The sequence below is a fragment of the Colletes gigas genome, unplaced genomic scaffold (genome assembly GCF_013123115.1).
Source record: "Colletes gigas isolate AHSC1104 unplaced genomic scaffold, ASM1312311v1 Colletes_gigas_Sc00012, whole genome shotgun sequence".
Lineage (NCBI taxonomy): Eukaryota > Metazoa > Arthropoda > Insecta > Hymenoptera > Colletidae > Colletes > Colletes gigas.
Genome location: NW_025106641.1, coordinates 1520010 through 1588261, shown reverse-complemented (window position 1 = coordinate 1588261; position 68252 = coordinate 1520010). Strand labels below are relative to the sequence as shown.

At 35.7% G+C, this 68252-nt stretch overlaps 11 protein-coding genes and 1 long non-coding RNA gene across 27 annotated transcripts in view; 5 read left to right on the top strand and 7 right to left on the bottom strand.

The window, feature by feature from the left end:
* LOC122399064 (feline leukemia virus subgroup C receptor-related protein 2-like) overlaps positions 1-6589 on the top strand; it is a 34520-nt gene extending 27931 nt beyond the window's left edge. For all 4 annotated transcript variants that reach the window (XM_043399433.1, XM_043399432.1, XM_043399431.1 and 1 more), the window contains 6 exons: positions 813-1037; positions 2167-2308; positions 2396-2601; positions 2716-2819; positions 2893-3000; positions 3117-6589. In XM_043399433.1, coding sequence (XP_043255368.1) covers positions 813-1037; positions 2167-2308; positions 2396-2601; positions 2716-2819; positions 2893-3000; positions 3117-3378 — 1047 coding nt within the window. In that variant the 3' untranslated portion in view covers positions 3379-6589. The remainder of the gene's footprint in view (positions 1-812; positions 1038-2166; positions 2309-2395; positions 2602-2715; positions 2820-2892; positions 3001-3116) is intronic.
* Positions 6590-11652: 5063 nt separating this feature from the next.
* Positions 11653-19681, bottom strand: LOC122398654 (protein mahjong). The gene is made up of 19 exons (XM_043398728.1): positions 19532-19681; positions 18440-18716; positions 18094-18352; positions 17805-17983; positions 17257-17708; positions 16665-17136; positions 16248-16493; positions 15761-16132; positions 15551-15673; positions 15169-15468; positions 14885-15082; positions 14551-14801; positions 14207-14452; positions 13933-14119; positions 13544-13837; positions 13271-13472; positions 12975-13181; positions 12645-12884; positions 11653-12509 (listed from the first exon to the last, which is right to left on the bottom strand). Exons 2-19 carry the CDS (start codon positions 18698-18700, stop codon positions 12298-12300), a joined length of 4701 nt encoding a protein of 1566 aa, XP_043254663.1. The 5' UTR covers positions 18701-18716; positions 19532-19681; the 3' UTR covers positions 11653-12297.
* Positions 19682-20068: 387 nt separating this feature from the next.
* On the top strand, positions 20069-21449 carry LOC122398684 (V-type proton ATPase subunit E). Its single transcript, XM_043398782.1, has 5 exons — positions 20069-20241; positions 20502-20677; positions 20757-20925; positions 21000-21183; positions 21313-21449. The coding sequence occupies exons 1-5, from the start codon at positions 20209-20211 to the stop codon at positions 21429-21431; spliced, it is 681 nt and encodes a 226-aa protein (XP_043254717.1). The 5' UTR covers positions 20069-20208; the 3' UTR covers positions 21432-21449.
* Positions 21450-21966: 517 nt separating this feature from the next.
* On the bottom strand, positions 21967-28136 carry LOC122399241 (peroxisomal membrane protein PEX13). 3 transcript variants are annotated; one of them, XM_043399777.1, is made up of 6 exons: positions 28037-28136; positions 24182-24474; positions 23622-23891; positions 23245-23492; positions 22909-23088; positions 21967-22815 (listed from the first exon to the last, which is right to left on the bottom strand). In XM_043399777.1, exons 2-6 carry the CDS (start codon positions 24247-24249, stop codon positions 22451-22453), a joined length of 1131 nt encoding a protein of 376 aa, XP_043255712.1. In that variant the 5' UTR covers positions 24250-24474; positions 28037-28136; the 3' UTR covers positions 21967-22450. The 3 variants fall into 3 exon arrangements, with proteins under 3 accessions (XP_043255712.1, XP_043255711.1, XP_043255710.1); XM_043399776.1 differs by lacking the exon at positions 28037-28136 and adding an exon at positions 25166-25477; XM_043399775.1 differs by lacking the exon at positions 28037-28136 and adding an exon at positions 24749-25091.
* LOC122399240 (sorting nexin-29) lies at positions 25581-30238 on the top strand. The gene is made up of 12 exons (XM_043399774.1): positions 25581-26062; positions 26641-26903; positions 27119-27417; positions 27492-27617; positions 27708-27960; positions 28512-28641; positions 28714-28955; positions 29045-29260; positions 29357-29513; positions 29592-29732; positions 29812-29951; positions 30073-30238. Exons 1-12 carry the CDS (start codon positions 26060-26062, stop codon positions 30155-30157), a joined length of 2055 nt encoding a protein of 684 aa, XP_043255709.1. The 5' UTR covers positions 25581-26059; the 3' UTR covers positions 30158-30238.
* A 5129-nt stretch (positions 30239-35367) lies between these two features.
* Positions 35368-41705, bottom strand: LOC122398785 (protein FAM117B-like). 2 transcript variants are annotated; one of them, XM_043398971.1, is made up of 9 exons: positions 40553-41705; positions 38978-39135; positions 38788-38885; positions 38505-38647; positions 38233-38399; positions 37986-38115; positions 37411-37491; positions 36562-36697; positions 35368-36188 (listed from the first exon to the last, which is right to left on the bottom strand). In XM_043398971.1, exons 1-9 carry the CDS (start codon positions 40791-40793, stop codon positions 36008-36010), a joined length of 1335 nt encoding a protein of 444 aa, XP_043254906.1. In that variant the 5' UTR covers positions 40794-41705; the 3' UTR covers positions 35368-36007. The 2 variants fall into 2 exon arrangements, with proteins under 2 accessions (XP_043254906.1, XP_043254908.1); XM_043398973.1 differs by lacking the exon at positions 37411-37491.
* Positions 41706-43862: 2157 nt separating this feature from the next.
* LOC122398713 (tripartite motif-containing protein 2-like) lies at positions 43863-50978 on the bottom strand. Of its 2 annotated transcripts, none has more exons than XM_043398829.1 (11): positions 50123-50978; positions 46729-46891; positions 46485-46658; positions 46200-46403; positions 45878-46126; positions 45613-45799; positions 44996-45432; positions 44629-44811; positions 44436-44543; positions 44221-44359; positions 43863-44151 (listed from the first exon to the last, which is right to left on the bottom strand). In XM_043398829.1, the coding sequence occupies exons 1-11, from the start codon at positions 50140-50142 to the stop codon at positions 43913-43915; spliced, it is 2103 nt and encodes a 700-aa protein (XP_043254764.1). In that variant the 5' UTR covers positions 50143-50978; the 3' UTR covers positions 43863-43912. The 2 variants fall into 2 exon arrangements, with proteins under 2 accessions (XP_043254764.1, XP_043254763.1); XM_043398828.1 differs by lacking the exon at positions 50123-50978 and adding an exon at positions 47548-48513.
* On the top strand, positions 50511-52547 carry LOC122398715. Its single transcript, XR_006259218.1, has 4 exons — positions 50511-50622; positions 51643-51786; positions 52238-52363; positions 52424-52547. It is a non-coding gene; the product is annotated as an uncharacterized LOC122398715 (long non-coding RNA).
* Positions 52013-53734, bottom strand: LOC122398714 (chymotrypsin-2-like). The gene is made up of 5 exons (XM_043398831.1): positions 53497-53734; positions 53239-53398; positions 52873-53122; positions 52601-52738; positions 52013-52338 (listed from the first exon to the last, which is right to left on the bottom strand). The coding sequence occupies exons 1-5, from the start codon at positions 53546-53548 to the stop codon at positions 52186-52188; spliced, it is 753 nt and encodes a 250-aa protein (XP_043254766.1). The 5' UTR covers positions 53549-53734; the 3' UTR covers positions 52013-52185.
* Positions 53735-54471: 737 nt separating this feature from the next.
* LOC122398987 (DNA polymerase iota) lies at positions 54472-58841 on the bottom strand. 2 transcript variants are annotated; one of them, XM_043399263.1, is made up of 2 exons: positions 58536-58841; positions 54472-58063 (listed from the first exon to the last, which is right to left on the bottom strand). In XM_043399263.1, the coding sequence occupies exon 2, from the start codon at positions 57969-57971 to the stop codon at positions 56274-56276; it is 1698 nt and encodes a 565-aa protein (XP_043255198.1). In that variant the 5' UTR covers positions 57972-58063; positions 58536-58841; the 3' UTR covers positions 54472-56273. The 2 variants fall into 2 exon arrangements, with proteins under 2 accessions (XP_043255198.1, XP_043255199.1); XM_043399264.1 differs by lacking the exon at positions 58536-58841 and adding an exon at positions 58173-58296.
* A 600-nt stretch (positions 58842-59441) lies between these two features.
* LOC122398988 (E3 SUMO-protein ligase PIAS3) lies at positions 59442-63705 on the top strand. Of its 5 annotated transcripts, XM_043399266.1 has the most exons (10): positions 59442-59562; positions 59635-60045; positions 60864-61030; positions 61225-61323; positions 61409-61553; positions 61640-61930; positions 62082-62183; positions 62275-62515; positions 62591-63007; positions 63095-63701. In XM_043399266.1, the coding sequence occupies exons 2-10, from the start codon at positions 60022-60024 to the stop codon at positions 63301-63303; spliced, it is 1695 nt and encodes a 564-aa protein (XP_043255201.1). In that variant the 5' UTR covers positions 59442-59562; positions 59635-60021; the 3' UTR covers positions 63304-63701. The 5 variants fall into 5 exon arrangements, with proteins under 5 accessions (XP_043255201.1, XP_043255200.1, XP_043255204.1 ...); XM_043399265.1 differs by having other exon boundaries at positions 59449-60045; XM_043399267.1 differs by lacking the exons at positions 59442-59562; positions 59635-60045 and adding an exon at positions 60264-60375.
* Positions 63706-63707: 2 nt separating this feature from the next.
* Positions 63708-67060, bottom strand: LOC122398989 (acetylcholine receptor subunit beta-like 2). Of its 4 annotated transcripts, none has more exons than XM_043399273.1 (12): positions 66860-67060; positions 66520-66677; positions 66383-66427; positions 66203-66312; positions 65937-66117; positions 65540-65696; positions 65337-65464; positions 65097-65272; positions 64854-65006; positions 64675-64799; positions 64278-64390; positions 63708-64177 (listed from the first exon to the last, which is right to left on the bottom strand). In XM_043399273.1, exons 1-12 carry the CDS (start codon positions 66909-66911, stop codon positions 63968-63970), a joined length of 1608 nt encoding a protein of 535 aa, XP_043255208.1. In that variant the 5' UTR covers positions 66912-67060; the 3' UTR covers positions 63708-63967. The 4 variants fall into 4 exon arrangements, with proteins under 4 accessions (XP_043255208.1, XP_043255209.1, XP_043255205.1 ...); XM_043399274.1 differs by having other exon boundaries at positions 64675-64787; XM_043399270.1 differs by having other exon boundaries at positions 63708-64390.
* Positions 67061-68252: the final 1192 nt, after the last annotated feature.

The window sequence follows — 68252 nt, the reverse complement described above, 5'->3', positions numbered from 1 at the left end:
ACAATTAAATATTCTCCGTTAATTAATTGCACGACACCCTATTAACGTTTATATATTTAAAAAACTACGGAATACTTAAAAACCCTCTACGAAGCTCCCATTTCATTAATGATATTCAAAAGATTTAATTGCTTAAAATCACAGACGTGGGGGATTTATTTCACGACGCGTCAGAATTGTTATTAATGCATCGTAAATCGAGTCTTTGTGCGTAAACACCGCGACTCAATTATTATAACTCGATCGTGGGCCTAATCTAATCAGATTACTCATCGAGACGACTCATATCTCCGCGAAACCATACATGCGTACATGTTCCGTTGCGTTAGAAGGCTTATCGATAAGAGAAATCGAGGAATGTGGCAATAAAACATATCGAGAGGTAAACAAACTGCACATTCGACGTTTTTGATCTCCCTCTTACGCGACTCTCGAACGAAGCACTCGAGAGCCATAAACTTCGATTTCAAAGATATTTCTTGGACTTTATTCGAGCCGTTCTTCCCTTCACGTAATTGACGAGTTTAATCGTTCGATAATTCGATGTACTCGCTCGACGAGCACGGACGAAACTTTCGTCGTTTCTCGAAACGTTAATGTCAACCCTTGGGATTCTAAGACGTTAATTGAAAAGCACACGATCTATATCGAGCCTTCTCCCGCGAGACTAAACCCAGAACTAACAATATCGAAACCTAGCACGGAACGACCAAAGGATCGAGGGGATGGAAAACTAGAAACTGTTCGCAATAATAGTTTCTCTGGATTTTCTTTTTTCAGAAGTTGCATTTAAGAAGTGATTTAACTTTCAGGGCCTAAGGTATACTGCTCTGGCAGGAACGATCGGGACCACGTTAGGATCATGGGTGAAAGCTTTCAGCGCGAGTCCCAATCTATTCTGGCTCACTTTTATCGGTCAGACGATAGTTGCTGTGAGCCAGACCTTCATACTGTCGGTTCCAGCGCGTTTGGCGGCTGTCTGGTTCGGTCCAGATCAGGTCAGCAGCGCCTGCAGCATCGGCGTTTTCGGAAATCAGGTCAGTGATCTCCTACAAAGCTTTTCAAAGAGTCTACTCCTTGCAGAGGGCCTCCTACGTGTCATTTTTATTTACCCTTTCTGTCCGTGATCGATCACCTTAACGAAACTGTCCTCTCTCACATATTTTACTTGTTTAAACACGATACCAATAAATTTCTATGTGATCGAACAAATGAATTTAGCAATTTTAAACCCCTATTGAGATTTGAGATTTATCCCCCCGACTCTATCAAGATCCCATCGAGAGTCGAAGATATAGTTCGTGACTGATATAGTTCGATTAACGTTGTCTATATTTGCGAAGACAGTCCCAGTGCACGATTGCCGACAACGGGACCGAGTAAATGGATCTCCCGACGTACATCCCCGTCGATCATGTTTAACGGGCAACGGTTATACATAAGTGGAACTCGAGTGGATACTACCTGCTGGGTAAAATTCTAATTCGATGGAGACAGGGTCGTACGCGAGTTAAACCGTTACGTGATTAGGTGGGAAACCGAGTGGAACCGCTCACCCACGTTTAATTTCGCGGCGGGGATAAAGGGGGGGGATCTAGCAGACCCCATCCAACGAATTAAACGGCCATATTTCACGGTACGCCCCATTAAACTGCACCCCGTCGACCCCCCGTGATCCAGACGAGGTGCTAGCAACGTTTCATGCCCTCCTTTCTTTTCAAAAACAGCCTGTACACTGTTATTATACAGATTACAATTACGATTTACCATTCTGTCGCTCGGCTAGTTAATTTAAATATTCATTTCGAATTGATATTCACCTTTTAAATCACTTCGAGCGGTAATAATCGCGCCCGCGAGCGTGCAACAGATTGTTGACCTTCTTGACCACGCAGTGTCATGGAACTCTCGAGAGCGGAACTCTCTATGAAATCGTTCGTGATGGGCTGAAAAGAATAATGATCTCTTCCTCGAAATAACAATAGTGATCGCTGAGCATCTCTCTCTCTCTCTATCTGGTCAACGATTTCGTTCGTATTCGTATTGTTCGGGTGAAATGTGTGAATGAGAATCCTATCGATCTCTTGTTTATCAAAATTGTAAAGAATACCATACTACTATCTAATTCAGAGCGCACTTTAAATACGAAACCATAATTGTTCGCAGTTGGGCATAGCCATAGGTTTCCTTTTTCCACCAATGTTGGTACAAAGCAGCGAGGATCCTAGCGTCGTTGGAAGAGGCTTGCAAATCATGTTCTACATCGTGGCGGCTTTTTCCACCATCATTCTGTGCCTCATCATTTTCTGTACGTGCATTTAAACGCAACGATCCACGCTCTACTTGTTACAACAATCTTATAATAGTTAACCGTGCATTGTTCGTTCCCTTATAGTTTTCAAAGCAGAACCACCGTTGCCACCGAGTCCAGCCCAAGCTGTGCAAAGGGAAACGGAATCGTCCGAGAATTTCCTCCAGTCCGTGAAGAAACTAGTCACTAACCTTGGCTACTTGTTGCTCTTGCTGAGTTATGGGATCAATGTCGGTATTTTCTACGCCATCAGTACTCTTCTAAACACCATCGTTCTTCAGCATTTCCCAGTAAGTGCGAATTACAGCAATACCCGGATAACTGAACGGAATTCATCCCCCGTCGCTGATTCCGCGTATCCGTGTACAAATCATCGTTAATTTTGCACTTTTCGTGCTTTCCAGCACCACGAGAAAGACGCTGGAAGAATAGGCTTGACCATCATTTGCGCTGGGATGTTGGGTTCCGTGGTGTGTGGTATCGTGCTGGACAAAACGCACAAATTCAAGTAAGTAATCACAGAAATCCAACACGACGGATATATTCGATATATTTACGTATTTTTTTTAAATACTTTGCAGAGAGACCACTCTGGGGGTGTACCTCTTCTCGTTCCTCGGCATGATCATCTTCACGTTCACCCTGGAGAAGCAAATATACATTCTTTACATAACAGCTGGTATATTGGGGTAAGTACGAAACATTAAATTATTAAAAGAGATACATACTCAAAGTCTCGCTAACAGATTTCCCCTGTAAACGATGCTTCGAATAAAATTATTAAAATCACGCGATTTTTTAATAGATTCTTCATGACTGGCTACTTGCCAGTCGGTTTCGAGTTCGCCGCCGAGCTGACGTACCCGGAACCGGAAGGAACGTCCGCTGGTCTGCTGAACGCCGTCTGCCAAGTGTTTGGAATCACCTTCACGATCATCTACGGTCACTTGTTGAACCTGTGGGGCGATTTCTGGGCGAACATCGTCCTCTGCGTCACCCTGGCCTTCGGTGCATTCCTCACCACCATCATTCCCAACGATCTTCGAAGACAGAACGCCAAATTTTAAACGGTCTTGCCCGTGGCTGAGGATCTACGAAACTGAAGAAGATGAACGTCCTCGAAACGAGCTTTCGGGAGTCGAAGGACTGATACATCAGGGATAAACGACGAATCGTTACGGTTCCAGGCTTCTGGCTGCGAAACGTTCGTCAGAAATGTTCTTTCTGCGCGTTGCAATATTTAGACGAATATAATCATCAGCAATTAATTTTACGAGAATCCGAAGCGACAGTGAACAGGGTGTAAAACGTATTTTCAGATCCTAATAGACTCCTTAATCCTGACAAGACAGCAGAAAGGATATCTTCGAGCGAACGGACGCACAGGAAGCCTGGAACAGTGATAACATTTTAGCAGAAATTTTAGGGAAAAGGTGAAAAGGTTATTTTCGTATGTTTCTAGATAAGAATCTTTACAGATCTATTTTGATTACCTAAACTTGTCGCCTCTGGATCTCAAACCGATGAAATTGATGAACCACGATTGGCCACTGAGCCGAAAGAGATCGACCAAATGTGATCTACGATAAATCTTCCGCCTTTCTAGCTAGTCTTTCTTAACGCGCGTAACTCGAGGAGCCTCTAATTGAACTAAAAAAAACTCTTGGTCGCAGTATTCGCGTAATCTGAGGATTTCGTGTAGAAACCACGCTCAGGATCTCTTATTTCACCGTTGGCATCATCAGTATTATCGTCTGCTCCGACTCTGATGAAGCTACTTGGCGAAATGTCAGCGCGGAGACACTTTTTCCCGATGCAATTCTTGCATCTCGATGCCTCGAGTCTGAATCATAGACGTTTTAATGAAAGCCAGTACACGAGAGAAGACTCAGAATGGACTTAGGGTAACAGAAAACGGTGATATCTATGATAATAAATATTTATAGATTTTTAAGGCGTTCCGAGCATCGACCTATACTTGCTACGATTACGTTTTTTAAGCGAACAACTAGATTATTTTGATGCTCGAAATTTAGAAAGCCTAGTTGCTAGAACGAGATCGTGCTTCCCCCAGTTTTAATTTACAAACGCGTTTATTGTTGGAAAGAGAATGTTTTCCACGACCAATAATTCTATAGATCTCTAGCTCGTTTCTTGTTACGGAGTTGCTACAGAGTTCGAAAAGATTCAAAGAGTAGAAAATTGGTTTTTTCGTGGCCAACTTTAGAATTAGAAATAACAGGACCATATTTCGGAAACGCCTAAACTATGCAAACACTTTGTTGGAGCAGGATTGTAATTATCGTGTCTCGAAAGCGCGATTATCGCGTTACGAGAAAAGATTGTTCGTCGAGATTCTGATAAACTTTGCTTTCAAATGATAAACAATATCATTCGACAAGCCCCAAATTTTATTTTAGATATATATTTTTTAGGAACGATCGTGGATAAGACGGACAATATTTGTATGTTTCGTATACGAGTGCCAGGAACGTGCACAAATGTACCACTCCGTGATTATTGTAAATTAAAATATTCCTATAGTTAGGGGCCATTCGCGAAATAATCGTAGACGTTTCAAAACCATCGAGAGAAATATTATAAATATATATAAATCTGTACGATGGAATTGAGAGCTCAAGTCTTGACGAGAGAAAGAGGTTTAAAAAATTTATTTAAAAAATACGAGATACGAGACTCCTCGTTATCGATAACTCTTTAAAAATGACTTTAAAAATGTTTTATTAATACTTTAAGAATCGCCTTCAACAGAATCACGAATTACAGTCGAGAGTATTGTTTTTCTCTGTCACCGAAGCATTTATTATTTTGTATTATTAATATTACATTTTTCTTTTTCTTTTCCAAGTATTACTTTACGTTATAAGTTTGTACGAGTATAAGCACGTTAGAGTGGACGAGATTATTTAGAAAATTCCATCATTCGATAGTGTTTTATTAAACGGAATTTTATTTCGAGAGAAATAATTATGGGACTTATTGGACTCGAGTTCTCACTTCCCGAACGCCAAAAAACAGACGTGATTTTCTATTATTCTAGTCTCTCGACGGTTGATCATCGCGAAAACATGATGAGAATGTTAGTCAATTAATTGTTACGAGACGAGACAAAGTTGATAAACGATTTAAATGTTTACGTATAGACACGTGCATGGATATGTGTATATATTTTCTGAGAATCGAACGATATATATATAAATAATATATTATATTTCCGTATACAACGTAAAAATGTATTATTCGCAAACGATAGTTGGACAATAGAAACAGAAGTACAATTCTACCAAGTTCAAATGTTACGAGAACTATAGTTACCATATTTTCATGTAACGTTGAAATGATATAGTGTTAATGCATTAATCCGAATTCAACTGTTGTATTGTAAAATAATCTGCGGGGAATGTTTCTTCTCGCCGGAGAAAATCAAAGAAAATATATGAAAAAAGTATTAACTCGTAGAAATAAAAATAATGGAAAATCGCAGATTAAGTTACGATCTCGTTTAACGAATTTTGCTGTATCAGCAATGTATTGTTCAAACATATCTGTGTTAGTTGATAGTATTTTGTTGAACAACGCATAATTGACAGCAGAGGAAAGTATAATTCGTGAACATTCGATCTACGCTTTGTCCTTTTCTCTTTCGAGCTGCGTTTTATTCATTTCGATAACTATCGAGACGTTCCTTCATTTTTTTTCAAATTATTCGTACGAAAAGGCAAAGGATAAAGCGAAAATTGCAATCGAACGGTTGTACCAACGAGTCCATTGGTCTTCCACTCGTTTTAATTGTACATTTTCGAACGATATTTTTGTCATACACGTTGCTCTTCGTTCTTTTGTAAATATATTGTCGAAACGCGATGTATACAGAACGTCCTGCGTAATAAGTTTCGAGATTTCTCGAGTATTCAAGCACGAAGAAACGTTTTCAAGGAAAGCTGATCTTTCTTTTAAAACATTTCTTTATCGTGTATGTAAAGAGTACTTGAAAAATCGTGAAAACTATTAGGCGGTATGCTCTGTGCATATTATATTTCGCTTCTCGTCTGATGTTAGAGAGCAGGCCTACTTTTAAAGCTGTTTCCCCGAGCCGGAAACGCGTGACAAACAGAGAACAAAAGTATCTGTGATTGTTGACAATATTCGCGATTCGACTGTCGTCCGAATGTGTAAAACGTTAAAAAAGCTTGAAGAATTTGACAATCTCGCGACTGTCTGTATAACGTTGTTTGCCTGTAGCCATGTTGGAAACGTATGGAGAAATAAATAAATTAATAAACATTTACCCACGCGTATTCTTTTAAACATCCACACGAAATGAAAATTAAATCTGTTGCATCAACTAGATCTGTCTCTTTCGTTTTGCTCGCTTGTACCAAATAAACTTGATAAGTTTGTTAAAATAGTTTACAAATGAAATAGGAAGAGACTATCGAAATGCTGATAGAATTGAATTTCAATAAGCTTTTAAAGATCCCTACGAAATGAAAATTAAATCTGTTGCATCAACTAGATCTGTCTCTTTCGTTTTGCTCGCTTGTACCAAACAAACTTGATAATTTTGTTAAAATAGTTTGCAAATTAAATGGGAAAAGACTATCAAAATACTGATAGATGTGAATTTCAATAAGCTTCTAAACATCCACACGAAATGAAAATTAAATCTGTTGTATTAACTAAATGATATGGCTCTTTCGTTTTGCTCGCTTGTACCAAATAAACCTTGATAATTTTGTTGAAATAGTTTGCAAATGAAATGGGGAAAAGACAATCGAAATGCTGATAGATTTCAATTTCAATAAGCTTTTAAAGATCCATACGAAATGAAAATTAAATCTGTTGCATCAAATAGATCTGTCTCTTTCGTTTTGCTCGCTTATACCAAATAAAACTTGATAATTTTGTTGAAATAGTTTGCAAATGAAATAGGAAAAGACTATCGATAGATTTGGATTTCAATAAGCTACATTGATGAGAAACTACGCGAAGCGAATCGCAGCCAATTTGCTAATACTATCTAGATTTTTAATTAATAATTGCATTACCCAGGTAAGAGCAATACGATTATTAATTAAACGTTAAATAATATTACCCAGGTCTCACCACGTGGAGGTTGCTGCGAGCGGAGACCCGAAGGGAGATAGATGGAATCAAAGTTCCATCGATCTCCCTTTTAGCTAAGCTTAGCTACCAAGTAATTATTTCGTTTAAAAAGGGGTGAAGCTAAATAATGGGATACGCGACGCGACGCGATGCTGAACCGTGCGGCAGATCTTCGGATCGAATCAACACTGCCCTTGGTAGATCGATTCCTATTTCTAGCAATCGATCTATCATTGGTAGGCGACTAGATCTTTCGGACAAACTGGACGGCCGATCACATGTTTCGATCGATGAAACAGCGGTGATCGAAGCTAGGAACCAGAGAACGAGTCGAGAGAAGCTACTTGTTAAATAATTACTTGGCAATATTGGGAGATGCATGCAACAGGGACTTAAAATTAACGTCGAAGCTCGAGTCTGGTCAAGTTGAAGCTAAAATTCGGACGATAGAAGGAAACGAGGTTCCTTGGATGTTCTGATTCAGTTGTACCAAGCAATTATTTGATTGAAAAGGGGGATGAAGTTAATTCGAGGGACGCGATGCGACGCGACGCGACTCTGAACCGTGCAGCGGATCCGAGGATCGAACCTACTGCCCTTGTTAACTAGATCTCTATGGGATAACGGACGGCTGCGACTCCGAATCTAAGGTCTCCATTGCTCCAACGCAACCCGCCGGGAGCCCGAAGGACCCGACTCAAGTTGTCTGACAAAGAGAGAGTACCTCTGTTTCAGTGTCGACTTCCGCTGGAAGGTATGCGATTCCGCAGGATACGGAATCTCCACACCTTCCAGCAGAGTACCATTTTCCCTGGATCTAGCACATGGGAAGGCGATTTGATCTATCGGACCAGCCACACTGCCGATCACACCATTCAATCGATGATGTGATCGAAGCTAGAACGAGGGAACGAGCGAAGGAGAAGCTACTTATTCAATAATTGCTTGGTAGAGCGCGGATACACGTATAATAAAGAAGGCTTCGACGTTAATTTTAATACTCGCGACGAAGCTTACTAATCCAACTTGGAATTAAAAGTCCCCCGACGATTGTGGCGTTCTCCCTCGATGTCCTTCCGATTAATCCAAATTTTGAACTGAAATCAAAACTAATACTTATATTAGTGAGATATGGTAGGAAATTTAATATACAATGATCTATCACCTAGCTAAAGGAAATTGAAGAAACTATATTAGCAACATGTTACAAGAATTTAAGCTGAAAGGTAAAACTAAGAATCTTGTATTCATCAGAGTCGTCGAAACGAATATGGATATGTACACCGACGCAATGTTGTAAATATCAAAACGAACATTCTTGTATTGATCAGAGCCATCGAAGCAAATATGGATATGTGAATCGACACAATGTTATACAGATCAAAACGACCATTCGTTGTAACGAAAGAAACTTGGATCGAGACACCAAATTGAATCAACACCAAACGATCAAACGAAACGAAAGAATCGAACAAAGTACCTCCGCAGAATATTACGAGAATTCGAGCATGAACGTAAAAATCGAAATCCATGAAATTGTATAGACACCAAATTGAATCAACACCAAACGATCAAACGAAACGAAAGAATCGAACAAAGTACCTCCGCAGAATATTACGAGAATTCGAGCAAGAACGTAAAAATCGAAATCCATGAAATTGTATAGAAACAAACATAGTATACGATGGAAAACAATATTACATTATTATATCCTGCAATATTATACATATCAAAGCAATAACATAAATTCGACAAACAATGTAGAAGTAGAAAGGACATTCATAATAACCAAATACAAATCAGATAGATAAATACAGTTGAATTCACATCGAACAAACAAATAAAAATAATAAAATACAAATGAGTGGAGTGGACTTACTACTTGTTGTCAGTACACAGGATAGTTACCACTGGGCCAGCTGTAAAGTAAGAAAATATTCATATTATAGCAACGTCGGTTAGGCAAGCAGGGCAAAATCAGTTCATTTAAGCGAAATTGGTATCAAACGATAGAATAGAAGAGGGGAGAGAAGTTTTGAACAGTTCTTACCGTTGGTCATCACCGTCCGGCACTGGTCAGTAGTGGTCAGCACTGGTCAGTAGTGGACAGTAGTGGCAGGAACGCTAGCCGCGACTGGTCAGTAGTGGGCAGTAGTGGTCAGTAGTGGTCAGCGCTGGCCAGTGGTGGTCAGCAGCGGCCATCAGATGTCAGCAGCGGTCCCCGGTTCGCTTTTGGCTATTTGCCCACTCCCGAATACGCGACGCGACTGAACAATTCTTCGCAGTAACCCTGCTTATATGTCCAAGGTGGTGAAAGGGTGGGGAGACCAGTCAGAGCCAATGCTGAAGTTACCACTTAAGACTATCTCGTGTACAAAGGAACTATTTCGATCGGTTTCACCTCTTGACCATTTCTGAATCTTCGCTGGACCGCTGACCTTGACGTCCACCTCACTGTTGACCACCAGTGACCATAAGCTGGTCATTGTTGATCATCGACCTATTAAAACCATTACGAAGATTAAAGCCTTGTTGCGAGGATCGCCTTACAATTTTATGCATGATCTTTTTAACATTCTGTTCCACTTTGGAAGAGTGTAATCTCATGTTACAAGACACTTATGGTACAGCGGTAGCGTTAGATAGAGATAGGTCTATTTTTTACCTCGTTTATGGGTAATAGGTATACATGGGTTGGAAAATAAAAATGCCTGGGCAGTTGAGACTCACGATCGTATGGAGGTTGACACAAATCGTTAGATAGAGATAGGTCTATTTTTTACCTCGTTTATGGGTAATAGGTATACATGGGTTGGAAAATAAAAGTGCCTGGGCAGTTGAGACTCACGATCGTATGCAGGTTGACACAAATCGGATTTCAGTTGTTTCGAAGGCAAGGAAAAAAGACTCACATTCGCCTTCTTTCTTGAATTCCCGAAGCTGTCCAAACCGCCAAAACTCACGTATGGCTGCGGATTGGTGCGCGTAAATGGAGGGATGAGTTTATGGGTAATAGGTATACATGGGTTGGAAAATAAAAATGCCTGGGCAGTTGAGACTCACGATCGTATGCAGGTTGACACAAATCGGACTTCAGTTGTTTCGAAAGCAAGGAAAAAAGACTCACATTCGCCTTCTTTCTTGAATTCCCGAAGCTGTCCAAACCGCCAAAACTCACGTATGCATGGCTGCGGATTGGTGCGCGTAAATGGAGGGATGAACTTACTCTGGACACTGGTCTGCCGTCCGATTACACTGTTATGAATCAATTTTTAGATTTATCAAGACACATATGTATAATCTCCGTATCTGTAGTATTACTCACTTTCTATTCGTTAATTTTTGTTAATACGCGGCCTTTTTGTACATCAGTTCGAACAATTGCTACACCGCTTGAAAATCCGGAGGTGATTTTAGCGCCCTCTTCTCATGGACGGCGGTCAGTTGAGAAACTATTCACTGAGTTAGTATTCGTGGGCAGTAGCTGTAGTGTGTACGTAAATACATGTGAGTTGACTATACGTAGAGCGCATTTAAAAAACGCAATTTTCAAACGACCATAACACCTACAATAGCGAATATATTTCAATAAAACTTTTCTCTGAAGTAGAGCTCATGAACGCCTACAAAAAAGTGTCAGACAACTTTTCTGTAGAGCGTCAAATAAAATTACTAAAAATCAAAAACAAATTTTTAAGGAAAATCGACAGGGGGTAGGTGCCTAAATTTTTCAAATCACTCTGGAAAAAATTATTATCGTTTGTGGGGGGTCGATTACAGTCATTTTTGACAAATACGAAATTGAAAAGTAAAACTATTTTAGTAATATTAAGAAACGAAAATATTGTTGATAGGCTCACGAAAATTCTTCATAAAGCGCGGTTCTATTTATTAGAGCACGTCTATACAAATTCACGAATCTTTAATGATAACAAATGACAGGATTAAATCAACTTTTTACAATCTCTCTCTTTCTCTCTCTCTGACACACACACACGACATACGTTTCTCTCTCTCTCTCACTCTCTCACTCGCATACTTTATTTTATATACTTAAGTATACCTTCAAAGAATTTTGAAAATTTACTGGTTTAATCAAGGTCTCAAAATAATTGAGATTTCGATTCCAGGGAGTTTTTTTAACATGATCTCTCAATTGATACAAATTTTTACGATTATCTCGAAGATGAAGAAAATCTCTTATAATTAACCAGTAGTAAATATGCGATACATACTCATTGAACAACAAATACCTTAAATAATAATATATACATGTAAATCAATCGACGAAACATTCGATCGATATTAAAAATTGCATCAGCGATAAATTGATTTTTGTATTATCCGGTATTTCAATGATTGCTGAGTAAATCGATTTCAATTATTTCATTGGCCAATCTAGACGAGACACTTTTGTCGATCGACTGAAGGTTTTAGAATATTGCAATATTGGTGAAACGAAATTTAAATTCCAGCCGCCAAATTTGCATTTATTAAATTATTTTGATTATAATTTTCCTAAAGCTTACAAATAAAAATCTACAAATTCATTCAAATAAATCTAACTACAATGAAAAGGTGTAATTAACCAATTGTTTAATTAATTTCATTGTTTTAATGTTAACAAACATATAAGCTAAAATAATGAGACTTGCTACTAGTTGGATGATCGTGTTACAATACTATCTCCAGAATTTTAAATGTAAATTTTCATTTCGCCAATTAGGAATGAATATATTACGATTGAACATCCTTCAGCCTCACGATTGGCCGAAAATGAAATGTATTTCTTTTTTAGAGTGCATTGGAACTGTTTGAAATAAAAATTCTTTGTTTGTTTCTTCCTATTTGAAGGACAGTTATGGAAAATAGATTTCGAGATCATCGACATCGGACAGAGAATAATCTGGAAATTCTGATGACCGACTATAATCGGTCATATCGTCTCCAGAATCGTCGCCGTCAAGCACATTTTCATCGTCGTCGTCGTCGTCGTCGTCATTATTTTCACGATCATTTCGGTCATTTTCATCGCCATTCTCTTCCGCCACTGCGTCCGCATTATCCGCATCTATTGACAAAACGAATTCTGTTTCAGTCTTAAAATGAATTTAAAAAAATATAAATTACAATTTAACGTTTAAAATAATTAAAGAAATCAATATAAAGGATTATTCGAACTGAATTGAAAGTATTAAATACATACCATCAGCATTATTATCATCAGAACCAGAATTCGAACCATCATCATCACTTGCATCAAGGTCTTCTTCATCATCGTCTTCGTCAGCTTCATCCTCATCGTCTCTTCTTCTACCAACATCGTACAGCCTGACACATGATTCTTGGATGCTATGAAATTCTCCCTGATTTTCGACAATTGCTATTTGCGTATCGAATTTATTACAAGCCAGCCCATAAATTCCTCTTTTGACATCACAAGTTGCTGCAATTAAAATTATGTTAAATATTATTATTACTTTTGTTATTGATTTTATTATTGTTTATTGAAATCCAAAAATTCAATTTTATTTACCAATATTACTATAATCCAAAGCATCTAATGTCTTAAATGATGTAACACAATGCGATTCGTTTCCGTTTTCTTGATCCAAAGACACAGCGTATATAATATTATTAATAGGAGAGAAAATGACTTCCATTTGATCGAGCGTTGGCACTGTCTTCAATAAATGGAAGGTTCTTAAATCCCAAACTTCTGTATTCGACACTACCTCTGTACCTGTTGCAAAATGATTTTATATTAAATGTATAAACAACCGAACTGCAGTGTTATTGTTAACAGAATAATGATATGATTTATATTAATACCATTCGGATGGAAAACTCCATTAAGGGTTTGATTTAATTTATCAAATTTGTGAATTTCTTTTCCTGAATTTACGTCCCAGAGAATTCCGTCGCTTAAAACCAATTCATCGTTCATACTGGAAGTAGCACGATTTTTCGTGTACTGGTTGGAGATTGATGGAGAAAATGTGGTTATTAATTTTCCTGTAGCTATATCATAAATCTGGAAATATGAATTATTTTAAATGTAAGCGTTCAGTTTACACAGACAGATTCGTAAGAAAAAATACATACTGTAGCACTTTCAGCCTGAGTTCCAATAATTCTATCTTGAAGCTTTCCAAATTCGACATAATCCTCGTTCTCTAAAGATAATTTCATATCGAAGAATATTCCTATACTCCAAAGTGCAGACATGGGGCTTCTCCATGGGGTGGAAGTTAACAATAAATTTCCACGTTGGTTAGATTCCATGTGATAAACGTAGGACTCGTGACATGGATATGTTGCTTCCTCCATTCCTGTGTGTGCATTGAACATTTTTACGTCGCCCGCGTAAGTACCCAGCATTAAATACTGCTGACAAGGCTGCAAAAATATTAAAATCAACATATTAGTAAAAATAACATATTCAAGCACTGAATTTATCTCTTCTAAATAATAATAGTGAAAATTAACGTTACCGAAAAAATACAACAGGTGAAGGTCCCAACGTCCGTAGGCCGGAAAGTTTTTACAGGACAAAATCGGCTATAAATGTGTCTTCTGTCCAATCTTCTACCATCCATTCCCAATTCTTTTCTGGACAGTCTTACTGTTACGTTTATCGGCGTTGAATTCTTTGTACAGGGATCTGGGCATTTGTGTGGCCTGCGAACGAAATATTTTGTAGCAATATAATAAATAAATATGAAATTTAATACGCAGATATACGTAATAAGCTTGTAGAATGCTTACTCGAAGAGATTAAATTGCGGACAAGTGACCATGGGATTTTTGCACAGTGCGTGTTGATTAGTTAAATATTCTGTAATAATAGAATCCAATGTTATGGTGGATGGGTTGGACGTAGCTACACCAGGTCCTCCGCCACCCCCAGGGTCTCTCGAAATTTGCTTCTGTAGCGATCTACATGAAGTCGGTTGCATAGTTGACAGACAGTTTATAGAATTGACTAGTAGCTGCTTATCCGCTTGACTTTTTCTGAAATTATTTCATCGTATTGTTTAAAAGCTACCTTTAACGATCGCATACTAAACGAGCAACTAATTAGAGAGAAGTCTAATAAAATTATAACTCACTTTTGGTTAATTTGTAGTTTAATCGGTTGATTTGTGCTATTCGAAATAACATTTTGATTAAGACAGTCAGAAAGTTTCAGGCGTATAGTATTCCCACAGGTTAGAGACGATGAACTTGAACCAGTAGTCGAATGAGATATATATCTAGACGATGAAGTAGGTGTAGTGTTGTTCCGAGAAGACACTTCTCTTTGGTTACATCTTGTGTTGTATAAATTAACTGGTGCTCCAGGAGAAAATCCGTTTCTTGTCTTGAAAGAAAAGTTTGTAACACGTATTCTTAATAAATTATCATTTTATTACTAACTGCATAAACTTTATTGATATAACTTACTCCAGTAGTTGCAGGGCTGCGATACGTAAACGGTTGATATGTACATACTGGTTTCATTATTGCAGAAGAATCTAGACTCCCTTCTCTATGAAGAGTTGCTGCTGTTTCGGTTAAGCCTTTTGCCATTAAATGTTGGTATATTAATTGATTTAACTGCTGTTCGTTGTATTGTATCCTTGTCTGTGCTACTACATTTGCCTATAAAAAGGGAAACATGGGATAACCAGAAAAAGAAACAAATGTACGAGACAGTAAATTAAATAATACTTTTAAAAATAACTTACCCTGTGCAGGCTAACCAAAGAGATTTCATATTCTGCTCCAGTAGGCTTTGCTTTGCCAGAAACTCTTTCCATTAACTCTAAAGCGTACTTCTGAAATGTGACATGCTCCTGTCTCTTTTCTTGGAGTATCGGATCTTTCATAAGAGCTTGAATTTGCCCGTCGGTAAACATTGGAAGTTTGCTAATTATTTGTCTGACTTTTTCACTGCGCGCCAAACCTGCCAATGCACGGCAGGCTAGTGCTCTTATGCTATCTGCATCTGTGATTGGAGTTTTAACCATCATTAATTGTAATAAAACCTGTAAAACAAAATAAACTGTTTACCGTTTCCTTGATAAAAATTTTGTTGTACATGGTCATTGATATAATCGTTGTACATACCATTATTCCGTTATTAGATCTTACGCTTTCCCAAATCTTTTGTATTAATTCTTCGCTATTATTAATATTAGCTTTTTTCTTGGCAGAGCCTGTTACCGAATATCTTGCTACGTTACCGCCGATCTGTAACGCGGAAAACGATACAAATAAAAAGTGACTGAATTTATATTCTATTATTCGAGCAACTATTTAATTTAAAAAATGGTTTACCCTATTTATCGGAGCGCAGACACAATTAATGACGGCCCTTAGCGCGGCTCTCTGTACGTCAGCATCGGCAATAATTTCACACTCTGCCGCGGCCAAAAGTAAATTAATTGCCATCGTCATTGACATATCCGGCATGTCGACTCTTTCGCAGAGTAAAAGCATCACTTTTGGCACAACAGAACAAATGGCTATTACATCGAGACACGAGCGGACTGTTTCCGCGCTGGAAGTTGTGTGAACACGACCGCTATAATTCCATTCTCTAGCGAAAGCTATAATCTGTAAAAGAAGCGTTATGCCTCCGAGACGATGTAACTCTTCTACCGGCGGCCATACTGCTCTTACAGACATTAATTTTTGAAGAATTTCCACCTTTGATGAAAAAATAATGTAATGAGCGGGAATAAAATTAACAGACTTACCCACATTGAAATATATTAATACGCAAGTATGTATTATAGTCGTAAAGAATAATTCTTGTTATTACCTTCGCTTGTACTTCCTCGCTGCTTAGTTTACAAGCTTTATAAGGCGGTAACGACGGCTGCAACGTATCGCGTTCTGCTCTAACATTTTCTGCTCTTTGTAATTGCTCTGCTTTCAAATGTAAATGAGCTTCCATGTATCGTTTCAAAGCTACTGCAACATGTCTAACTATTTGTCTAGAAGCACACTCTTCATCATCATTTAATGCTGGCTCTTCTTCTATGTTTAATATCGGTAATGTGGATATCTTAGAAACGATAAATTTGAAATTAAACAGTAACACAGAAACTTATCGAGGCTCGCAATAAAACGTTATACAAATAAACAAAACATTTCGAAGCATATTTTAAATTAGTTATCATACGTATGTATTAATAGAACAGACTACTGTAACGTTTAATATGAAAACAATATTTACCACATTGAAAAGTTTTCGCAATCCGTCCTGTGCATCAAATTCTTCTAGTATCACCTTGAATGGAAATGAAAATCCAAAGAACATCGTTGCGTGGCATCTTCCGGAATCATGACTCCGTTCCAAAAGCCACAGTGCGTAAGTAACAAGATCCGAAATAACATGCTTTGGTAGTAGACACACCCTTTCCATTGCATCCTCGCAGTATGCTAGGTAGTATAAACAAATAGAAACTCCCGTAGCCGCAACGCTGGGTCTCGGAACATCTAATAGTTTCTGTAAACCTCCAACATTGAGGAACTCAATGGAGAATTTCTTATGGCAGAGAAGAGAGGCTAAATATTTCAAAGCTTCGAAAGCTAGGCGACTGTCCTTGGTTTCTCTAACATTAATGTACTTGAGAATTAGTTCCAGAGCATTTTGTTCAAAAACATGACCTAAGAATTCTTGATATTCACCCATTGGTGTAAGATACCTGTGATACGACGAAAACAATTTTTTAAATTTCTTGTTAACGATTTCAAAATACTAACAATAGATCAAGATTACAATTAAATAAATATTATTTTCCAAGTATTGTTATTTTCGACATTACCTCAGTATCAGCATTTGTCTCGTGGCCAGTGTTGGAGGATGTATTTGCACATTTCCAATAACATACGATTCCATTTCTGCCCATGATGAGTTTGAATTTCCTTCTAATAATGGAGAGGGAGTACTTGAACTCTGCAACGAAGATGCAGAGTTTTTTTGCAGATTGCATCGTACAGAAGAAACATTACCAGGTCTGCCGTGAGTGTTTTGCGTCTTAGACGGTGTCACTTGATTGTTAGAATTAAAATTCTTTGGCACGGACAAAGGCGGCGACATTTCTGGATAAATGATATCATTCTTTACAGGAGTCTCGCATTCTGTATTGTTTTTCTTTTTCTTAGGTAACGGTGCAGAATCCTCGGAGGACTGAAGACAATCTTCTTCATCCTCGGAGAAATAATTACTGCGATTAGGGCTTTTAAGAACACCGTTCTCTTTTCGTTTTTCTCGCACCTTTAAGCAGAATTTTAATGATTACGCTTTATGACGTTTACTTACCAATACATCGGAATTAACTTAGAAAAAAATATTAAAGTACGTTACTCTTACTTTTCTTTTACCAGGAACACCTTTGTTTTCACCATCCCCTCCGCTATTTTTATCTTGGCCAAAATGTGCAAACGGTCTGTTATTAACTGCGAGTTGTCTATCCTCCTGTGCCTTCTCTTGTAAATTATGAAGCCTCTTTAACATCAGAGGAACCACTTTTCCGTTTTGTTCTCTAAATCCTGCCGTACAATTATCAGATAATTAAATAAAACAAGTTAAACGAGGAAAGTTTTAACGAAACCAACCGTTTCTAATAAAAAGTAAATTAAAAATGAATTTAAAACTATACCTGTCGCAATTTCCTGAACCTCCATTGCTGCAGCTACAAGTCCGGTTGCATAACTTTGCAAGGGTTCGACACTTTTCTCTGCCCAAGAAAAAAGACGATGGATAAGCCCTTCCATATCTGGCTGAAATACTGCGGAAGTTTCTAAACCAGGAAGTATATCAAGCATAAGACGGCAGGCTGCAATATTGAGCTTTCTAACATCGCGACCCGTAACGCCCGCGCGAGACCAGTAAGTATCTCTCAAATAATCATTTATAAGCTGTTGAAAATATAACAAATTATTTAATTATTTTGTATCTTGTAATAGCACGGAGCATGTTAAATATTATACGTTAATTCTCTTTACCTTGGTCATAAAATTATCCTTTCTAAACAGAACCTTTAATATATGCCCAAAATTGCACTCTGGATCTGTGCGTGATGGATGTCTTTCATCAAACGGATCTGGATCCATTTTCAAATAATTTTCAGTTTCTAATTCTATGATTTCTGCCAGTCTTTGAAGTGTTGGAATTGGATCATACGTAGGTGACGAATGTTCCTCTTCCCATTGTCGAAGAATTTGAACTACATCTGTTACCTCTGCTAAAGATTCTGTATTTGACATCTTCTTTGCTATTGTCCTGTGAATATGAAATTAACCGTGGTTAGTACATGCTATTACCTATTACAATTACTAAAAATAATGATTTGACAATATAGTAAAGTAACATATGTTTTTCTTTTTATATGAATCATAGAATATTTTAATTAAATAAACGTATATATATTATTATAATAAATACGCACAAAATTATATGCTAGTTAAAAGATAAAGACTAGAAAAATTACTTAAACAGGCAAAAGAAATATGGAACTTCAACTACAACAGTGCCATAAAATAATTTATTATTTATTCTTTTCATTCTGACTATCGATCATCAATCGTTTTTAACATATTTCGTCATTAATATTTTTGTCAAAATAAAATTGAAACTAAATAACACTAAATGACATTAAAATCGAATTAAAATGAAAGCAGATAGTTATGATTAAAGCAATTACAGATAGTACAACAAAAGTAAATCCTTAAATTTTTGGCATGATTTTTTTACAAAAGGAGACGTAACATACATAATTTTCAGTCAAGGAAAGAACTTTCCAGACGACAGATTTTAATGCTTGTTCGTGATCTTGACATTGTTAAAATAACTGCTCATTAAATATAAAATCAACCGATAACATAACCCCAAAATTCAACGTACAATAAACAAAGATTAATCTTTTCAAGAAAACTATAGAAAGATTGATAGAAATCGATTATCGAAAACAGTTGAAGCAATTACGAACGAAAACTGAATATCGTACCGATAAAAAAAACAGTCTGTTGATGCTTTTCAAAAATCAAATGATGAAAGGTAGCGCGTGTCGTTTTAGGTTAGAGTCAACGAAACATTACCTTCTAGAAATTTATTTGACAGCTAACTTGTTTGACAATTACCACGTTATATGTTATCTTTCTAAGCTAGTAAAATTATATTAATTTGTTAAAGGACCACAAACTTCTGATCGAGAGCAGTGTTTTCTTATAAAAGTATGAAATGCAACCACCGACACACACACGCTGAAGACGAGCTAGTTAATCAGACTTTTCAAATGCACTGAAATGTCACAATAAAGTGGGATCTTTTTTATCGTACACGTTGGTTCCACACGCTAATCTAGTTTTAAGTTTCGTACGGAATACAATTTCGCAAATTTACTGTTTTTTAAATAAACTGATAAATAAATTAATGCGCATAAATAAGTACATTATACACGCGCATTATATTTACGATGCTTTTATATAAATAACTGTATATTTACCGTGTAAATATTGTAATTTAGATATTTTTTATGAAACAATGGGTAGAAAGTAAATCTTTGTGTACTTCACGAACGCATACATCTTATATATATCAATCTGGTAGATCGTTTTTACGAACGCACAATTCGTGTCATATGATCGTCATTAACAGAAGACCTTTTCGTTAGTAGGCGTTGACTCTTCGAAAAATTGGATTCAAACGTTACAGACTCCGAAAATAATTTTAAAAATCTTTATTAAAAAGAATCAACAACTTCTAAAGCTTCAAAATGGCACTGAGCGATGCGGATGTACAAAAACAGGTACTAAAACTACTAAAATTGACTATTTGCAAACTACTGTAGAGTATTGATTTTAAGCTATTTTTGCATTCTATTCTATATATTGTTGTTTTTGCAAAACACTTGTTTTGGCATTGTTTCTTGTAAAATTTCTCATTATTTATGATAAAAGATCATTTCAGAAATTTTAAATTCCAATGAAAAAGATGTGAAATTTTTCAATGCAAGCTTATAGCTTGTTCTTAGATCATGACAATATTATATCAATCTTGTCTCTTCAGATTAAACATATGATGGCCTTTATTGAACAAGAGGCCAATGAAAAGGCAGAGGAAATAGATGCTAAAGCGGAAGAAGAATTTAATATCGAAAAAGGTCGCTTGGTTCAGCAGCAAAGGCTTAAAATCATGGAATACTATGAGAAGAAAGAGAAACAAGTTGAACTTCAAAAGAAAATGTACGACACAATATATAATATCATAATTATATGCATTGATTGGTTATTGAAGGATTAATTGAAATTTTCTTATGTATAGTCAATCGTCAAATATGTTAAATCAGGCTCGCTTAAAAGTCCTGAAGGTCAGAGAAGACCATGTGCGCAATGTACTTGATGAAGCTAGAATGAAATTAGGAGAAGTAACACGAGATTCTGTACAGTATAGAGAAATTTTGAAATTATTAATTTTGCAAGGCTTGTGTCAGGTATGTGCTTACCTAAATCAACATTATTTAATTTATTGTATTTCTCATAAAACAAATGCACTTTTAATTTGCAGTTGACGGAAGGCCAAGCTACTGTTCGTGTTCGTCAAGTAGATCTTCCTTTAGTAGAAGCCCTTGTTGATTCCGTTCAAGATACATATAAACAATTAACTAATAAGGATATCATAATTAAAATCGATCAAGACAATTTCCTTCCTCCTAACAGTTGTGGCGGCGTTGACTTATTTGCAGGAAGAGGTATGCATTTACTACAATAACAATTTATATTTTTTATCACGATTACATTACCACTTATTAATTATTTGAAAAAGTGATGCACCTTCTATTGAATATAAATTAAACGGCGCATATCAATTCTTTTTTTAGGACGCATAAAAGTCAGCAACGCTTTGGAAACGAGATTAGAATTAATAGCACAACTATTAGTACCGAAAATACGCGGAGCTCTCTTTGGAGGCAACCCCAATCGCAAGTTCACCGATTAAACAAAAATTCCTTTCTCATTTTCTCTTTTCCCTTCGTTCCATTCTGTTTTCCTCCCTAACAAAACATTCCCTTCTTTAGAATGCTAAACTGATTGCAGAATTCGCTGTGTAGAATGTAGAATTTGTTATTGAAATTGTTAAAAAGAGAGAGAAAGTGAAATTGTAAATTATATAAATATGAGCGTGCAAGTACGCGCAACGTATAAAAATATATAAATATAATATACGTATATCTATAAAGTATTTTATGTGAAGATGTTTGTACTTTTTTAAAAATCCTTTAAAAAAAATTTCCTTTCACTTTGATGAACTTTATTTTTATAATTTTTCAATAAATAAGCTAATTTAGTAAGCGTAGTTTTAGAATGAAAGTATGAACCCGAGTCAGAGTCTAAATTAACTTGTTAAAAATGAATGTTGAATTTCTGAAAAGGAACAAACTTAACAATATCCATTTAAATATTTAATTTATTATAAACAAAAATTAAGATTAAAGTAGAAAACTGTGTACAAATTTAATAATACAATACATTGACAATTTATTACCATTAAAATGATGTATTACGATCTGCAGTATACATATACGTACTGCATGTAACACTAAAAGTCTCATCTACCAAACCCTTCGAAAAATCGGTCATTCGATCTTGCTTAAAAATAAGCAAGCATAAAATTTCGATTTAATTAAACCTTAATCGTTTTAAAATCAGAACGCTTCGTTAGTTGTTTGTTACTTTTCCCACTTTCCCCAACTTTGATATCGGTATTATATCTTTATCCTTTAAATCCTAAATTCTTGAAATGAATTTTAAAAAGTGAAGTTCATGTCAAACTTTTTTTTTTATTAACGTTAATCCAGACTTACTTATGATGTATATTTGAAGGCAATTTTGGTATCTTTCAAACTAAGTTATCGACTGATACAATATTCGAAGAAATAAGAAATTTCATGGAGTATAGTTTTTATCGATTAACGTTGCAAAATATTCAATATTACATGGAAAATTAATAAATAGTGCTTACGCTTCATCCGCAAAATTTTTATCAGTTCTTAAAATTTCCGAGTCCTCTTTCTTCTGTCTATAATGGTTGTCATTTGGAGAAGAACTCTCTACGTTTTGAGCAGTTACTTTAGTAGTTTCTTCCTTTTTTTTCAACTGTCCTATGACCCTAATATAATTATAGGGAATGAGACCAACGTTTACGTCATCAGTAACTTTACACCATCCTGGCAAATTTTTTGGTTGAAGGGATTTGGGCGCGAGATAAACCTTTTGACCAACTTTCACATTTAGTTCTTCGCTGTTTGCTGCAACAAAGTCATACAGAACTACTGCAGTATATAATGGTTCTTCGCATCGAGACCATTCCTTTGGATCCTTTCCTAAAATATATACATGGTTATAAAGTTACCATTTTACAATGGTAACATAAATATTTGTATATAATTATTTTAATATATTTCCAATCGTTGTACCTTTCGCTTTAAAATGTTTTATGTTATTTGAGATTTTATGAATCATATAAGGTACTACAAAAAACAAGCTAAATAATAGAAATCCAGACCAAAAAGGAGAATTATTAACACTATCACTTCCAACTTTTACTACCGATTTCTCCCATAATTCTTCATTAATGGAACCTTCACTTTGGAAACCTAAAAAAGAAAACATTTAATTAGAGAATATTTTAATATGTTTCGGACGGAAATTTCATAATTTATACATACACTTATATATGAAAGTATTTGAATGCTTCGCATTCGCTTAATCAAACATCATAAATTTATATAAGTAATTTTTTTAAATCTTACCAGCATTGCGTGTAATTTTTCTGTACAACCATTTGAGAAATTTAATCAGTGCAAGAGTATTAAATAGCTGTCCTATAGTAGAACGTAACTTTCCAACATTTTCTGCGACACTTAAAATTGCTCTAAATGAATTTGTCAAAGTAAAATAAGTAGATTCCAAGAGCATTGTCATTGAAGAAAATGTCTGAAGAATAGTTTCTATTAGCTGAAAGGTTGGTCTAGTGTTTTCTTCGACGTACTGAGTAAATCTGTGAAAAAAACATATTTCGTATGACAAATACTTTACAACTTTAATGTCTTTGAAGAGTTTAAATGTTGCGAGTAATATAACCAAAAGATGAATCCGCTATTGTAACACTTTTATAGTTGTGACTTACCTACTTTCAACATCACCACTATGGCCACCAAATGTTCCATAATTATTGTAATTGGAATATGGATTATAACCACCATAGGAACTATATCCTCCATACCCACTTACTCCTCTATATTGATTCCCATACCCATATCCACCATAGTAATTAGATGCATACGGTCTATAATCGTTTAATCCAAAATAATTTTGGACCGGTTGACGCGGCGGCACCGGGGGTGGATTACTTGGTTGAATGTTGGACGAAGGAAATGGTGACGATATATTTGGTATACTGTAAAAGAATAGCTCCATATAAGAATAACATAACCTTATTTACTATGACGTTAAATATAAGAAAATTAGTTAAACTTCTGATTATTTAATTATAATTTACATTTAAACATTAACAAAATCATAAGAAAAAGAAGTAGCAATAAGTTTAATTTTGTATGATTCTAGAGTTATAAACTCAGATCTCAGATTACACTAGCTTCTTTCGTTAATTTAGACAAGTTTTCGAACAGATCGTTGTTATTATTCATTAAATTATTTCTCGAACCAATTTTTTAAGAGAAGTAATACCTGGTTAAAACATTCGGAGCATTTCTTAATTGATTTCCAGTAACACCGCTTGATCTTTCAGGTGCCATACTTTACATAAGTTTGCGTTAACTTGTCGATAAAATTTCCTGTACAAAGTTCATAACCTTCTATGGACAAATGCGGAATAACTTCATCTGGACTTTTCATGTGTGCATGTCACGACTACAAGCAGCTTTCGACAACTGTGAATGTTACTATTCATCGTGAACTTTGACCAGGTTTGCAAACTACCTATCTTCTTCAAAAATATTCGTGGTTGATACGCGTAGGTACTGGAATTTATTAATATTAAATGATAGAACCTCGGTTAGCGAACTATATATGTACTTGACAAGGGGGCGGGGGAAAGTGTCTTTAAAATGGCATATATACAAAACAAATAGTCTGTTAAAGTAAAAGGTGGCGTTCCCAGTGTCATTATATTTATTAGAAACTCGCACCCAGTGTGGCCAAATTTGGCATAATTGAATGCATCGACGGCGACACTAGTAACGACGAACTTTCTTAGCGTTTAACGAAGTGGCGGGGAAAACCGATATATCCTACCGCGTGAGCCACATGTTACGCCAGGTCAGAACTTCACGCAGCTTTGGGAAATCAATAAAGAACGTAAATGGGGAACCTTTCCTTCTTGCTCTCTTTAACAGCTGAAGTCGAAGAAGAATGACTCCGACAATCGTCTACCAAAGTCACCTAACCCCTGTACGAAGTACACTCGCACGTTATTGATAACAAACTGTCCCTTCCAAGAATCTTGTCATCCTTGGAGTTTCCAAGAAATAATCCACCAAAATATTCACAGACGTAACAAATATATGCAACCCATTACCATTATATTATTGACGCGAGGACGGACTTTATGCTGTTCAAGATCAAGAAGGAAATTCACAAGGAAGTGAAGGAAGTTCGTCGTTACTAGTGCCACCGTCGATGTATATATATGTATACGTTATTGCAACCAACCTGAAAAAAATTCAAAACCATTTACTTAACACCACAAAATAGCATGTGTTATTTTGCGTTAACACATTCTGTAACGGACCAAATTATGAAATTGATGGACTTCGATCGCGCCACTAAAAGTTACTCTACCGTGCGATCAGCGGCATAATGATTTCGCGCGTTTATGAAAAGCAACCGCTAACGGCCTAGAAGAGATGGTAAACTTAACGTTGGTGACTTCCTTCTCGAAGGGTTTAGCTGTCAGAATCAGATTGCATGTATTTAAAATTCTCAACAAATAGAACCACTTCTTCTATGCCCGTTTTATATCCAATTCACAGGACACACTGTGCACACCAGTGCATTAGACGGCAGACCGGAAGCCATTACCCCTCCACTTATGTACACTAATCACAGTCACGTGTACGTGAATTTCTGTGGTTCGGACAGCATCGGGGATTCGAGAAAGAAGGCAAAGAAATACTTGTTTCGAGAACGAGAAGGAAAAGCTCACGTTTGCCATCTTGCTCGAATCCTCCGAAGCTGTCCGAAGCACAGGAGCTCACATACACGTGACTGTGCATTAGTGTGCGTAAGTGGAGAGGCAATATTCTCCGGTGTACCGTCTGGTAACATTGGTGCGCATCTGTGTGTTGAGAAGAATACAGAATGAAGAGATTAAGTTTCCGCCTCTGAAATTTTCTGTAATGTAAATTTGTATACTAGTTTACATTACGAGAAGCGAGTCTATTTGTCAATTGTCATGATACAGTTACAACGTTATCTTGATGACAAGCTCTATATGAATAACAATTCCGAGAAGTGATATATTTATGCACGTCTTTTGTACTATTTTTTTTAATGACAACTGTAATTTGAAAGGGAATCAACGGTGATCTTCACTGATTCATATCCATGGTATGTATTTATTTTTTTAAAGCAGAGTCAAAGTTTTCATTTAATCATTCGTTGTCAATATTGGCCCATCGAATTAACGAGGAACTTGTTACGCGACACTTTCAATTAATTAACATAAATGACGATTATGCGTTGTAGCAATTGTTAAAAACAGACGTAAATTTCATTGTTTTTATACATTACAATAGTAGTCGCGCGCGTTTGTTCATGAAACGAAACGAACGTAATAATTTACATTTTTTTAAATATCGTTTAATTCTTTTCTGCGCAACATGAAAAGTATATTATGGTTTGTATTTGTTATAAGTACTAAAACGCTAATTAAAACGATTTAGAACACCAAGATATATGTGAAAATTAGATTTTTAATATTCTTTTATAATATTATTTATTATTAAACATTGAATATCAAAACATTGAATTCTTTTGGATTATTTAAATTATGAAATCTATTTCTTACATTTCTTGCTTGCATAATGTATGTAAACCATTTCTAATACGATTAAAAGAATTTGTCATTATGTAAGTCTATACTAAACTAAATATCAATACTTATAATAATTGTCTATGTATTTTAGGCTTTACGTATGATGTCAGCGATTGTGCCAGGCACGCATAATGTAATCGATGGCAATCAAACTTATGATCATGCAGCCGAACGCTCTAAACTATTGGAAGATTTATTGGCTGCTGCGAAGAAGTGTCACGTTAGATTTGGTGGACGTACGGAATTAGCAACTGAATCTGATCTATCCGTTACCCATCTGTGCCATGTATTTGAATTGATCTTTACTCATGGATTACGTACAAATTGCATCGAAAGAATCAACTCTGCTTTAAGGTATCGAAGAAGATCAAGTTTTGAATTCCCTTTCAATAAAATTCTTGCAACAACTTTCTACAAAATGATATTATAATAGTTTCCATATTTTAAACATTTATCGTTTATAAGAAATCAACATATTAATAAACATTCAAAAGATAATGCCGTGGGATGACTAATACGTAATTACTACGCGTTTCATTGTTATCTGTGTATTATCTGTACTGTTACAGGCATGTGTCTGACATAGTATCCGGTAGTAGTACAAAATCATGTACATCAGATATGGCATTCTGGCCATGCATAAAGGAACAGTTGACGTGGCATGAACAAGAACGTTTTAGTATATTAAAAAGAGTTCATACAGATTATGGTCGTGGTAGGGCATGGTTAAGAGCAGTATTGAACGAGCGTTCTTTAGAACGTCATTTACATTCTATTATCGATTCTACCATATTGTCTCCATTCTATGAAGATTGGGCATTTTTACTCGACCAAGAACGAAGCGCAATACTGCCGAACGTAGCTGCAGGTATACAAACACTGTAGTTTTATACTCGACTACTTAATCTACCGAAATGTATCGAGTACAATTTTACTTTGTAGGACTTGGTAGCATTTTATTTGCAATTAGAGTAGATAATGAAGAATTGGATAACAATTTAAAAGGAAAAGAAATTGAGAAACAGAAGGTTTCGTTGTCCGAACCAATTATATCATCCACAATACCAGGTATTTAAACAGCGTAATTTTTTTACGATTACTACGAAGTATTAAAAGAAATTTTGTACACCACTGAAACAACGTTTGTGTTAAAATTAGGGCCCACTTTGAAACAGCAGAAACAAAGGAAAAAAGTACCAACTTATATAATTTCGTTCGATGATGAAAATGATGAACAAGAAATTACAGAAGCTACCGTTTCAGTCAGCGCACCTCCAACCTGTCTCAATTCTCCTATAGTAACGTCGACAAAAAATTCTACGATGCTTTGTTTATCAGTATCGCAATCACAAACGGAATCGAATGATGTTAATGTAACAACCAACAAAGAATCTTCCGAGTGCGAGAAATGGTAAGTATAAATAATGTCAGATCCTTATAATATAATATATAATAGCTTAGAGTAGAGATTTTATTGAACGACTTACCAGATAACAATGAGTTTTACTTGATGGCAGAATCACGAAATTGCTGTTGTAGTATTCGTAGAGTAGTATTAATGTGACGAAGCTATGCCCATTACCATACGCATTTTCTCGTGGATGTATTCACTTGGATGGCTTGGTAACACCTATCTGTGAGAAAAGACACTTTAATGGGTGAAATATATAAAACCATTATTTCTTGAAACACCTGTTTAAATACAATTATACACTGTATTTTTGTTTTATGATGTTTAAAGTTGTATCAGCTGTTGAGGTCATAGCAATTGTACAGATATTAATGTCCGGTTGACAATGCGTTGCCGTTTTCTTTTAAGGCATTTATTTACTTGGTCTAATGGCTGATGAACAATCCAATTATTTAATTTTACATTTCTATGAGTTTTTGATAGTTATACAGGTTTTTCTTTATTTAATTCGTAGTGTGAAATTAAATAATAATGTATTACAAATTTTTCAGTGAATCGTTCGAAGAAGAAAAAGTATTGACTCCGATTACAGATTCTGGTAATATGGGCGGACTTGTTCCTGTATCGCCATTAGACCAGACGTTAGACGACATGTTGCTAGCATTGCCAAACTACTTGGACGTAAGTGCAGAACGTAGTAAGATCTAACCAAACTGAATGAAAATAAAAAAAAGAAAAAATCATTTTCTACAGGATTCGTCTGAAGTTGCAGAAGCTGCGGTGGAAGCTACGGAACCACTCGCAGACTTAGATACTCATGCAGATACAGAAAGTTTAGACATAGATGCATTACGAATGAAACTTGTAGCTACAACTGAAATTTTAGAACAAGCTAAAGAGGATGCATTGACTAGTAGATCGCAGCTTGCTCGTTTACAAAGACAACACCAAAATTATCTCGAAAGGCACGAGTTGCAGTTACAAACACTAAATAGGTAAAAAAATGGTCGTAATTACATTTATCTTGCTGTAGAATGTATAAAAATTCGTCCGAATTTTATTTAATATAATTACGATTCGACAGAGAAAATGAACTATTAAGACAACAATTACGTAAATACGTAACCGCGGTACAAATGTTAAGGAGAGGTTCCGACTCCACTACAGTCTCCGAGGAGGATCCATCGTTAGATTACCATAATGAAGCTCAACAATACGAGGAAAAATTAATTCAAGTTGCAGACATGCACGCTGAATTAATGGAATTTAATGCTAGATTAACTCTTCAATTAACTAATAGGTATAATTACTCTATAGGGCGTTCGCACTATTACCCTGTACATTTAATCGATCGTAACGTATATATTTTATATTAATGCTCGAAAATATTATACAGGGATAGATTAGTTAAATTATTACAAGCTGAATTAGAGTGTCTTCGTGGCCCCCTAAACGAAGATGATTTACCTTCCGAACCGCCATGTCTCATTCATATATGGATTCCATCTGCGTTTCTTACAGGTCAACCTTCAGATATTCATCATGTCTATCAGGTAATTCAAATTATACATGTAGAGTATATCGCCTAAATTTATTAGCTTAAATAGTTCTTAAATCAACTATTGTTACAGATATACGTACGGATTAGAGATACCGAATGGAATATATATAGACGATATGCGCAGTTTCATGCACTTTATAGGGAATTAAAAAAACATGATACTATTGTCACTACTTTCGAATTTCCACCAAAGAAGACAATAGGAAATAAGGTATGCACGCAGTGTGAAAGATTATTCAAATAATATAGAATACGTTACTTGACTTTTATTCCTTTCACCATATTTTTAGGATGCTAAATTTGTAGAAGAAAGACGACAAAAATTGCAGTATTGGTTAAGACGGATTGTTGGAAGATTAGCACAATGTTCTCCTGCATTTGTGTCCAGACCAAGTAGACAGACGCTTATATCCCTAATGCCTTTCTTTGGGTAATTCACTTAAACATTCCAAATTACTAGATGCAATGAAAACTTTTCAGAATTTATATAAAAAAAAACTTTGCATAGGAACATGTTCACATTAAAATAAGTATGTATTGCTTGTTTCTAGCGATAACCCTAATACTGAGGATTCGAGGAAAAATAACTCTACAAGAAACACATTTTCTTCTTCCCCTCAATACATGGGTTTATAATTATTGTTTTATAGACAATTTGTACATACACGAAGCCTTTTTAATTTTACGTATAAAGTACTTATGTTGCTCTATATATATGTATATGTGTGTGTGTGTATATATATATATAAAATATAATATAATATATAATATTATATAATATATATATATATGTATATATATTGTTGACAATTAAAGAGATGAGCATATGCCTGTATGTATACAATCATAATTAACATACATTCACACATATGCCATTTATATACGATAATATGTATAAAATTAATATGTAGAGAAAATAATTAAAAGTTAATTTTTTTTTTTTACAAGTGTCTATATGTAGTATTGTTTAAAAGTCTAATTTATGCTCAGAGAGAAATTCTAATCCTAATCTCCAATCTTTCAATCAGATAAAAAAATATATTTCTTATACACTATATAAATTTGTTATGTACCATATATAATTTATAATAAAAATATTAAAAAATATTTTTTAATGTAGTTTGTCAAATAAAACGTACGATGAATTAAAATGCATATGAGAGGTGATCGAATCAACGTATGTATACGAACAAAGGTATATGAAAAAAAAAGAACTATCGACAAAGCAAAGAATATAAAGTAAAAGTATCATCGTACATTGTTCTTATTGAATTGTACGATATCGATTATGAATCTCGTTTTCTAAAAATTTTATTCATGTAAGGCGCCTTAACAGTAATATAAAAAGGTACACTTTTTCCATTTATACTTTATGATAAAAATAAAAGTGCATATTGTTATTGGAACAAGTACATACAGTATTATGCTGGTAAATAATACAACTAATTGCATATAAGATTCACAGGTTTAACAAGTTTGCGTAGGAGTCTCACTATGGAGAGGTAAGGTAAGAGAATTTTCAAAGAATCGTCAATTTGTTGGAAAGCGAATTTTTTGCATGTAAAAATCATCGTTCTTCGAACATGGTGCTTGTTAAACAATAAACATACATATTGGTAACAAGGAATTTTTAATCATATTTTCAATTGATATTCGTACCGAGCAATACGGACTGCATTTTTTACCTTTCCATATTGAGATATACAATTTTTTTTTTTTGTAATAGCAAAGTTTATCGAGTCATTAATATAATCATTATTAATACTTTGACTACCGAGTGTGTGGAACCATAATGCATTTTTCTTGTTACAAAGGAACCAACGGTACATTATTGTTACTATTGTATGTTGTTCGGCAATAATGCGATACGAACTTTTTCTTCTTTTTTTTTTTTAATTTAATAATATTTATCAATGTCGTCAGGATCGAAGACGCTTACGTTTAATTCGATACGGATATATCGACAAAAGTAAAACTTTATGAGGGTAGTCAATGTATTAATTGCAATTACACACGCTTTAAACGAATCTATGGAATCTATATTATAGCGCGTCGCAATCATAGCATCATAATCATAGTAAGTTTCGTAACGTAATGATACGCTTTCATATTACTAGTAAAATCGCTTATAAATCAGCCATTCATTTTCAAAATATTATCATACAATGTAATAGTTTGTCTTGCAAGAGAGAAAAACGAAATTAATCGGATAAATCGTTAAACATGTTGTTTAATGTTTCGATAAAGCTATGGTGAATTGGTACTTAAGATTTCATGAATACGAAAACGAAGAGATAAAAAGTAATTAAAAAATATTTCTACACGTACGAATCGTTAAAACTTTGAATATCAAATAATGAATAATAATGATAAAATACTCAAAAATAAGGCAATAATATTTTATTACGTACTAAATCTTATATTTTAATTTGCCTTTATACTTTAAAATTCGATAATGTACGAAAAATATATAACGAGTAAACTTATCGCTTAAAGAGTATTTTTATTCCGCAAAAAATATGAGTTTATCTATACACGTATAACGTTTCATAAACAAATTATCGGATTGAAAAAAATGATTCTTGACAAGAAATTACGATATACTTTACAATACTGATACGCGTGATACTTATACAAAAAAAAAAAAACAAACAAAAAAAATGGTGGCATTAAAATGTATCGATACCTCTATTGTCCGAATGGAAAAAGAACCTCTTCTGATTTCGATCGAGTAAGGACAGACGATAGAAGAAAAGAATTTCCATAATTACAAATTTTCGATCAGAAATTTAAAGATTCGACTAACGTAATTACAAAAAAAAATAAAAAAAGAAATTTTTTTTACTATGATTTTGATAATTGCATTGTACCGTTCGGAGAAGGAGTCTAATCTCAGTTGACTATGGACAGGCCAGTGTTGTGGTAATAGTTTTTTTTTTTGTTTATACATATTTTAAAAGTTCGCATTGATCCACAAGTATTTTTCATTCGACGAACTTTTACGCGAGACGCATGAAAAGTACAGAATTCGTTGGCCTTAGTCACTACGTTCCGTACAAAGGTTTCATCGTTAAACGGCTTTAAATTATTATTTACATTCGCTAACTCTCTTCGCTGACTAATTTTGATTTAGCCCTAGGACAAATTCAAGGGTCGATCGATTCTTATGTTAGTATTTAATTAAGATACTGATTTTCGATGTACCGTTGCGAATCTGCTAGTATTGTGTGTTACGAGTTTACATTGTAAGATACTTCCTCATAGATTGGTAAATGGAAAAAAATTCATCAAGCAAAAATGCCATGTTATAACTTCCAATAAGTCAATTATGTATATCGAACAAAAAAATTTTTATAAATTTATGTATATGTATGCGTGTGCGTGTGTAATTTACATGAAAACATTATACATTATAAAAAAGATTTTGTATCCTTGCGCTTCAAATAAAAAAAAAACAATAAATAATATTTCATATATTTATTATAAAACAAATGGATAAAAGCTGCATTTAACTTCACCAAATATATAAAACTTTTTACGATACCACTTTACAACGTACAAGTTTCATGCTCTTAAAAACGTTTTGCATAATTCCGAGCATCTTACAAATTACAATGTACATTCAACAATCATTTCTTTGTCATTTTACTTTTGTTGTTCTGTGAAACCCTACAACGATAAGTTTGGACAAGTCCTAGGGATAAATGAATTCGTAATTGACATAATCATTTTGTCATTCTGAAACCTGCTCAGATTTAGATATGTAGAAAGAATGTACCGAACAGTAGTCACGTAAGGATAGTTTAGTAACGAATTATAAAGAGTATATCTCTATAGTGCATCATAGGTAACTGAATGAGATTTGAGCCTAATTTTATTTCATTTTAAATTTAGATATATCCAAATAACAGGTAATCTTTAGTGTAGCAGTCTTTATACACATTCCTATGTTCATGAAATCGACAACAAAAACTAACAATAATGATAACACATTATGCAAGTACACGAAGGTTAAAAAGTGGAGCCTTATAATTTGTAGTAAAAAATAATAAGGCTAGCCTTTCTCTAAAGTAATTCCCTCCTCTGCTTATTAGTAAAAAGTATGAAACGTTTTATTCACTATGATTAATACAATGTGTTACGTTAAAACATTTTTTTTTCTCTCTCTCTCTCTCTCTTCTGTTAAGTGAAAATATGCCAACAGATGAAATATGCGATCAATAAATTTTTTTGTTTTTTTCTTTTTCGTTTTGGAGCGCTTATACAAACAATTACGTTCGCATTTCACATATCCTTACAGCGATGGGCTAATGTCATTTAGGTCCATAGCGAAAATAAATAAAAGAAAATCTTCTTAAGCTAGTAGATAGCAGATTAGGTTTGTATTGTATACGCCGTTAACTAGCCAGTGCATTTTTTATATATCCTGACTCTCTGATTAACCTTCCTGTCTATTTAGCACACTTTGCCACGCATTCTAAGGCATGAACTTCCTAGTGAGCTGGATAAAAGAGAGCATAGACCAGTGTGCCAGGTACTTTATGTGTTAACATTTTTTCACTGTTGTAGCTAGATACATTATAATATTAGAAAGTATATTACTATTGTATTTAAAAAACTGTTCTTCCCTGCTCTCGATCTTACATTTTATCAAGATCCTTATTCCTCAGACCGTAACTATAAAGTTGTTTGCAAAACGTTCTGTATTAGAAAGCAAAAAATAAATTGAACTTCTTGAGTGGCTATGTCTGCGTATACTAAAAAATAAGTTAATCCATCGCACGAATAACTATTGATTTTTTTTTTCCTTTTACACAGTGTAGATAGTTTATATCAAAATATTTTGATATTCCTTTGATTATTCTTACCGTAAGAAAATTCAAAGAAACAAATATCGCTGCTGGCTACGAAGTTTAATATAATATTTCCTGCAGGCTATGCGTTAATAACTATCGTATAACGTTAACGTAAACTTGAAGAACGAAATAAGTTTCGAAACATTTCCAATGAATTACGTTCGTGCAAAATCTTTTATTTCGACGATACAATGAACTTCAATGTTATTCGTGGATGGTTTAATCAGGATTCTGATATTACAACACATGCATACTGTCATTTGTATAGAACGCAGATTATACATTTTTTTTGTCTTTCTTATTATAATCCACGTTTATACAAAAGCCTACAGTCACACCAATACTGTGCTAAGTTAGGGAGCCATTTGTATTCACATCTGATACCACACTGGCTTAAAGCACATATGTCACTTGTTACTTCGATTAATATTTAATTTTGCCACTGTCCATATTTTAACTCATTACATTTTCCACCTTGTATCGTTAGGTTCATTCTATCATACATTCATCAACCCGCCGTTACATATGCTGTATTGGTTGTACATATTCAGATAGTAAACTAACATAATACAAGTTAAACCAAAAAATTTTGTAGCCCTATGGTAATATATAGATATTAAACAATAAAATATACTCTTGCAATTAACTTAAGTTCCATAAGTTGCTTTATGACACTGAACACTATAGTCGAACAAAGTACTTATATTTTACTTTCAAAATACAAACTTATCCCCTAAGAAATCACTATAAAAAAGAAGCTATGCAAAAGTGCACGTTTGTACACGTAATACAAAATAAACTATCGTGACAATTATAATTTATGCCTTTATCTTACATACGCGACATTAAGAGAAAAAAGTAAAGAATGTATGTGTATAAATCTAGAGAATATAATTCTAAAAAAAAAAAAGAAGAAAAAAAAAAAAAATAATGTACCATAGGGATACACTATTTTCGAGCTTCTCATATAATAATAATTTGAATATTTTCAGCGTACAAGTAATAATACAAAACGATACAAAATTCTAACGCATATTTTGCTTCACTATGCAATTGAATCATTTTTTAAAGTGATACAAATCTAATGAGAACATCATAGTGGGGGTATACCAATGTACATAATTCAGGCACGTGTACCCATTTTTGTATCAGTATAATTTTGCTTTTCCCAACAATCAAAAATTTAATACTTTTCCGACATTTTGAATATTTATTCCTGTATACAAAACTAAAGTCGTTTAGCACATTTTAGCACTAAATTTAGAATACACAATTTTATTTAGTCTTTTTCCCTGTAGAACACAATGTTCATTCCTAAATGTCGTTTTTTCAGTTATCACAAATTATTGTTCCTCGTTTTTTTTATTATTGTTTCAAACATTAACGGAGCTCAGATGCTTTTCAATATATTGTATCAATGCAATCATAACTAATTATACAATTACGATGCCCGAAAGTTGAATCGCACTGGAAACAGGCTGCTTTTCGGTAACTTTTCTTTTTTTTTCTTTTCTTATTGGTATATGCTTTCGTGTCAAAGTAAACCACTTTCTACCCATGAGGTCGTTTAAAAAAAAATATATATACCAATCGGGTTTATAAACATTATTTCGTAAGGTGAAGAACAGGACTATGGATTTGGAGGAGGTGTAGTTGGTGTTGTATGCGAAGAGGGTGATGCACTTGCAACCATCGTTGGACTGGCTGGCTGTTGTAATGGCAGGAACGCTGATCCCAAGCTAGGTTTTAACTGGAATGCTACACACGGCTTTGAGCAATATTCTAATTTGCTCAAATCTATCATGGGTCGCCTATAGATAGAAATATAATTGCTTCAGTGATACTGAAGAATTTCTCCAATAATTTGTCTTGTATTTGAAGACGCTAGTTACGTTCAAGCATATCAGGAATGTTATGAATTAATATATTGAATTATTTTCTAATTTCATATATGCAGCCTTAGGACACATCTCTTGCTATATGTGCCATGTTATACCAAATGTTTCAATTTAACATATATATTTCAGTCATGTGTATGAATGTACGAGTGTGTGTATATCTTCAGTTTGACTTTCGAAAGATTATTCTTTAAGAATGAAGAAAGTACATTGTTATCACAACACAATACAGTTTTGGTTGTCTAGAAAATGGTGTAATGTTTAGTAAACATGCATATGGAATTACCTGGCATCCTCTAAAAATTTCAGATTGACTTTCTCACAGCCATCGGGTGGTTCTCTTGCTAGGAACCTATTAATCTGAGGAGAGGTGCCAAGACGTCCTTCTCTATCTTGCTCAGGAGTTGAACCACGACTTCCACCTTAAAGATACATTACAATGTCTACATTACTAAAAATCTAAATGCAATGCACGACAATGCAATTTATATTAATTTAAGAAACAAATATCTAAAGTCATGCTGTTCAATATTTAAATTATTCAATGCATATATTTATGAACATAACATTCATGTAAATCTAAGTATACCATAAAGACATTATTTAGTAACAAGCTGTGTAAAATGATTTCAAAAACATTATATTAAAACACATGTGATATTTAAAACAGCTATATAAAATACATTAAAAATTTGGCATTTATTATGTCGTGAAAACACAAAATCTTTTGGCAAACGTGATATGTTATAATTAATTACGTAAAATCAGAAATTTCAAATGTAGTATTCACGATAATTTCTATTGAAGACAAAAACAATTCATGCACATACTTTTAAATGAAGGTTCAGTAAAACGTCGATTTAGCGAACTAATTGGGCTATTAAATTCAAATATCTATAAAATGTCTGTTGTATTTTTAAGCACGATACATTAAATCAAAGTTTTACTGTATATAATTATATGTGTATATATTTACGAAATAGTAAAACATTTTGTAGATAAACATGTGAAATCCCAATAACTAGCTGGACAATGGCATTCATAAAAAAAAGAAAAAACTTTGGGCAAACAAATTAGATTGATGGTATTTCATAAAAAAAAAAAAAAAACAGAAGGAACCGCAAAATGCGCCAACCTTGTAAGAGATCGCTAGGCGGACGGGAGGCATCCATAAGACCAGGAATCAGTGGAGACTCAGAATTCCTAGATGGAGGGCCTGTCTCAACAGGCACACACCATAGTTAGTCTGTTATTTATAGTGTTACCAACAACCAGAAATAGTTCACATGCATATATGCATTATTCCCATTACGAAATATGTACAGGTATCCCCCTTACAACACGGTACTTTTTTCAGAACCAAACTATTGTGTTATACGGTAGATACCTGTATAACTTTTCATGTAATCCCCAAATTACAAAGAACTATTATAAAAATTATGTACAATTATAAATTTAACAATATTGATGCCACAATTAGGAAGTTTCCATAATTTTAATGTAAAATTTTTCATGTTAGAACACTGGCCACTATTCCGTATAAGAAGTATCCATCCACGAATATTCAAGTAAAGATTACAAATAAAAGAAAATTTCTCAAATTGAATTTCTTTATAATTTCGTCATTTTTAAGATATTTGCTTGTAAATTTATGAACGGACACTCTGTACTTGAATATTGCCAAGTAAATAAGATGAAATTTGAAATTACCTGAAGAATAAGAACTGGAGGGAAGGTCTGTAGCTGGTGTTTGTGTGTTGACACTGCGCGTAGCCCTCAGTAAGTCTGCTAGTGGTGCACGATGCCCTTCTGGTGTTATTTGTTCATGATATCGTGCATACTGTCACACAAGTAAAACGTTTAAATTAAAATTTGATTTTGATCAAAAAAGCATAAGAAATCAATTTTTGTTAAATACTTGATTTACAATTATCGTATAACATAAAATATGACTTGCTTTGTCTTCCACTTGATGATCAGGATCACTAGGGTTAGTTGCAGATTTGAGAACGAGTCCTTCAATTTCTTGATTTAATCCTTCGATAGAAGAACGCATTGGAGGCCTCATTGGTTTCATAGGGATGTTCATAGGACTTGCCTTTGTACTCAAACTAAATTGGTTGTCTAATGTAACAATAAAAATAATATGTATATCATTTTATAACGGTTTGAAACAATTATTTCTGGAACATTTTCAAGTTCTCATCTTGAGCTTTTAAATAAACTTACGTATAGATGTTTGTGAAGCAATACTGGGTGGAAGTACTGTATGATCTGCAGGAAAGGCTGGTGGTGGCCCACCAGGCATTATAAGTCCAAACACAGCTGTTCGTTCCCTACTGCTGGTGCCTTCCTTATTTGTACGCTGTAATCTGCATTACATGTCTTTGTAGTAAGTTTACATTCATAAGTTAAATGTTTTGTGTACCACAACTCAGGGAAACAGCAGGGTTTGTTGACATTTAAATATATCGTTTCTAAGAAGTATATAATTGTAATAGATTCTACATACCGATGCCTGAAGTACTTTTCCAATTTCTCATCTGTAGTAGTTTGTTCTGTAGGATGACGAGTATGCAATTTCCTTGGTTCATTAGACCATTCTTCTGTCTATAAGCAAAATACGTTAAATGTTAATAAATATTGTACGACACATTTTCTATAAATAAAAGAATTCAAAGATTTATAGAATCTAAATTTACCTGAGTAGATTTATTAACCAAAAGTAAACTGGAATGAATGTATGAATCACGGGGCCATTGTCCTTTTAAATATATTGTATCTAATGATGCTGTCCTCCGAATATTTTGGTTTCCACTTAGACTTTCGCTGCATCTTCCACTTAATGTTTTTGATTTTGCTGTAGATAACAAAAATTTTTAATGGATATTTGTAATATTTTATACAATGTAGTACGAATACCTTTCAATAAAATATACAATATCATTGTATGGATGCAAACCAGAACCGGTCTATCAAGAATGTATTCGGTCACTGGATAAAATGAAAAACACATAAAAAAAAATTTAAACAAAAGTGTAGTGAAAGGATGAAGGAAAAGAGTATTGAATTTTATGGTTGTTTTTTGTGGCACCGAACTAAAAATATGTATTCGGTTACCAAATTAATAGGTAAAAATATATAAAGAAAGCAAAAAAGTATTGTTCATGTTTTAAATGTTATTATGTATTAATAATATAATTCTATATAATATATGTTACAAATGTAAACAAAACCATTTAATTCTGAAGAAACTATATCAGTTTCGCAAAAGTAATACTCCCAAGTATTTGCAAACAATAAAGATGAGAATAATACAATCACAAACACACGACAGACTACAAAATGTACAGAGACATAATAAACAATTAAATGTTGATATATTCTAACACTGGAACAGAGAAAGACATTTGGTGGAAAGGTTTAAAAAACAACAGACACAACAAAAAAAACATTTAAAAGATAACAATGTGTAGAACAAATACAAAAACATGTAAACGATGTGTACACAGATAAGAGACATAGCAAGTGACAAAATTACTAGCAGAAGCAACAATTAAAAACTCATCATGTTGAAGGTTATATTAAAATGTGGTTGTTCTTTTAATCAGGATGTATATTGATATTGTTCCCTTCGTTAAATTCAACATAAATTGCTAACAAGTAATATTTATGAATTCTGTGATAGTAAGTATGATATCTGAAACTTGTCATCAAGAAAGGAAGAATAATTTAGCTTTATTACTAAGAAAAATATAGCAGAATGTAATGTACCGGTTATTTAAAACTAATCCAAGAATAAATTCAGAACTATGGTAGTAGAATAGTTGGAGAAGATTTTATACTGCAGCACGACAACGTAGTTAACCATGTAGTTAAAATAATAGAACACTATTTCAATGGTAAAAGTATATCAATATTAGATTAATCAATACGATCTCCAGACCTTAATATTATAGAAAATCTGTGGGGGTAACTCGGCAGAAAGCTATACAAAAGTGACAAACCATACAATAATATTAATGAGTCAAGAAGAATGATTTTACACGCATGGATAGACTTTTATTATTATTCTGTTTTAAATTGAAAATTCGATATTGTTGAAAACTAAATTTTAGTTTAGTATAAATACCATATTAAGCCCTTATCCCAGTTACTCTGAGGGTATCTCATAATTTCGATCACCAGTGTATTATGTTCTCATTTCGCGTGCTATGATCGAATTGTTGCTCGTGCTGACAAAAATTTGGAAACCGTCGTGAAACCAGGAAATATACCTTTGTAAGAGAGAGAACCGGGGCTTCGTTGTCCCGAGGAGGAGGTCTCCGGCGAGATGCGGGCCCGCCACGCATTCGCGTTCGTCGGCGATACGGTGGGACTGTTGCTGTTGCTCTTCCTGAGGCTGCTGCCCTGTCGGCCTTGCCGTAACAGCGAGCTCACGGGTAGAGTCGCGCGCATTGGGCCTTGCTTCGACGTCGAGCAAGGCGAGGACTTTCGCATCCGCTGTGATCCCGACATTTTGTCATATAGACGGATGCCACTCGGGCCCTCGGAACGCTGGTGTGTTTTGTACACTATGTATCGAGTGTGTTGTACTTGTAGGGACGGGGCGCCGCGGGCACCGTTCAGGGCACGAGGCCTCCGCGAGCACCCGCGACTTTGTCGCGCACACGCGCCGACAGCAGCGGTGGTGCCGACAGCGAGGACAGGATTTTCTAATCGTTCACGACACTCGGCGTCTCGGCGACGTGCGAGAATCTCATAAACAGCGGTGGCAACAACGACAGCGGCGGCGGCGGTGGCGGCGGCGCGACGAATTCACCAACAACAACGATATGAACGGCGGCAGCGGCGGCGCGACGACAATGCCCTACGCGTCTTGTCATTTGCAATGTTCTGCTGCTGGCTCGGCACGCACGTCACGTGATCGGCCGTCCCGGCTGGTCATTGGTGCGATGCTAGCCCGTGGAGCGTCGTACTACGTTCACCCGTGGGGGCCGCGTTCCATTCACTACCACCGTAGCACCGTAGCTAGCGTCCTATCGTCCTCTCGCTCTCTCGTTCTTTGATTCCCTCGCTCTCTGCTTCGCGCTTGTGCAGCGACACTCAAATTCACTCTTTCCTCCGATTACCTCGACGCTCTGGATGGGAAAACGTTATTTGCCCGTCGTTCCCTTCGTTCGCGAAACGGTTTTTTCTCGCGCACGATCGCGTAACGACTGCTTATCTTCGCCGAAAGCCAACCGAGCCCATCGAGATTCTTCGTTTTCCACCGAAACGCGTCTCAATCGAAAGTATGTTTTGATGTACGTGTTACGACTTGTGCGCAACTCTGCTTACATACACCTGGCACGACGTACGCGTACAGGGACACATCACACACACGTACGCGCGCGCGCCAGTATGTAGCGTCTTACGTTTCATGTTATGTACGCAATGGAGGAGCACAGGCCGATGAATAGCGTGTGTGAATAAGTTTCGTGTACGGGGCACGTACTAGCACAGGCGTAGTATCTGAACTCACGTTTTTCAACCACGGCGCGTGCACGCTACGTTCATTCGATACTCTCGCTTAGGTGAAATCTCGAGGAATCGGTTGAATTCATCGCGATAAAGTCAATATTACGCGGCGAGCTTCGCTTGCGATATTATCGACGCTGTCGTATTTTCTACGATCGTTTTAATCGCAGAATCCGTATTTTCGTATTCGTTTTTATGGAAATCTTACGAAGAAAAAATTTAATGGTTTTAATGAACTTTATTTATATGAATTCAGCGCGTATATTTATTTAAAAGATATTTTACATCGTACCAATGAATATTTCTATATAATTATAAATGAAAAAAAAAAAAAAAAAAGTTCAATGAGTACATAATGGAAATGGAAAATGCTTTGTACGATAATTAACATTAGTTTACTGCACAGGGCAAGTTTAATAGACTGTGGCATATGGTAATTAAAATTTGAATGGCAAATAGTACTTTGTTATATTTTTAATGTTTTCATAAAAAGCATTTTGAAATATTTCTGGGTATAAAGAAAGTACATGGAAATAATTTTCACCGTTTTAATGTTCATAAAATAAGATTTTTGTATTTTATCCTAGAGAAGCGTTAAAATACCACAGAAGATATAAAATGCAAGAATGTGATGTAATATAAATTAACTAAGCACATTTGTCGATAAAAAAAGGACAAAAGACTGTACATAAGGATACAAAATAACTGCTTTAAATAAAATTCATTCGACGAGTTGCAGTAAAAAATTATTTTTTACAACATATACAGTAATTCCTTGGAAGCTGTTTGCTTGTTAAACCTTAAAACTATTTTGTTATCCCCCTAAATTTTTGGGAACTGCTCGGAACGGGCACCCGTTCGCATAATTGTGGTCTGCGATCGACATGGAAGAGCGATAAGGCACACGTGCGGAATAAATCACCCACTGATAGAAATTAAAACTTTTACATTTTCATGAGATGTATTACCAATAAATGGCCGAGTCGACCAATCTCGCTGACTTTTGGTGTATCCTGTTCACTCTTCTCGTTGAACGAACGATACGCACCAAGTTCGGTCCTAGACCGCGATTAAAAAATGTCAATTCCTGGAATATAAACAGCTCTGAACCTTTAAACGCAGTTCAACGTCGGCGCCAGACTATGAACATTTTTCAAGGAAATACTGTACATTAAAAATAAACATTAAGTATCACTTGTACGATTAATGTTAAAAATATATGGTTTTACGCGTAACAACAAACGTTTAAAGTGTAAAGTATAATTACAAAGTCAGATCGAGCCGTTTTATAATCGTGGAACTAGTTTGTATGCTAACTTTATTGAAAAGTAATGACACAAGTAAAGAGAAAATAATCAATTTTTTAAAAGCGAATCAAATATAGAGGAAAGAGAAATTTGTTTATAGCAAAATGTTCATAATATCCTAATTAGATCTTGCAAATAAATGGAACTTTGTCATTTAATATCCGAATTAAATTTCCATCATAAAAATAATTTCTTATATATGAGTTTTCCGAATCTATCATTACATTTATATACATACATTTCTATGAAATATGTAAATCCTTGTGATAACTATTGTGACTTCAAAATATCAGACTATGGCAGTGTAAAATGTGTATTATAGTACATTCGAACGTTGGTTCAAATAAGTATTGAGAAATAAAAATAAAATCACTTTCACTGATTTTAAGTAAATAAATTAAATTAATAGACATAGTGACACAAAATACTATAAATTACGTTATACTAATCAAGTCTCTTCCATTTTAGGAGCACGACGTACGTCGCAAAGTCTAACGTATAAACATTAATCATTTCACGTAAGCGTTACACATACACGTGCATATGTAATACTTACATTATTAATTACAATCGATAGTTTCCTACACTGACAAAATTATTTTGATTTACCTAAGTTTGTAATTTTTAAAAATTGCATATAAAAAATTTACGTAAACGTAGACATTATAGATTAAAAATTATGTGTAAGATTATAACAAAAGCTTTATGAAAGCAAGTAATTTAAACTATGCTAAACACATATTTGGTATATGTCTGTAATTTGAATTGTTTCTGTTGAACATAAACTTTATGTTTTAAAATCAACTGCTTTTACCAATATCTATATTTTTTTATACAATCATTTCCCAAGTCTACAACTACTAAGTGATTGTGAGGTAGTACTGCAATACCTGAAGGACGTCGTAGTTTCGAACTATGCGAATCAATTTCAGTTAAAATATTACCTCCTCCTAATTTTAATACTTGGATTATACTGCGCCCTTTATCAGTACGAGTACCAAGTATTCTACCTTCTGCGTCAACAGCTAAACCTCCGTAAGCGCCTTTTCCTACAATATATAGTAAAATACAACCGACATAAAGATGTGGCGATACAATGCTGGAAAATTCAAATTCACCTTTGCCTTCTGAATATATTTCTTCAGAAAAGTCTCCTTTTGCAGAAAATACTTGAATACAGCTATCAGCAACTACAATTTCGCCATTGGGTCCAACGGTAACGGCTCTAATTAAATTGAACGTACTTTTCTTTCCAACCTATTAACCGATATATTTTTTAGAAAAATCGATATATTGTAATATTGAATTTAAAGAATGATAAATATCGTCTAACCTGGAACAGAATTTTTCCATCAGAATCGAACACGAAAACACAACTTTGACGATTGTCAGCAACAAGTATATGTCCATAATTTCTGTCTACTGCAACGTCGATCGGCTCCTAGGAAGTAGGGTTTAGAAATGTAATTAATAAGTAACGGAACTATTGTTGATTTTATGTTAGTATTGAAATGAAATATACTAACTTGAAATGCATTATGAGAAAAAGATTTGATCGTGTCACCTAAAGAGCTCATCTCTGTAACTTCCCGCGTTCTCCAATTAACAACAACAAGGCCTTGTTGAGAAATACCAATTCCTGTACAACTGCAACCTTCAAGACCTTCGTTAGTTATGTGCCTTTGAAATTCTAAATCACAATTGAGTACCTAAGAATATAACATTATCTATAACAAAATTTGAATGTTTTGATCAGGGCTTGAAAAGGTTCTGAAAATAATTATTTCAAACCGTTAAGTTCTGAATCTAAATCTATATTATTGTAACAGGTTTCAAGCCCTGGTTTTGATAATTTATAATCTTACACGAGGTATACCTTCAAATATATCGTACCTTTATACGTGAGTTCCCAGTATCCAAAATGTATATCATGTCATCGTCATCAACAGCAACTGCGACTGGCTGATGGAATTCATCTTTTCCGTTTCCTTGTCTTCCATAGATTTTAATGGGTTCGTTATGTTCGGTTGCGTCGAAAAACAAAGGATAGTCTTTAATAGGTCGATCGAAAACTGATAATTTTAAGACATAGCGATTCGCAGATGGAGGTCGAAATAGTACTTCGTATGTACCATTCTCTAAATCTACGATTTTCGTGTCAATATTGGAACTCTGGTTTTCAGAATGGATACTATCCGCTAACGTTAATTCTGCAGTGATAAGATCTCCTCCAACATTTCTAGGATGTCCATGATAATCAACAGTTTCTACTATTACAGCCGCTTGTAACTTAACTATAGCAGGATCTTTCAGCCTTGCTCTACACAGACCTATAATATAAAAACAAAACATATATACACACATACACACATATATATATAATTAGATTAAATAATATTCTCTCTTCATAACTGTAATATAAAAAAAAAATATAAATCAATAATGCTTGCATAACGAGTAATAACAATTTTGAAGCAGGTACTTTACTGTATTATCAATCCTCAGGATACCTGGCAATGTTGTACTAGAACGTACTCTTCCCAAGTTATTTAGACCTTCCTCTAATTGAGAAAGAGCATTATTGTGGTTAAATTCAAAAGTAATAAAGGCATTTTCTTTAGGTTCGCTAAGTGCTGATGCTGCATCAAGTTGGTCAGATAAACTACCGATCCTCTGTGTAATATTTCGTACTTCAACCTTTAAGAAAATTGGATACATTGATCATAATGCGTGTAAAAATATTTTATAAAGATCGTATTACGAATGATGTCATACTTGATATTGTAAACCTTCGCATTCTTGTTGTACTTTATTCTTCTCAGCTTCTATGAGCGCGTGTTGTTCTTCCAACACATGTTTTTTATCTCTTGCCGCGGCGGTGACGGCTGCTTGTAATTCTGTACGTTTCCTTTCGAATTTTGCAATAATTTCCGCAAATTCCATATCAACAGCATTCAAACACCTTTCTGTAGAAGCATCCAAACGTTGTAATTCTGTACTTACAGAATCTTGAGCCTGTGTTAACTGAAACCAATTATTTCATTTTAAGCATGACTTTACTAAATATTTTTTTACTTAAAAAATATCCAATTTTTACCTTGGATATACATTCATTGGCTTTATAGAGCAAAATTTCAGACATTCTTTTTATTGCAATGCTAAAGGGTATAATGGTATGCTCTGTACATCCTGGAGATGTTCCTGCATGATTGCCACCAGTACAGACTGTACAAAACACTGTATCACATGTTTCACAAAATAATAATTCCTGGTTTATATGAACTGAACATTTTGGAATAACCTGCAACAATAAAGGAAGTTTTATACTATATATTTAATGACGTACATGTGAGAAATATGCAACAAAATTATTATTTCAAACCTCTCGTCTCTGTCTAGACATAAGATCCAGCAGTTGGTTCACGAGAAAACTAGGTGGCAAAGCAGGAACTCCGCCACCAGGAATTGTTATTAACTCTCTGCAAATAGGACATCGAAAGGCACCAGTCTCACGAGTCTGAGATGCAGCAATTCTTGTTAAGCAATGTAAACATACCTATATGCAAGAATATACAAATACTTAATAATTTAATACTAAATTAATCAATCAATTTTATAATACTCACAGTGTGTGAACATGGTAATAATTTAGGTGTATGCTCTGCACCATCATAAACACAAAGGCAAGTACCACATGTTAAAAAACTTTCGTTAAAATCTTCATAGTTTATACTAACTGTCTCCACGAGCATAGAGCTCATGCTGACTATCCTCTCCCCTAGCCGTGTCCTAAAAAAAATAAAAAAAAAATAAACTTTTCACTCCATATCATATATTGAACAGCCTAAGATAATCATAAAAACATTTTATATTACGTACAAATTTTTTTAATAAATACAAACATAATTCGAGATTTCTACTTTTACAATATCGCTTAAATATACATCATTTTAGTTTTCTTTCTTTTATACATTGATTGAAACATTATTTTTTTATCTATATGCAATACTGAGAAATGTAATAATAAAATAATAATATTATTAAGAAAAATCGATATATTTCTTCGTCGATAAATCATGGCTTATGAACAAGAAATGAATTTAATTTATTAATTTTTAATTTATTAAAATCAGAAAATATTTAATAATTATTATAATATTTATAAACATGAAACGCTAATTAAAATGATACAGCTTGTACAATAGTTTATTCCATTATCGTTTAATAATTATGGTAACGTTGCATTGTTATTCGTATAGTTCCGCGAGAATAATTAATATCGTATACGTATAGTGTGTCTCATCAAAACATTACCGATTTTTTAAGGCGAAGAAGTAGATGCATTTTGAACGAAACAAACGAACGAACGTCGAAAATATTTTATAAAATATTATGGACATTGAAAATTAAATATATTCATAACATTTATAAAACAATAAACTCACTGTATAGCGAAACGCAGTGCCTCCATAATGGAGTTAGCCCTGTCGTTGTTTTGAGAAATATATACATCCGTTACATTGCACACGTTTCAGCGGGGTGTCTGTATAAATTTGGAATATATGAACCTGGCTTCTTTCGCATGAATTTTCATCACGGAATGAATTGATTAACGCTAACAAGTTCATCGAATAACATTCGTCTAAACAATGTTTTTTTTTAGCATCAATATAAACTGAAGAAGAACGCGAAGTATATTAATATAACGATCAAAATACTAAATTCTCGAGCGCTACGGAAGCAAGAAACTTTCTACGAACAATTCTTTTTTTATATTCACGGTATTTCCATACGAAATTGCTCGACGCATTCTTTGTTTTTAAAATCAGTTATCAGTTACACCGAACGAACCGAAATACAGAAACCCGTGAAATGTTATTCATAAACGCGGCACTTTTCTCACAATTTTCGCCGTATAGAAAATGCCACTGAACACAAAGCATATGCCGACGGGAACTCTTTGTCTATCTTTCTTCCTTAATACTTATTGTCCTCGGCACGGTAACGGTCGTTAGGACAAATTGGAATACTTTGGACGATATACAGGACACAAATTTTTACGTCGTGCTAACAATCGAATACAATCAAGAAGAAGAAAAAAACAAATTTTTTTCAATTGTTAAAGAATCCGTCCCGTTTCACTTTCAAGACTGTCTTCGCGTATCCTGGATGTCATTTCGATCGTCTTTTTTTGTTTTAAGTGTCGCTATCGCTCACGATATATTCTTTGATCTTCGTTTGTATCCAGCCGCTTGATACAGTAGCAATTGGTAGCAACGACACTGTCGAAATTCGTCGCGTCTCTGTCGCATTTTTCCAAACAAAACACAGACCACAGATCACGACAAGCCGCATCAGCTGCGGAGCGCAGCGACTCACGTTTTACAGCTGCGCACGTTCTCGCCTGCATCCGCAGCCGGCATCGCTACCAGGGACGAAACGATAGGTGAACTATGCGGGTGCCCGCGGCCACGATTCATTTCTTCCTTCGTTCCTTCGGTGCAGGAACGAGCAAATTCTTGTACTTATCTTGTATTTACGCGTGCTGGCAAATATTAAATACTTCTGTAACTTCCATTCCACGCATCTAAGTTATTCGTTCTTAGATCAAAATGTCTCAACATCGAAACCATATAAAATATTCTGCACTTGTTCGGTCATTCCATACGAAATGTAATAAAAGATATCTGTATGTTCTGTAACAAATTTATTCTGCGAAGCACAATTACCGAATACAATATGCAAATACTTTAAAGGTTTTGAATACAAATTATAATAGTGATGTTTTCGTTATTCGAATGTATTTGTTGTTCAGGCCTTGTTTAATTTTGGCTATGGTACGTTATTCAGAAGTTAGCAGAGTTTGAATGCTTTATTCGTCTGTAACGCCACGGTGAAAATAACTTACGGTGTTTACAATTTGGCTGAATAGATAAGCACATTTTTACGGAGAGTATCATGAATAGATAACGCCATCATATGCGTCACATTCCGTACGTAAGTTCTTGTTGCCTTATGATTTATGTAGAAAACGGTAAAATAATATGATAAAAATCGTTTGTTGTATACTGTGCGCAGAATGTGCAACAGTTTTGGGCTATTGGCGAATGATACAGCTAGTGGATGGGATTTGAAGCACTTCGAAGTGTAAACAATTCGGCTGTAAAGAGATCTTTAGAATGCAAGACATTCGAGACTCGAGACCGTCAAGAGTTGTAAGCTTCGAATCATGGTTCAAAGAGGTCCGAATCTTCGTAGTCTTGAAATTTCAAAGTCGAGATTCGAACAGTTCGTCGCTAAATACAGCCCTGAGTATTGGCGCACCGTCAAGCGTTTACCAGAAGAGCGAGAGGAAGCGTATAGGAGAAAGCGACGATAAAGAAAGAAAGATACACTGGTCTGCCGAAGGGTAAGGAAACTCACAGCACCAACGGTGGTACAAAGACGGAGAAATGCCTGGTATGCTTGCGCGAGGTACCCGGCCATATAGACGCCTGAATTGTCTAACTGCGCAGTCGCCTGTTAAAAGGTGTAGCGGTGGTGTGTTGCACGCTTTGCTTACTTGCATACACTTGCCACAGCCGGCCCCTCGGACAGCTGTACATTTTCTATAGCCACGAATTTAATGTTTTCGTCAACCTCGCCTATACGCAACACCTTACAACCACGCAGAACCTGTTCTTTATCACTCAACATTTGGGGTTTCCGTTATATCTACAATTATTTTTCCACTATAAACTTAGCATATCGTTGTAAAACTTAGGCTATTTTAACTCGTAACCGGTGGATATTACAAACATTAATTTAAATGTAAGTTTCCTGTAAATTTTATCTTTTACGTTACCCATATTTCCTTATACTATTATAACGCATTATAAAGGAAAAGAAAGATGCATATTATCGCCATTTTTATCAACTTCTGAAATGCGTGTCACGTACCGTCGTGTAAGCGTTACATGGTTGTGTCTGTGTGTACATGTCTCTCTACTCATCTCTTAGAAAAGCTTGTCACATACTTACATGAATGGACAGCAGTTCATGAAGCTTCCTTTGATAAATTCAGATGATAACTTATTTTTACACAGGGAACGTATCGGTGCAATATATTATTTATGGTGTCACAAGGATTTTCCACAGCCGTGATATGCACACTAACAAATCACCATGATGTAACACGATTCAAGCGCGACCGGGTACACGATACAATAGGATTGTTTACAACAGCATCATCGAGCAAACTGTGTTTACAAACCGAGCGTTTGATTTTTCGCCACGGACTCGAGACATCGATGCATAATAAAACACGTGTATTTTTTTCCAGTTATGTCAACACCGTGCGACGCTGGGGCGTAGAGGTACGCATCGATGTAAACAGACGTGTTTTCAAGTATTATTCAACCGATTGCTGTCGCATTTTGCGAATGTAAACAATAGATTTTACGAATACCAATACATCCCCGATACATGTCACGAAGAGGAAACCGTATCAATGTCGTACCATGCCCACAGCCGTATCGAAGGTACGGTGCGTTTATCAGTGCATTAACCCTCGTCAATTTTACGGTCGATAAATATTGCGATTTCGTTTGCCGTTCTACGCACGCGAGTTTTACCCGCGTTTAACGACGTTTCGCGGTTGCTTGTTAAACTTCTCCCGTTGATAAAGTCCATAGAGAACGCTTCGAGACGACCGATTTACGTATTTACGTGCACGCGAAAATTCGAAAAAACAACATCAAGTCGTGTATTTTCTGTTTCTTGCACCGCACGCACAAAAGTTTTACCACTCTTGATACGATCCCCCGTGTACAGTTTCCATCGCGCTCGTATTTCTCCCGTGCAGGCTACTAGAACGGCACTGTAGAGAAGACGAAAGACAAGGACAGCGATATCGATTTCAGACGATGTACGTTAAACTCCAGCAGGTGGCACGGCCACCCGGTCCCTGTCTTTTCGCGACACGGTGCTTTTATCGCAAAATGAGACGAGCAGCCCGCGATAGCGAGAAATTTCCAAGCACGAGAAACAGGGGATGAAAACACACCCTCGAAACTGTCCTTGCCCGAGCGCGCACGCGCACTGCGATTTAGGTCATGTGTTACTTGACAAACGAACCTATACAGCTGTATAGTCATGCACATTGTAGGGTTTTCCTCGTTATACTGCATCAAAATCGAAAAACCGTCCCTTCAAAAGCCGTTGAAAAATGCATAGCCGTCGATATAATTGCAATTCGGAGGTCTGTTGCAATTTAAATGCTGGCAACGGGTCGCAAAATAGTCGAGGATTTTAAACGTTGTCGAGGTCGGGGTAGCAGCGCATCCTTGGCCTCGATGTTGGCAATCTTTGAATAAGTGGTACCAGTGGTGTAGCCAGAAGGGTTTACATAGGTGTCGTAATCTTCGTAAGATTCAAATCGCAACGAACGTATTTTGTCTCAATTAATTGCACGCTTTTGCGCCGGGGCTTGAAAAGGTTCCGACAGTAATTGTTTTATGACGACGTTTCATCCTTGTAAACCTTCCAAATTTTTATCCTAGGATACGTTACTACATGCAGCATCCTTCTCACACCCAAAACGATTTTCAATCTACGCGAGTCGAGCATGCGCAATTAAATTCAGGTCATTTGGCACTTGACCGAATTTGTGGTTGAAGATTTTTTTGCTCCTACGAAATATCAAGGTATGTCGTTAGTCATGCAGGTTTTGCCCTTCAGATTAACCCTTTTGTAAAACTAACAGAGCATACATTTTAATTTTACGATCATAGCAATTCCAACGCGTTTGTTGTACCCAAATGCAGCCGGTGTTCGCAACGCAGGCTTGTTTTTTTTCGCGAATTAACGTTACGCGCTACCTAAATGTTCTATCTAATTCCACGCATTAGATACGCGTGACATTAATTCGTGCATATGAGAAGTAAAATTAGTGTCACCTTAAAGCACATTTGCATAAGCGTAGGACGCGTTGACGCGCGCGTAACTAAATATACATTTCATGCAAATAGATTTATTTATCGTTAAGAAAATTAAAATCCAATTAGTAGTATTTGTTTGATTCGCTCCAAGTATAAGTTTCTTGTTTAAGGACTCTCGTCTTCGGTGTACTTTCTGATCCATTTGGCGTAACTGTAGACACGCGTGAAGACATCCGGACGACCCCTCGCGCATGGTATTCCCCAGGACACCACGCCGATTTGTTCCTTGTCGGCGACCAAAGGACCACCGGAGTCTCCCTGTTTGAAAATTGACGAGTTAACGGTAATAAAAAAAATTGAACGTAGGACCACGAAGGGTTAAGATTAATTCTTTTGATTCTAGGTGAGCGAAACTCAACGGTGCTTACTGTTACGCACTTGCCACGGTCCTTGACGGACTGCAAATAAGAAGAAGAAAAAAAAAGAAGAAAAAAAAAAAAGAGTGCCGCTTTAGTTGAGGGATCCTTTGGCGCGAAAGGGCCCTCTTCTCGAGTGCTCGACTAGACGTGAATGCACTTACGTGACAAGCGCCTTCACCCCTCTTGTTGAGTGTGCAGATATTGTCGTTGGTAACGCGAAAGCTGGTGTTTAAACATTGTTTTTGATCGATCACGCTGAGCTCGATGTGCTGCAATTTGTTCGGCGCCTCTCCAGGATACTTAACACCGTTCGCGAGCGATTTGCGTTTAGGGTTCGGTCGATGGCGTGGTCCACGATGCGTATGGAATTTTAAAAAATAGCAAATAAAGTAAACAAATAGACTAAAGTTTAATATTTTAATTTAATACTTACGCTGGTGGTACCCCATCCGGACAGCATAGCTGGGTAATCGGTTTTACTGAAGTTCTCGCTCGGTAAAGCGACAGGCTTTATTTTGTCCCCGAAAACGACATCCTTGTCCAACTTGATCAAACCGATATCGTTTCTGATCAACGCTGAACTATACCTCGGATGACCGATCACTCTTTCGGATTGATATTCGTCGCCACCCTGGTCCAAAGTATTCGTGCCCAACACGACGGTTATTCCGGTATCGTTGAAGCTGAAACGATCGAATAAACGATAGAATTTTAGGTAAAAAATTGTAACAAATGTATACAAACATTTTAACGAACTAAATGGACTTTATTTTTAAGCGGATAATTTGTTGTGGCAAACCTGGACAAACAGTGAGCGGCTGTTAATACCCATCTCTTGTTCAATACCGATCCCCCACAAAAATGGCGGCCCTTGTAGCGAAGCGAAGCTTGATAAGGATATTGTCCATCCTCGGCCGTAGAACCACCGACGATTTTTGGTATTTCGTTTATGCTTGCCGCTGTGCACGGTAATTAAAAATAATAATAAAAAGAAAACGATAATTCGGGCATAATATTTATTGTTGTTATATTATTTTTATGGGTCGAAAATAATTACCGGATGTCTCGAGCAGCGCGACCGTGGCAAGAATACAGACGAGCAAGAGCATTTTGAAGCTATTGGTTTTTCACTGGTGGTAACGACCGCGAGTCGAGTGCCGATCTGACATTTTTTAGACGTACGAAAAGGTATTTATACCAAGTACGTTCTTATTGTCCGTGGAAATAAAATATACACCTGGCCACTATTTAAATTTGGGTCAGATATTACCTACGAAAAAACTCATTCTGATGTATCTCACGTGCAACACGATAGAAACTAAGAAAAACTGAGGTCGAACAGGTGCCCTTATCGTTTAAGAGTAAAACCATCGCGAATTTATATGCGAGGCGTACGGTTACAGTATTTCCTGCTATCAAGTTATAGGTACGGACGTGTACAAACACGATTAATATTTATGGGGGGGGGGGGATCTATTAAATATTAATGAGAACGCATAACATTACATAATATTTAGAACGTCGTAACGCAATGAATTAATCCGCGCGTGTCTATAGAAGATTGCATCCCGTATTTCCTATTAAGTTGTCAATAGAATTCGTTTCTCTTTGTGCTCGTCGTTCTATCCTTTATATGGATCTTCGCGGTGATATTTAAGAGCAATATCAGAAAGCACAGTGCGTTTAAGTGTGACGCCAGAATTAGACCCTTACCACTACTATACAATTTGAATGAGGCCAATCACCCAGCCACCGTCTATGAATGGGACCATAATCAGGGTGAGTCATGTCATAATGGAATAAATTGTGCAGCTTTGTGCCTTTTTAAATTGTCCTGCGCTCTCGTTCGACGAGGGCCACCGAATAAATCCTCTTTGAATCATTGATCGACAAAGGGACGCGAATTTTTTTAAGACAACCAGAAGAGATATGGTTCCACGGTGAAAAAAATAAACGATATACCTGGTAATAACTTGAACTTTCTTTATTTAAATGAATCAAAGGTAATATGAACCGTCGATGTAACGCTGCTTGTACAACATCAAAGTCAATTTAATCGTGGTGCTTTTGCCATCAGTCGATTACTTTCGAACGATATCGAAACAATTATCATTTAGACGCGCGAACTACCGTGTTATTCGAATTGATCAGAACTTGGACGATGACAAGCGCAAGGGTTTCGCAACCGCTCATATTCCCCGTGGCGTGTACGTATAAAATATTCATGTTCTCACAACCAGAAGTTAATAGTCAGAATTGTACCGCTTTACCCGTGCATACAGTAAATAAATAAAACATAGAAAAAAGAAAAACTCGCACGTAACTAATCTCTATGCGCCTTGCTATCGGTCAACTAACGTTATATTTATACATACATATACCTATATATATATATATATATATATAAATATTCCGTATCCTTATATAAGTATTTTTTTTTATCGTTTACAAAAGCTACTGTTTCAGTATCACTTGCCGCTGGCCACGCTCTAACGCATGTACGTTTTAAGTAACCGTGTGAAAGTAAACGCGCACGCGCGCATGTCCGTATTTTCTGTAATATAATAATTTCAAAGTCGCGTGGATCGATGGCTTACATTTTATCTGCGTGTGTGCTTAAAGTATATATTATAATTATTCACCTTGTACCATATCGAACCGATAAAACTTTATGATTGTCTAATAGTTTGAATAACTATATAAAATATATATATACATACATATACATATATATATGTATATATATAAATTATGATTTACAATTCGATTAGAACTCCTTACCAGTAGTACATACGGCGATCGAGTATTCTGTATAGTGTATTTTTCGCAACACTCGTCGCACACACACACACTCTCACACACTCTCCTTCATTCTCACACAACACCATACATACTTACATACATACACGCACGCACAGAGCATACATCGATAGTACTAAAAATATAAACATTTCTGTTTTAATTTTAAATCATACAATTATAGTTTAGTCACTAGAGAATATGTACAAAATCAAATGCCAGCACCCCATTTAAGACGTCGGACTTATATCGAAAATGCGTGAACCATACGCGTGTCAGAAACTTGTGTGCCGTTTGAACACATGAATATACTTCTATCAACGAAATACTCCTCGCAGTGAAATAAACGAACGGATAAATATTCAATTTACGATAACAGACAATCTTATTTAATTGAACTCTGAACGTTGTCTACGAAATGCGTAACAGAACACTCGAGATCGTACGCAACGCGTACACACACGCACACACACACGCGTGTAACGTGCTTGTGAAAGTTGGCAATGAAACTTATTCAATAACTTTTTTTTATCTTCGATTCGCGACGAACAATTCTACTTAAACGAGAATACTATCGGTTAACAGTCAGTGTACATTCTGGTTTTTCCTTTGAGATTTGTAAAACGATTTAAAGAATATTCCAAATACTTTCACGAATAATGCATATTTTAAATGCAAGTACACTAAACACATACGTCTACTTTAATCAACTACACTCGGATTAGTCAAGATAAATAAACAATAATATGTAATATTGTTTTATACAACCATGCAAAATTTATTGATTCTTTTTTTGCATTTGATAAATATGATCAAGATTTATGCGATAAAGTCGATTTCTATTTAACATCCGTTTGTTGTAAATGCTATAGAAAATATATGTATATAGAAGTTTAATACCCAAAATTGCAAATTAATTAAAGACATTGGTAAACTTAAAGTCATAATATCACATGGTGCTGCCATCCAATATTGTAGCTGCAGAAATGTGTACAGAAAGATGGCTATGTTATGTTTCTAGACCACAGAGCTCCGTCACTTATTGGCTATGAAATATTTAAGTATATTATTCGGTTTTGGTTTACTAGTTGTCGGCCATGTACGGGTGACTTCCCTCTGAATGTCTATGGGTAATGATTTGAGAACCGCCGCGTCGATTTTCGGGGACAATTGCATAGGTGACGAAGGACTGAGTCTGAGATCTGCCATTTCGTTGCTCGGAGATTCTCTGCGGCCACTTAACCATACCTCCAATCTGGTCTTTTTTGGTAAAGGTTCGATCTCGTTCAGCAGGTCGTCCTCTGCACACTGATTGTTAACGCCAACTGATTTTGAAACTGGTGACGAAGTGGTGCTCATCGCGGAACCATCGTTACTATCTTGATTTATACTCATCGGTGATCCAAGACTGATGTCGGAAATACCTTCCTCCGAACTTATGTCCAAGACGGATTGAACGGCAACTTGCTTTCGCAAGAAAGACGTAATACTATTTCTGCCAGAAGATCTCTCTTCGAACTTTGTGAAAGCAACGCCTAACAATGTTAAGTGGAATGGTTTAGAGACGTCGACAGTGCGATGAAAAAGTTTCATTGCCAGCGATAGCATTTTAGCGTGATCGTAAACGCCGGATTTCGTGGAAGGCAACAGATGCTTTGGTAAAGCACACTGACGAGTTTCCCTTTTGCCAGAAGTTGGTTTATTAAAGTCGTGCTTTCTGACCGTTATTCTCATAGCGATGGGAATCCTTCCATCCTCCATAGCTAATTCCGTCAATCTTCTCAAAAGTACTCCAAGTCGTGATTCTACTTCGGCTACCAAAGAAACACTTTTAAACCCATCCTCTAAACCTATAGACTGTTTCTTTCCAGTCGGTTTCACAACGGTTTCGTCTATACCTTCCGCGTTGTCTTTTAATTTCTTCGCCAAATCAACGCCAAGTTTCATTTCCAAACTTTCCAAAGACGTTTTACGCAAGTCGTCCACTGTTTTTATATTATTCGATACCAACAACTGTGTAGTTTTCTGTCCAACACCTGGTATTTTAGACACAGATCCTATCGATGATAACAACATTGGTCCGCTGCACGGGAATACTAATGTCTGTTGGTTCGGTTTATGCAACGACCCTATCAGTTTTGCTAGAAGTTTATTGTGCGCTATTCCAGCACTGCATGTGACGTGCAATTCCTTATGAATTCGTTTTCTTATTTCCGCTGCAATTTTCGAAGCGAAAATTAATCGGGCATGGCAACCGCATGGACATTCTTCTTCGGACGGGCCAAATACTTCTCCAACCGGACTCTCATCTTCCATAGAAATACTTATATTTAGATCAGAATCATTTCCAGAATTCATATATTTCTGCACGATAGACGTCACATCCATAAAGTTATCGTCGAAACCTAACCTCTCGACCAAGGGAGTAAACTGATGCAATATCTCCAGTATCTTAGCAGAGAAGTGACGATAGTTTGTTAAATCTTCCCCATTCACCAGGGCCAGCCCCGGACATAATTGTAAAGCTTCCTGAACGGACATACATTTCTTAATTCCGTATTCTCTTGCCAAATAGTTGCTCGTTACTACAATATTCTTTTGTTGTACGCCTAATGGTTTGCCTTCTAGCTCTGGATGTCTTAGCATTTCCACTTGAGCATAAAAACAATCAACATCTATGTGAATTATAGTTCTTGGATGTCGTATAATTGTATCAAAATCAATGGAATCCATTGATGTCGGCTTACAAATAATGTGGTACAGTATTATACATAGAATTTTTATTACATAAGTTGTCTTGTTTAATGTTTTTAATATACTATAATCTGTAACAAGAACAATACATAATTAATAATGCATTTAGACGAATAGAATCAAATAATTTACATGCAAATCTCTCTAACCATTGTAATGCTATTTAACAAGGTTTATTACCTCTCTAAAACACAGATTTAGAGTTAGAAATATATCATTTTAATTTCATTGGTGACACACAATAACAAAGTATAATTTTCTTCTTACTATTAATAGACTTTAACAAAGATTTTTCATTAATCGTGAATGTTTATGGTTATATACTTGTTGATATGTTCAATTCATATATCTAGAAAATAGGTTAAGTTAAACATATAAAACATAGAAACAGTATGCCAATTTAAACTTATGTATTGCTGTTTGAAATCACATAAATGATAATAATTGTTACTGTAGAACGAAGGAAGTTAACGCATGCTTGTTTAATTACTTTCTTTCTTTATCAGTTATTATAGCTTTTTCCAGATTACAAAGTAAGGTTACCATTATTTAGTATTCATTCGGGAAGTACGTTGCCGCGCAACCACGTAGCATATTTCGGCACAGACGTATTTGTTGTTTTCCAGTAAATCCGTTAGGTCGTTAAATAGACATTAAAAATGTAGCAGTTATTGTTAAAAACAATAAATATTTCACTTGCGAAATCCGCGCCAACTCTTCGTAAGTATCATCGAGGGTATGTTTTTTTTACGGCTGACGAGTTTCGCTGGTAACACGAAACAAAATTATCGTATAAAACTAAACAGAAACTTGTTTATAAACTGTAATGCGACTAATTTATTTTTCACATGGTAGCCATGTTTTTGAATTGTCATAGATATCTTCGTATATACATATTTATTATTGCACCCTAAATTTTGGTGAAACGAAATTTTAAGTTAGATATACGCATAGTTATTTTACGATAGAAGTATACTTTCTCACTAGATGACATTATATATGCGCACATAATGGTTCATTTTCATCGTATCCCCAGACAATAACGGCCAATAATGTTCAAGGTAAACTAGGGGAATAATCTAACGCGAGCAGATACAATCTACAATGGATATTTACACTATACAGGATCGAATCAGAATGTGGAACACCTAGTGGAAATATGACATGAGATATAGATAAGATGAAATTCTATTCAGATGAATGACTCTAGAAAATACTGTAGGTATATATATTACATTGTTCGTTGTTCATATTTTCAATGCACGACAGTGTTCCGTTGTTGTAATAAATATATAAACAATACAGAACAATTTGTCGCAAATATTTAAATATTACTTTGTATCTTGAACAGTGAACATTTAAAACATTATACGACGTTCGCATAGTCTTTTCTACTCGTATGTAACTAGTTACAAAAAAAAATGTATAATGGTTAGATGGTCGCGGTCTAATAGATGAAACTGAAACATAACCAGTAAGGGCATTTAAAGATTTTCTTTAATCCTGTAAATTCATTAAAAGTTCAAAGTGGTAAAGAGGACTTAACGTGATTACGACCTTAAGGTGAAATGTGAGTATCTTGTTCGGCGTTCCATCTTTAAAAAAACAACATCTATCAACAAAATTGACATCGATTCTGTAGATTTATCGAATAACACGAGTTTAAGTTCGGCTGCAAATCAAGCGTAGGCGGCCATCTTGGAAAATCCCTTTTGCATTTCGAACGAACGAAGTGTCAAATATCGATAATTACTTTTTCGTATTGGGTTGAACTGAACATTTTGTCAGAGGAATCGAGTTTTGTAGGAAAAGATCAGATTTTTCAGTACGATCCCGATAATAGAACGTGCAAATCAATTTCGCGCCACTGAACAGTATTATTTAATAGCCGACTTTAAAAACAAGAAAAATATAGAAACGAGTCACGATACAATACAATTCGAATAAGAAACGGGTAGGAGAAATTTTTCTGTCGAAAGTTGGAAATAATATAGGCAAAACGGCTTCGCAAAAAAAATCGTCTAAGAAGATGGCGGAGACCAAAGAATTAGAGGTGAGTGAAGTATTAAAAGTAGTGCGGTGCAGTTTAGATTGCGTGTGAAATTTTAGAGAAAAAGTCAACGGGTCTGCGTTGTGAATTTGTCGTGGTTATATCCGGGTTATTAGCGATGTATGATACGCGTCAGTGAATTGTATTAGTAGACGCTTGATACATTGTCGCGTAAAGTTTTACTACCATTACTATGATCAGTATCTGTTTTTTTTCTCAGTGAAATTTGAAGTTTTATTAACGACATTTTTTCTTTGGCTATATTGTATTTGCGATTATGTTCTCTGTGCCGACTAACGTTGATAAAAGTCAAATATATCTTCATAATTATAGGTAACCTTAACTTCATCCTCATTTCGATCAAAACATTTTTAAATATTTTTTGTTGTTATTTCCATGTCATTGAACAATGTGTAATCATAAAGACATGTTTTTTTGCAAGCGTGTTGTTGTTGCATAATATTGATTATAATCATAAAAATAAAATATATTTTCCTGTTGTATGATTGCCTTTGATGCAATCTAGATATTGATAAATATATTTTGTTACTTTTATTAGAATAGAAAACTTGAAGTATGATTTTTATGCCTGGTATTTTCAATTTTATCTCGTAATTCTGCAATTATGTTTGTAAAAATCGGCATTGCATAAAGAAAAAATGTTTTGTCAATTGGTTGAGTAAAATTGACAAATTTCAGAATTTATTTTTTTATTAACCTTTGGTAAACGAATGTATTAATTTAACCTTCAAGTATCGCATTTACGATAATCATATATAAAATGCTCAAGATACACAAACGTTGTCATTTTGTGATTGCAGAATATGGTATTGAGTTTTCGAGTGTCTGAACTTCAGATGCTTCTTGGTTTTGCTGGTAGAAATAAATCAGGTAGAAAAACCGAGTTACAAACACGTGCATTAGAATTGTTACGTTTGAGATCTCATCCTGTACAGCTCAAAATACGTGAACTATATAAAACCATACAGTGAGTATACTATTGATTGATGTTAACACAAGTATATATTATTTTATTCTTTTGTTTCTTCTAATACAGAACCAAAAGCTACATTTCTGTTTTTATGAGTACTAAGGCATATTATTATACTTTGAGTATTATAAACGGCAGATTTCAAACATAAAGCATCAGTTACGACTAATTCCTTTTAAAATTTTGTTTAGAGCTGATCAATTGGCTGCACATCAAATGTATGGCCAAACAGGTGGTTCTGGAGAGCCACAAATTGAACAAAACATGCATTCCAGAAATTACTATACAAGGTAATTGTACAGATCAAAGTAACGTATTGCATAAAATATAATAGCATTTAATAATATTGTTTCTTATCTGTTATGGGATATAAAGACAAGCTATCAGCCAACAGCAACAATCACAGTCCTCGGTTTCTAGTGGAAAAGATCTGCCACCAGCACATCAAGCATCTTTACCTCAAGCACCCAGAGCCAGTCCAGTATTCCACCCCTCAGGATATACCAGCGTGTCGCCACAAGTAAGTTTAAACGATTATAATATTCACCAACTATTATTTATTACCAATTTCTTTTTTTAAATTTCCATAATATGTTAACATTTCAGCTAACAACAAGCGCAGCTTACAATCCGTTTCCATATCCGCCAAAAGTTTTACCATCTCCATTACAAATACAGCCTCGGAGTCAGTATCCTGTTCATCCAGATGTTAGACTTAAAAAACTTCCATTTTTTGATCTTTTGGCTGAATTATTGAAGCCGTCTAGTTTAATGCCCCAAGGTTCCTTAAGATTGCAAGAAAATACGTTCATGTTTCATTTAACGCCGCAACAGTCAACAGACATAGCCAGTTCACGTGATTGTCGTGCAGGAAGTAAAATGGATTATACTGTACAGGTATATATGGTTAATCATCCGATGGCTGCATTGGGATTAGTCGTTCGCCCCAAATTAACCTTTTTGCAACTCGGTTTAACTTAATTCCTACTTACAATACAATTGTCCTCGATTCATAACGGTTTTGAACTTCATTACATGGGCATTACAGGTACAAATGCGTTTTTGTTTACAAGAAACTTCGTGCGAACAAGAAGACTGTTTTCCGCCTAGCATTGCTGTAAAAGTCAATGGGAAATTGTGTCCTTTGCCTGTAAGTGAATTAAAGAAATTATACCACTCTTCGTATTGAAATCGAAATGAAATGGATTTCCATATGTCGTGATGTTTTATTTAATTTGCAGAATCCAATACCTACAAACAAACCAGGGGTTGAACCAAAGAGGCCTCCGAGGCCTGTCAACATTAGTCCTTTAGTTAAGTTATCTCCTACTGTAGCGAATCAGATTCACGTGACGTGGTCGGCCGACTACGGAAGACGCTACGCAATTGCCATATATTTAGTTAGAAAACTTTCGAGTACAGAATTATTGTCGAGATTGAAAGCTAGAGGCGTTCGACATTCGGATTACACAAGAGGCTTGAGTAAGTAATCGACACTAATCTTTAAAAATATTTTGAGACGTTGAAGGCAAGTATCATCGCAATGGTTACCTTTAGTCAAGGAAAAACTTACCGAGGACGCTGATAGCGAAATAGCAACCACGTCGCTTAGGGTGTCGTTAGCGTGTCCATTGGGAAAAATGCGTATGTGCACGCCATGCCGTGCGTCAACGTGTTCGCATTTGCAATGTTTCGACGCGTCGCTGTTTCTTCAAATGAACGAAAGGAAACCTACATGGAATTGTCCGGTCTGCGATAAATCCGCGTTGTACGATACTCTCGTTATCGACGGATATTTTCAAGAAGTGTTGAACTCCAAGAAATTACTGCCGGACGTGAATGAGATTCAGTTGTTGCAAGATGGATCGTGGGAGAATCTGGTTTTAAAGAAGGAAAAAGACAAGGACAAAACTGAAACAAAAGTAATAACGAATTCGCAGGATCGTAAAATAGACGTGGATACTGTAGACCTCGGTGAGAAATTGTTTGAACGCCCTTTTCATAAAGATTTCATCGAAACGTTTTTCCCATATCGTAATCGAGGTTTTATTGATCGTTTAGATGAAAGCAATCCTGCACCCCCGAAGGAAAAGAAACGAGCCGTTGTTATTGATTTGATATCGGATAGCGACGATGATTACGAAAATACCGCACCCACGCAAAGTACAAAAAAATTAGCTCTTGGTACATCGTCGCCGAAAAAGTCGCAAGCCAGCTCTATCAGTAGTACAAGCGAATCGCCTGAGTTGATGATAATCGATTTAGAATAAAAATTTTTTTTCTAATATTGCCGAATTTTTTATAACATTTAAGCGTTCTACAGAATTAAAACCAAAAGTTTACTGGTTTTGTAAATTACTGATGTAGCGTTACTATAAGGATTAATGTAAGTGAATTCATGACGTTTTTACTTTTGGTACTTAAAAAATGGATACCAAACGAAGAAGGGAGATACGCTCGACTTCTTCTATTGTAATTAAGCATTCCTCTGTATCACCAACACATATAACAGCCCATTTAGCATTATAGTTTGCCGAAGAAAAAATGTCGAGGTCGGTAAGGTCGAGTTAGGTGAAATGAATATTTTAATACATTTCCTCGATATCGTAAGAAAATCATTGTGTAGTTTTATTAAAACGAATAAAGTAATTTTTCATTTTATAGCGTGATCCTCTTAGCGGATAATTTTTTCATTAATATTATCGATTTCAAATGTTTTTTCCAAACGTAGTGCTTTATTCGTTATTTTCTTTTAGTTGATCAGGGGTAATAAAACTGCTTAGACTATACTTACAGTGAAGTTTGTTTCTTACAAAAGTCAACGTTATTTTAAGAAATAAAACTGGGAATGTCGCAAACAATATTAACAATATATTGTTACATTTCTGTCGTTGTTCGTGCATGTGAATCACGGCGTCTCGTAAGCCTCAGCGTTTATTCTTCTGGCAAATTCTCACTTATATTCGGATACATGTAATTACGAAGCGATATTCCTGAGAGTTGTTGGTCCACAGGTTCCCTCGTGTCGTACAAACTCGGAGCTTGGAATATTATACCAAGCGTACCTCCGATGCACGCGAACGTAAAAACCCAAAGGAAAAGTCGGTCTAAGAGCATGGCTATAAATTTCCAATCTTCTATGACCTGGAAGCGTGAGAAATTTATGGCAGGGAAAGAGAAGTAAACAGGTATCAAAAGTAAAACAAATTGAACACAAAACGCAAAATCGAAGCATACAACTCACTTCGTTATCTTTGTCTGCATTTTTTATATGTTGAGCAATAAAACGCACACCCTTCAGAGCTGATATGACGTCCGGGGACAAGTGCCTCGGCATCGTGTTTTCACTATCTGTGACTGTAATCATACTTACTCGTTAGCGTATGTTTTTATCGATCGTTACATGACATTGTTTCGTCATACGTATTCTATTGCATCATATGTACCCGCGAATCACAGAATTACCGTTAATTCTAATACACGTTTTATTTATCTCTATTGTCACACGATACATGACACACGTTTTTGTCACGAAGATGGAAATCGGATGAATATTCGAAATTATTATACAACCAACGATGCAATGTATCGTAATGAATGTAACAAATAAAATTTTGTATATAAAAATAACAAAGGTGTACCTGATGCGTGGGGATAATGACGAGCATCGTCCTCTCTTATATTGTTATATTGAGAGGTGACGCTCTCGAATCCGTCCGGATTTCCTTTCAATTCAGGCTGGTAATCGCTGACGCTGTCATGAAAGCTACAATGTACGTTTCTGAAGTTTAGGGTATTCGACGGACGTCTAAGTAATTACCTGAAATCTATTTCGTTGGTGTATCCGCTGTCCATGTAAGTGTCATCGTATTCCGGCGTCGAATACGGCGCGCGACGCATCTTCAAGATCCGCGGCATCCAGTTTAAAAATACTTGTCTGACCCACGGTGACATGTTATGCGTGGACGGGGATCTGCGAAATGAACATTTTGTACAGAGCGTGAAGAGGTAAACAATTGTCTTGCGTCAGTGTGTTTCAACAAGTCTGAGAGAAACGAATTACCGGAAGTGAACATTCAGAACGCATACGGTGATCCATATCGACAAAGTGACCAATATCATGGTAAACAGCAAGTATTTCCCTAACAGTGGTATGGCCAACGATGTCGGGGGTATAATTTCCGCCAACAATAAGAAAAACACCGTCAACGAGAGGAGAATAGAAGAACACAGTGAGACCTATGGAAAGTGAGATCTTTTAGATAAATACGCTTGACTCAACCATCTTCCAGCGCTAGCTTACTTTTTCACCCGAGTCGCTTGGCAAATAAAAAACAAGCACCGTGAGGAACGTGATGCCCACGCATGGAATTATGAGGTTCACCGTGTAGAATAACGTTTTCCTTCGCATAGTGATGTTGAACGTGATGTCTGGGCAGCGTATAAAAATGTATGTTTACATTTTGTATTGTTACTAATAGCTGTGTAACGTTTCAAGTTGCTCACCGGAATAGGGTTCGGTACAACACGGGTAATATTCTTCGTTTCTGGAGGCTGGCACCTCAAGAATATCCCATTCTACCGACAAGTAAAAGTCGCTCAAGTCAATGCCAATTACAACAACGTTGCTGCCAGGCTCTTGTTTCATGTGTTTCAGATCCACCTGTAAGTAAAAGTCTTTACAAAGAACGAAACCCGGGCACTTTATATAATATGGTTATTTCAGGAAAATTAAATACTCCGGACTCTATAGGACAGAGGGTCTGTAACGAGTACGACCGAAAAATACCCGGTGTAACGTTAATTAACGAAATATTTCCATCTCGATGGAAGTCCCCGATCTTATAAAACATTCCCTTATGTTTCAGTTTGTCGGATCACCGATTAATAATGGAGTTAAAACCTGAGCGCCGTTGTACGTCCACGAGCCGAATTTCATTATGCACGATTGCTCGTCAAATGGAAAGTATTCCACGTTAATCTCGCATGAGGATTTGTAGATAGCGGGTGGTTTCCACGACACCTCACCGGTGTACTTTAACGTGGCTTTTGTCATTAGCGTTACTTCGTAATTGCCATCGGCACTGTGAAAATAAATGTAAGCGCGTCGTTTAAACGAACAATTGCCTATGCGATTTTAACGCGTGAATTATACGTTGGAACATTTACTTATTGTACATGACGATGTCCGGCAACCAAATATTTTCGGAAGGCACGTAAAGCATTTCCACTCCACCGTATTCCTCTGGATCCCAGCGTAATTTGTAATCGAACCATTTCTATAAATTAAAACGATACAGCGGTGTACGGTCGAGTTTACACGATTTCTTTTGTTTAAAATTTTTCTACCTGTTCTACCCAGACGTTTGTAGTCATCACTTGGTTCTTCAGATTCTGTAGTTTTTGCGACGAAGAAACAAAAGAACAACAATTAACGTCTATCGCATTCTTATCGGAGAGAAACGTGAAATTCTTTATTCTTTTACCATTTCGATCAATTGCGACAGTTTTAAGCCGAGCCAAACTGTTAAGGTTTCGGTGTTGTTAATGACTGGGCGTATGAGCCTGTTATAGTTGGACAGCAAGTCATCGTAAAGCCTTTTTGCGTCGGGGTTCGCCTCGTAAGTCTTTGAACCTGCGACACCTGAAAGGAAAATACACGCGTTCTGTCAATATCGTTAATTTTTATGTAAGAAAACGACTAACTTGTTCCACGGCGACGATGGGTGGACAACGACACGATGGTACAGAGTATGTACAACGTAAATCGAACGTTTACTTGAGCGATTCATATGTTATCGCGGTAACGGATAAACGTGTACTTACTGTAAATGATGATGAAACAATTGAAGAGTATACCAAGCACGAATACTCTCATTTTGAGCACGACTATTTACAAATTTGTACGAAACTAGATGGCAACGACCACTCCCACGTAAAAATAAGGTGAACTTTCATCTGACACTATGTGCCACGGTTTTCCAAGTTAACATCGCCGTGTGTAAAAGAAATTCATAGAACGATGAATGTATTTTTTGACAGCGAAAAGTAGGAAATACGATCAGTGAATACGAGCGTTTTGCATCCCACTGGACCAAAATCAATATACGAAGTTAGCGCCATCGTGCATGTTTACTCTTTGGGGTGGTTCGTCTGCCATGGATTCATGTACGCGTGCGTCTTACGGAGTCGCGTGTTCACACTTTTAAATCGTAGTTGTTATATCTGGCGGATATCTGTAATAGTAAATTTTCCAAATTTACGATCCAAAATACACAACTTCTATTCGTGTGCATTAATGTGTGTTTTGTTGGGCGTTGCGACATATCGTTTTGCGATTTTAGCGACGCAGTTTACGTATCTTCGTTAGAATCCTGTATAGTTTACTGATAAGAAACGAAAGATGAATACATATACAAAAGAAAGTATCGTACAGAGGACAGAAGGTCGGAGAAATGAATACGCGATGTACGACCTTGGTTCTCGACAACAATTCAAAGAAACTTTCAGTCTCCTCGAATTTGTCCATATTTTCATACCTATTGTTTGCAATAATTATTAATTAACATCAGGCAATAGTTAAAATAATGCTCGATAGAGTGGGTTGTATAAATAATTATTTTTAATACCATTTTGCGTAGAATATTCATTTCTCGGTCAAAGGCACGGTTAACCGTTAATTGATTGGTGAACTCGCCAAGGACGGTCATCCCCACCCCTTTAAATCTTCTGCCTGAGGCTAGCTGCCGGTGACGAGCACTCTCTCACTCTTTCTCTGGGCTGGCGGACGTGACGGAACGTCCGTGGGTCTGCGCTCGACCTTTACTCACCACTACTGACCACTGGCCGAGTACTGGTCAACTTTCTTGACCAATACTGACCATTAGTGACCAGTAGTGAGCGAGTTCCGCCTCTCCTCTTTCTAATTTCTTTTTCGACCTTCGAGGGTCTGTTGGGCTTGAATATGGGGTTTCATCTGGCATTTACTTCTTTGGTTTCCTTTCATATTTCAATACTTGTTCCTTGTTTGGTTTGTTCGATGCACATTCTATATTGCATGTACAAATCTGTTTCATTGACCACTATCGACACAGTGATGAGTGATACCTCAATCTCCAATTTCTCATTTCTTTTTCGACATTCAAATGTCTTCTGGGCTCTATCTGGAATCTATCGTTTCTCCTCCTTTTCATTTGTCCGGATTTCTTACATATTTTAC

Coding starts and splice junctions, on each gene's coding strand:
- LOC122398989 (XM_043399270.1), bottom strand. CDS start 66,911: ATGAGAGTATTCGTGCTTGGTATACTCTTCAATTGTTTCATCATCATT. Junction 66,678..66,859: donor TTGTTTCATCATCATTTACA/GTAAGTACACGT, acceptor TTTTCCTTTCAG/GTGTCGCAGGTTCAAAGACT. Junction 64,800..64,853: donor ACCAACGAAATAGATTTCAG/GTAATTACTTAG, acceptor CGTACATTGTAG/CTTTCATGACAGCGTCAGCG.
- LOC122398713 (XM_043398828.1), bottom strand. CDS start 47,573: ATGGAGGCACTGCGTTTCGCTATACA. Junction 44,544..44,628: donor TTTCTCATAATGCATTTCAA/GTTAGTATATTT, acceptor CCTACTTCCTAG/GAGCCGATCGACGTTGCAGT. Junction 44,152..44,220: donor AATATATTCAGAAGGCAAAG/GTGAATTTGAAT, acceptor TATATATTGTAG/GAAAAGGCGCTTACGGAGGT.
- LOC122398785 (XM_043398971.1), bottom strand. CDS start 40,793: ATGTCGGGATCACAGCGGATGCGAAAGTCCTCGCCTTGCTCGACGTCG. Junction 37,492..37,985: donor CTCCAGTTCTTATTCTTCAG/GTAATTTCAAAT, acceptor CTGTTGAGACAG/GCCCTCCATCTAGGAATTCT. Junction 36,698..37,410: donor GCCTAGCGATCTCTTACAAG/GTTGGCGCATTT, acceptor TGTATCTTTAAG/GTGGAAGTCGTGGTTCAACT.
- LOC122399240 (XM_043399774.1), top strand. Junction 27,618..27,707: donor TATATCATCCACAATACCAG/GTATTTAAACAG, acceptor TGTTAAAATTAG/GGCCCACTTTGAAACAGCAG. Junction 28,956..29,044: donor CAGTTACAAACACTAAATAG/GTAAAAAAATGG, acceptor ACGATTCGACAG/AGAAAATGAACTATTAAGAC.
- LOC122398988 (XM_043399266.1), top strand. CDS start 60,022: ATGGCGGAGACCAAAGAATTAGAG. Junction 60,046..60,863: donor CGGAGACCAAAGAATTAGAG/GTGAGTGAAGTA, acceptor TTGTGATTGCAG/AATATGGTATTGAGTTTTCG. Junction 61,554..61,639: donor ATACCAGCGTGTCGCCACAA/GTAAGTTTAAAC, acceptor TTAACATTTCAG/CTAACAACAAGCGCAGCTTA.
- LOC122399241 (XM_043399777.1), bottom strand. CDS start 24,249: ATGGCACCTGAAAGATCAAGCGGTGTTACTGGAAATCAATTAAGAAAT. Junction 23,892..24,181: donor GCTCCGAATGTTTTAACCAG/GTATTACTTCTC, acceptor ATTCTTTTACAG/TATACCAAATATATCGTCAC. Junction 22,816..22,908: donor AAAACATTTTAAAGCGAAAG/GTACAACGATTG, acceptor TATATATTTTAG/GAAAGGATCCAAAGGAATGG.
- LOC122398714 (XM_043398831.1), bottom strand. CDS start 53,548: ATGCTCTTGCTCGTCTGTATTCTTGCCACGGTCGCGCTGCTCGAGACA. Junction 53,399..53,496: donor CGCGCTGCTCGAGACATCCG/GTAATTATTTTC, acceptor TACCGTGCACAG/CGGCAAGCATAAACGAAATA. Junction 52,739..52,872: donor CCGGATGGGGTACCACCAGC/GTAAGTATTAAA, acceptor AACGGTGTTAAG/TATCCTGGAGAGGCGCCGAA.
- LOC122398654 (XM_043398728.1), bottom strand. CDS start 18,700: ATGTCAAATACAGAATCTTTAGCAGAGGTAACAGATGTAGTTCAAATT. Junction 15,083..15,168: donor CTTTGGTTAGCCTGCACAGG/GTAAGTTATTTT, acceptor CCCTTTTTATAG/GCAAATGTAGTAGCACAGAC. Junction 12,885..12,974: donor TTTGGATTATAGTAATATTG/GTAAATAAAATT, acceptor TTTTAATTGCAG/CAACTTGTGATGTCAAAAGA.
- LOC122398987 (XM_043399263.1), bottom strand. CDS start 57,971: ATGGATTCCATTGATTTTGATACAATTATACGACATCCAAGAACTATA.
- LOC122398684 (XM_043398782.1), top strand. CDS start 20,209: ATGGCACTGAGCGATGCGGATGTACAAAAACAG. Junction 20,678..20,756: donor GTTGAACTTCAAAAGAAAAT/GTACGACACAAT, acceptor TCTTATGTATAG/TCAATCGTCAAATATGTTAA. Junction 20,926..20,999: donor TTTTGCAAGGCTTGTGTCAG/GTATGTGCTTAC, acceptor TTTAATTTGCAG/TTGACGGAAGGCCAAGCTAC.